We start from the raw sequence: 72,089 nt of genomic DNA, 5'->3' as shown, positions 1-72,089 counted from the left end.
GCAACAACTTTTTGTTGTTATATATATTAAAATTGACTTCAGTCAGTACTATAAATATGCAATTTCCTTCTAAGACAGTGGTTCTTGACCTTGTTGGAGGTACTGAGTCCCACCAGTTTCCAATGCACATTCACCAAATTCTTCGTTATTGAAAAATAAAATATATATTTTTTTCAAATTCAAGACATAGGTACAATGTCAGTGTGTTCCCTGCTGAACAAAATGAACAGGGACCCGACACCAGAAAAGCAATAGATAATGGATGGATGGAATGGAACCCAGGGACTGTGGATACAATAAAAACAGCCCCACAATTGAACCGTGTGGAACACCATGCGTTCCGTTACACGTGAATTCATATTGTATAGATCCGTCCGGCCACTTTCTTTTTTTTTTCTCAACACAGGGTTTACAATAAAAAGAAGAGATTACAATAATAAAGAAATAACTCGACGTAACCACCACAACAGCCAAATGTTCTGTCTCGCTGATTTTCTCATGCTAACTTGACTGGTTTAGCTCTCAAAGGAAAACATTAAAACTTTTACTTATGCTTCAGGACATTGATAAATATGTATCTTACCCTCGCAATATGTGCGATAAAAACAATTAGAATTTACGAGAGAACATACAGTCTGTCCCTTCAAAGAATAGTTGATTGCCTTGTTTCAAGCTTCTCAAGAGATTTTTGTCTTTTTTTTAAATCACTCGATAAAGTATAATGTTTTCTTCCCCAACTAGCATTACTCAATAGTGTAAACTTAGGTCAACATCAGAAACACAGACTTATTCGATTCATTCACGTCAGAATGAAATGTGATGGCTAATCTTGGGTGGTAAACCAGCGCTTAATGCCCTTGAGTCGACACTGCACTTAGTTTGCTCTCTGACCAGATAAAAAGCAGAAACTGAAGGTTTAAAAGCCCTAAACTGATGAGTAGGAAATGATGTAATTAGGTTCATCTGTGTTCTATCAGAAAGCCAAAATGTGCGGCTCTGGGTGGCGAAGTGGTTACCGTCACTTGCCTTCGGTGCAGGTTGGCGTGAGTTAGCTTCCTGCCTGGGAGACCATATATGTGTGTGAGTGCACCCAAAAAAAAAAAGCCAAAATGTCTTTCACCCATTGGGGCCATGTGGTGTGTAGTGCGTGTAGCGTTCAAACACTGATGCATGTGACCTCAAATCATCCCAACTTAATATTTTCATTTTGTGTTCAGCTTTGCAAGCCTTCCTACATACTGTATGTGGACGGTGGATATTTTTTAGACTGTGACACTGAAAACGTCCCTATATAGCACGGCTGACTTGACAAGAAAAGCACATGAAAGCTATCTCTTACAAAGCTATTTGTGGTGGTTTTATGCTTCTGTCATTTTAATAATGTGAGAGAGGTCAATGTTGGCTTAGTGGAATACTCTCAGATTTTTGTTTACTGCTCGCATCTTATTGTGAGTTTTCTGCTGCATGCATCTAAATCTCTATTTGAGCTGAACAAAATGATAGGATTTGCTTGACAATTTAAAGTATTCTCTTTAATGAATAACCGTGGAATTTGACAGGCTCAAGGAATAAGAGAAGAATAAATTGGAAAGACATTTAGAACTCGATCACACGAGCACGAAGACCCACGCTGAGCAAGTTTCTGGCATCCATTTGACTGGAAATGCGTTATGAGAGAAGATGTTTAGTCACGTGCTTCATGGATGTAATAAAAAAAGAAGTTTTATAGTTTTGACCTTGGCCAGAATCACCACATTTTTTCAAGAGTCAAGCCCATAAATAAGATAAAGAAAAAAAGTACGAATTTGTCTTTGTTGAGGCCTATTGAGTTTGTGAATGCAATTTATTTGGGTCTATCCTCCTTTCCCCAGGCCATGTAGCGAGTGGAGCAGTTGCAGATGGCTTGTTTCATGAAACCACGGACCCAAAAGGGATCCCTCTCTGCTGTGCATTTAGTATACAAACTACAAAGGCGGGCTGCGGTCAGCACACCCTTGTGAAAGGGGCTAAAATAGTGTTCAGCAGGATGTCCAACAGACTGCAAGCAGGCAACGGAGAGAGCAGAATATAGACGTGCACGGCCAGGAGAGGAAAACAAGCCAACAAGTTGTTTGAAGTTGGGAAAATTGAATCAAGAATGCTTTTTCTTTGCTAAACATTCCAATATATCAGCAAAGTCTTAGCAGGGGAAATGTAGTCGTAAACATCTGAATGTCCTCACACTAAGAAATCAGTTTGGTTGTAATGTATTGTATGTTGAGGATATTTCTCCAGTTAGATGTGTGAGCAATCTAGTGAACTGCATTACTGTAATGTCAATGTCATGGATTCAGAAAATCAAATTATCAGCTTAAACGTGTGGAAAAAAATAATGACTGGGTCCTTTGAGGTGGATTTCTTCACCTTTCAAATTTTACAATTAAAGATAGTATTTTTTTTATTTTATTCTATGTCTATAAATATGGTTTTTTGATATCCAAATGTTAAATAGAATGCTATTATTTAGGGCTGCAAACAATTATTTCAGTAATCAATTAATGTCAATTTATTTTATAAAGGACATTCTTTCAAATCAACAGTGCACAAAAATAAATGAATTATGATTCAGTTACTGGTTTGGTCTGTAACGTGAGGAAAATAAGAAAAAATGTTGACCATAAAATTGTTTTTCAAACTAAAATCAATTACTTGATTTTAGTTCAAAACAAAGATCATCAGTTCGCTTGCATGGAGCACTACAGAAATTGGAGAATATTTACTGTTGAGGAGGTGAAATTCCAAACATTTGGACAATTTGAAATAATAATAAAAAACAAGATATCTAAACAATTCATCTATTATAAAAAAAAAACTAGATTAATTTGATAATTTATTACTTGTCGATCAATCTTTGGAACTCTACTATTATTTTTGCCAAAATGTAGTTTTCTTGTCTGAATTACTTAAAAAAATAAAATAATTATTCATAGTTTATTTTTGATTTTGTGAAAAGTTAAATTGAAAAATGAGACTGTAATGTATGCTGCAATAATAATAATAATAATAATAATAAAAATAATAATAATAACAATAAAAATAATAATAATAATAAAACTTGGCACTATGGGACTGAGGGAACATAATTGTATGATTGGATGTCACAAACTTTTCTTTGGAAGTGAGAGCAACTTTTTGGGAACTGATTAATGTGAATGGCTGGACCACTTAGATACACACTTCTGAAAAAAAACAATCTTTAATTATGTTACTATTAATGTGAATACACCGATGATTTAACAACGTAAGACTGATATATTTATTCAATATTCACACTTTATTTGTAGAGTGTTTACATGTTCCAATGTGTGTAGGATGGCACTTGTTTGTAGCTTATGGCTAGGTTTGAGGAGATTGTCTTAGTTGATGTCTCTTTGTGGAGCAAAATGTGAAAACTGTCTCTGGTTTTGGTCGACATATCAATTTGCTTCCTGTGCAACTGACAGGTGCCTTGGAGCTCGGGGCATGCCAACTGATTGGGATTTGCATACAGTATGTTTGATGTTTGCAGCATGTTCAGATTTGCTTTCCCAGGCCTTTTTTCCCCTCCACAAAGCATAATTTGTTTTGTTTAAAGAGACAGCTGTTTAAGTTTACAGCTCTTAAGTGGAGTGTTTTTCCTCATTCAAGTAAGTATTTCTGCTTTGTATTATTGTTTGTGCGAACTTCAATTCACTGTCCATGAGCTGCCAAGAACTCAATCCAGTTGTTTGGTTGATCTCAACACAGATGTGCTCTTTGCAAAGTGTTGTTGCTCACTGATTAGAAGCAAGTTCGATAAGTGGATTGTCATCTCTGTACCCAGCTGTAATATTGTTCAGCATACCTTAGTGTCATATTCGGATGAGATACCTGATGAAACTGGTTACTGTTTTACTGACTAATGTCAAAAGCAGAGCCTCCCACACACGCCCAAAGAATGTAGCTTTGTGCTGCTTCGGATTCCGTCAAATCACATGCTGCTTCTCACGTTTAGCACTGTGTTTTGTGTCAAAGTTTGCATTCCTGTCATATTAAAACATTCTTATACAGATGTTTTTTCCAGCGCAGTGCTGAAAGGGTGTGATTAACAATGAGGTACCACACATGGTTGTGATGAATGTTCATGCTAGCTAGGCACGGTTGCTTAGAAAGCGTGACTCTGCTGTGTTGCCACAAAACAAACAAACAAAAACAGCTTTCTTGCTTGTCAAGTTTTTTTTTTTGGGTGCTGTTTTTTTTTTAAATTATGAACTCCATACTCCCATCTTAGTAGATATCACCTCAATAAACTTGATCGATTACTTAAAATATCAAAAATATTTCATTTTAGCTCGTATCAGCTATGAACACAGAGCGTCTTCTCAACACAACTCAGGTTGCATTTCTATCAAAACATTACAGGTGTGACAGCTCATTCAAGCCCGAGCAGAAATTCAAATGAGAGAAAGCTTAAGATCATTCAAATGTCTGACCTCATCTGTGGGAAGCCAACACTTAAAAGGATTGAATGCATCCTGAGGATAAACCAAGATGGAGGTGATTTGACATCATGATCAAGAACCACTTTGTAGATGCAGACTGGTGAGAACTGTTGAGATGTTGTGTACAAAATTCCAACAAGAAGTTTGTGACACTTACGCAGAAGATTTAATGCCAGTGGTGGTGGTGAGCTCAATATTAAAAACAACGGAACAAACTGATTGTCACTTCTTTTTTTTGGTAATACTAGTGTGTATGATACAAAAACTAGTGTTGGGAGGGGCACCAAAAATGTATAAAATATTGTTATTTTTATTATAATTTTTTTTTTTTATTATTATAATTTTTTCAAAATTGATAGATAATTAGTTATAAATTCAAAAGTCAAGGGCAAACGTTTGTTTGTCAATTTATTTTTAAAAAGGGGTTTGATAAGAATAAAATGCAAAATCTCTCTCGGTTGCAATTTTGGAATATATGTAGCAAGAAACAAAGTAAACAAATTTGCAACAGCAAACCATAAACCATAAAATAATGCGGCTGGCCAGGTCTCGCGCAGGCCTCGAGTTTGACACCTGTGACCTATAGCTACTGTTGTCACCCCCACCCTCCCTCTCACACCTAGCTTTTGTACTTATGCACACTGATGTGTGCGTTCCTGTCAACTGTAGTTGGCTGTTCTTACTGTATGACCCATTTACACAGTGACCCTTCCAGCAGGACTCAGGCCAGCATATTCCACTAACCACTAAATGGAACCCTTGACTCAGAATACCAGCAATGCAAAGATAAAAAAGGAGAAATCCTAATGATTTCAAAGTACAGTGCTGTTAGAGGGATAGCATGATATCCAAACATCACAATATGATATTATCACAATATGAATCTCATGATATGATAATCACCACAATATTGTGGAGAGGTGGCGACGTAAATAAAAAAAAATCACAATGCTGTATAACAATTCACAATATTGTAAAACTAAAAAAAAGCTCACATTGTAAAAATAATATTGTAAAACAATATTGTATTTTTGTACATAATACCAGCAGTAAATGTCTCCTACGTACAATGCTAGTTAACAGAGGTCATAATTATACATGTACAGTAGTTGAAATAGTTCAGGTAACATTAACTTCAATGTACATAAAAGACCTACAAGCACTTAATATTGAGGCACTTACGGTTCATGCTAATGCACACACATTGTGAATCGAGTCAATTTGTGGAGGAACTCAAATCGGTTACGTTCCCCTTCATCTGGCTACGAGCGTTGGTCTTAAACGTAGTTGCTAAAACATGCCTAATTAAAATTAAACTGCACTAATCTACGAGCAACTAGAGGGGATTGTAACTGCACAAATTGAATACAAAATTGCATTTGTAACAGATGTGCTGCTTTTTAATATCGTAACATGACGACAACGATATTATGGCAATTTTAATATTGCGATATTGCCGTTATCAATACATCCCTAGTGGTGTATGGGTTGACAATGTAGGGATTGGCAAAGTATGTATACCTCACAAATTGCAGTGTACTTAGCTAGATGAAAGCAGCATCAAGAGAAAAAGAATGTGCACTCGCTCATATCACTAAAGCAAACAGGCACTTACATCTCTAATGTGCTCTGTAACCTAATCAGCTCCCCATCACCTTGCACTCACCATGTATGTGTTACGAAGAAGAAACACATACCCTTTTACAAGTGATGGCAATGACTCACTGAGTCCTACTGCTGTAAACAAAGGAGTTCTCGGAAGTACTGAAGGGCTGCTGGAACTCCGGGATGCGAACAGCTCGTATGAGCGTCATAGGCAAGCCGTGCCACGCTGCACCGCTGCTGACTTCTTCTCTTCAACTGATTAATTTGATCTCCGTCACGTCTGCATGCTGCTGTTCCACAAAGAATGTGGAAAGCGTTCCGACATGGGTGGGAGCCGCTGACAGCTGTTGTACCACTTGAGCAGTGTCCAGGACCCTCTCTTGTGGTGTGTGAGCTTTTCAAATTCACTAATTGCTTTTCAGATGTTGAGCTGTCCAAGGCTATCTCTAAAGCACATTCACAGAAGCTTCCATTCTCTCGGCTAAAGCTCCAGTGCGAACATGTACCAAAGCTTGATGGTGGAACATGTCGGTACCCATCTGTATGTGTTTGACTGCGGTTGTACGTCTATGCCTGCGAGGTTTTTGGGGAGCCTGTGTCATTGTGATTGAGACCAATTACTGCCATGTTGAGATGATGTATTTATTAAGTGAGCGGCCACATTGCGAATGCTTGAGCGCACATGAAGAAACTTCATTAATGAAATACAGCATTACATAAATAATGCACATGTTAGAACTGGCTTTTGCTGAATATTTTTTGCTGCAGATTACTGAGAGGATTATCAGATGTGGTGAATCGCTGTTGTCCTTTTCCAGTGGGTTCAATTCAATTCCTGTATTTCCAATTTTTACACTTCAGACCAGGATTATAATAATTTTGATTAGTAAGTTTTAATTAGTTGACATTGTGAGGTTGTTAATTTTTTATTTTTTTTTCCCGAAAGTACTTTGTTTAGTTTTTATTATTTTAGTTTTAATTTATGTTTTTTTGTGGGTATTTCTTGTGTGAAAGATTTAAAAAATATTGCAAGTCTTGTGTAGTAAAAATTCAACAAAAATATATTTTTAAAAACCATTAAAAACAACCATCTACAAATTAAATACAGGTACTGTATAACTGTCTCCGGACTTGGAAGTACAGTAAGTGCAGTGCATAATACTGCTTCCAAAGTCAGATTCATAACAACCCGAAATATAACCCCAAAGATGTTGATCATTGTTTTCCAAAGTAGAATTTTTGTTATTATTTTGGTATAAAACAAAGATAATCAATTCGCTTTCATCGAGGGCTACAGAAATTGTAGAATATGTACTGTTGAGGAAGTGAAATTCTGAGCAGTGTGTATTATTCAGTGCCATCTAGTGGTGAATTAATAGAATGCAATGATTTAGAAACACGACAGACCACACTTAGCAAGGCTACCACCAATTACTGCCAGTTATTGTTTGAAGTGAGTGAGCGAGCGAGCAGGAGCTATGGAAGCAGTGCGCAAGAGTGGCTAGCAAGAACTAGCTGGCACGGCTAACAATAGCGGCTAGCGGGAGATGCTAGCAAAAGCTAGCGAGAGCAAAGCAGAGGGTCACAAGTGGCGGGAGCCCCAAATCACAGGACTCAGCGTTGACAACTTGCAGGCCCCAGCTGTGGTCAATCATTGCGTCCAACACTAGCTGAAAGCACCACCAGAGGCTAACTAAGTTTGCAAAGTTCTTCTCCTTCAGGTATCTGTAGCAGAAAGATGAAGACGAAACATGTCAGCCTCCTGCAAAGCGCAGAGCGACCTATGTAATATAATGAGCGATTACTAGATCTACGATTATTTAAAAAATGTACGTTGATGTGATAGCAGGGAGGGGCCAAGGATACTTAGTATACATATCCAAAGATTATGCCAAATACTTTTGTTTTATAAACAATTAATTTCAAACGGAGTCTCTAAATGTTGAAATATATTTAAGTACATATTATAGCACATTTAAGCGGTTCAGGAAATGCATGGATAGATTATAGCTCACAGGAGATATTTATGCTGGACAAAATGTACAATATTCGAACAATAAACAATTAACAGTGTTTAACATGAATGAAATGTGCAATTTGTTTGAAATTTTAAATTTGTTTCGTTTAAGGAACAAGTAATATTTTCTTGTTTAATAATTTTCCTCACACCCTATGAAAAAAAAGAAAGAAATGTGTTACTCCTAGCACTTTATTTAGAACCACATAATGTTACTAATGTTATTATTTTATAATAATGTGATCAAATCTTGCTATTAACCCACCCAATTCTAGACTAAAAACGTTAGGGCATATACAATATGTGAGTAAGTGCTAAACTGTATTCTTCAAGCTGTTTTGTGTGTGATGTTTAAATCTCTTATTTTGAAATCTATGCTTTTAATTTGGAAGGCCGCTCCGTACTTCTGTTTCCTGTTTCACTCACCCACATCTCACGGGGAAACCAACATGACATTGCCAAAAATGTATCATCTTGATGCACTGATCTAGTCTAGTCTTGATGGTACTCGGAGAGTCTTCTTCTCCAGACTCCTATTAAGGTGGATTACAACATATTGTGGTACATAGCGCCACCTACTGTGGAGGAGAGGCATAGCAATTACTAGGCGTCTGATTGAAAAAAAATGGGAGGCTGCACATCTTTTTTAAATAGTCAGGTTGATTTCCATTTGAGCAGTTCTAGCACTCTCTGGTAGCTAGTTTTTTTAGTGTAGTTAAATTTTCACAAGGCATGTTTTAGCCCTTCTATGTTTAAAATCCACGCTAATGGTCAGATGAAGGGAAACGTAATATGCTTGTGAATAGAGTCAATATGTGTGCTTACATTAGCAAGTAAGTGCCTCAATATATACATTCTATCTATATATTTTTTATATGTAATATTTATAATATTTTAATAATATTTGTAATTGCTGTAATGTACAAAAGCACAATATTGTGTGTGTGTTTTTTTAACATGAGCTTTTTTTTTTTTTACAATATTGTGACCTTTTTTTTGTATCGCCAACCTCCCCACAATATCGTGATAATTATCGTAATCGTGACCTTCATATCGTGGTAATATCGTATCGTGATGTTTGGATATCGTTACATCACTAGAGATGATGCCGCTTCTACGTGACACACACTAAAAGGACTACAACTCCCAAACGACTGTTCGACCGTCCTTCTTCCGACTTACAGCTGTGGTTTAATACTGACATTTTAATTAATTGCCAAAGATGAAAACAAAGGACAATTTCGCTATAATTATAATTAGTTCTGTAAACGTAAAATGATTTGCCTAAATGTAAAGTGTAGTTTCAGTTAGTTATCAAATTGCAATTGTTATTTTATTACATTAATGAAAGTAATAATAGTTTTAGTAAATAAATATTGTTACTTTTCGTTAAATAAAATAACCTTTCTTCAGACACATCCACAACAATATTTTAGTCAATGTAAAATACTTGGCGTCCGGTTCGTACATAGAGATTGCCTTTGTCATGAGGACCAGTTCACTGGGCCAAGAGCTTCATCTTGGGTGGGGCTGAGAGAGAGTAAAAAGAGATTTTGAAAGCTCCACAATTAAAATGTATCTCTTTGAAATCCCAGTCCGGGTTTGGCCACTTCATTCAAGCTTTCCGCTCCCTGCGGACCGATTATCTGATCTGGAGGGGAAGTGAAGTTTACACTGCTGATAACTGCTCTGAATAATGTAGCCTGCACACAAGTGAGGGGGATGACTCTGATGACCTCGGTGACCATTGAGAACACACACACACAACTGTAATGACTTCCCCATTGAAAAACATGGAAGGCAGCCAGCTGAGTGGAGATGGTGACATTTTTAAGTTGATGTTCCCTCATTCGACTCACCGTTTTGCTACTGGAACAAATGGAAATCCGAGAGTCAATGTGAAATATTCACTTTTACTGTAGATAGAAATCATGCATGCAGTTGAAACTTTGGCTGCAATGTAACAAATGAAAGCCAACCACTTGACGTATCACCCAATTGTTTTTGTTTGTTTATTTATTTTTTCAAGCTAAAAAGTATCTATTTAAAGGTGTTTGACCTGTAGCTCTACATGGCAATGTTTGAGCTTCCAGTCAGAGGAAATGAGCCAGCTCCTGTACAAACGTGTCTGGATTTGCTAGTTAGTGAAGCTGATTAGGAAGGCAATTTTGAGGACCTCAATCAACCTCATATTTGGTGATTCCAAATGCTGGAATTTCACTGAGTTACATTTTCTTCCTTCTTACCAGAAAAGGTGTTTGATACACGTTTAATGACTTTTTAAATCAGGAAAAACTTAGCAAGTGTTCTAAAAGCTCCAAAAGTTTGTGGTGTCCATCACAGCACACCTCTAAAATTAAGAAATCTCCACCAACAATGGAGTCTCATTTCCAAACTGAGTAGTACCAAGACTGACCTGTTGGAGTCAGTATAGTGCCACTGGCCAGCCAGACTGTCAGAAAATGCAAAGAAGAAAGCGCAGTTAAAAAGAAATGAGTGAAGCTAGGCCAACAGATAGTCTGTATCTTAACTCGATTGTGCTTACATACTCCTTGACGTTTTTATTGTGGTGAATGACTTGGGGACACAATTTAGCCTACAGTAGCAGTTAACAATTACAATTTATATATATATATACAGTATATACAGTATATATAAACATATGACCAGAGATGCAGATGCCGCATATCTGGCTGTCTGTGTAAACTAGCTGTTGCATTCATACAATCCTGCTCTGAAATTGCCTCAAAAATCCATTTCCACAATCACGAAACCTATCTTTTCACTGTTTTATACTGAGGCCAAAACAATAAAACTATTACTTTGGTGACACCTTGTGGCATCTCTGGGTCAAGGAACTATGTTGAGGTGAGTTGATGACTTGTTTTAAAAACATAAATAGTGCTTTACCACCATCCTTAGGCATCTTGATGTCATGTTGGAGTTGAGGACTTTGCTGCTATGTTTTGGCATCTATAGGCATTAAACCTTTTGGGGGGGGGGGGGGGGGGTCAACTTGCAGATTTTCTTTTCAGCTTGGTTTACTCACTAACTTGCTTTAACTCGGGCAAAAACTGAGTGATTACTGGGACTGCTGAAGATGAAGAAGATGCATAACAACATGAAAAAGTTACATTCTTGCACAAAATCTTCATAACAATTTTACATACATTCTCCCCAAAAAACTGATTTCATTATTTTAAAGGTAAAGCCAACTCTAAATGCAGCATTCTGATTGATATTGCCTTAGTGGAATATGAGTTTAGCAGAGCCACTTGTTTTTATCCATCTCAGGGGCGGCCATTTTGTCACTCGTTGACTGAAAATGACATCACTCAGGGCACAGGTAACGACCAATCATGGCTCACCTGTTTTCTGAGTTTGGTCATGTGACCTTTCCATGCTCAGCCATGATAGGTCATTACCTGAGCCCTGAGCAACTGTGATGTCATTTTCAGTTGACAGTAAGTGGAAAAATGGCTGCCCCCTGAGATGGAGATTTTATTGCTTAATTCATATTACTCAAAATACCATCTTTATACTAGTGGGGCTGCATAAAACTTATTATAAAGAAAATGTTTGGTTCGACTTCCCCTTTAATGTTAGCACTTAAAATGAATACCATGTGTAAATATTCAATTTTGAATATTAAGTGGGTCCTTGTCGTGCCTCAACTTAAAAGTTTTTGGAGTCAAATTTGGTGTATTTTTTTATTTGTACTGTGAACCTGAAGTTAAATTATGAGTGAGCTTCATTTTCGCCACAGTTTGAGTGAAATCCAGCCACATTTGCCTCTGCGCTTTAAGCTGTTTATCGAACAGGACAGACAGACCGACAAATGAAAACCGAAAACATTTACAATGAGCATTAACAAGAGGCTGGCTGAAATGTGTCACCCGGGCGGTGATACAGCAGTCGAGACTAGTTATGAATTGAACTTGTAAATGAGTTTTAGTATGAAGATAAAACAGTTACTATACATGCATATGGATTATGTGTGTGTCTGATTGTTCATCAGGATGGGGGGGTTGCATGAATGGTGCAGGAGAGCCCACTCTTTGATACTCCAAATAACAAAGCACCTATAAAAGCATCCATACAGGTTGTATTTATCCGACTGAGGGGGCTCCAGCTCATAAAGCCGTTACCATGATCCCCTCTCAATCCCTTTTCCAGCATCTACTTAATACCCCAAATCTCTACTGTACTGTATCTGGCTCTACTGCTTGCCAGTTTTGCATTTTCTCACTCTCATCAACTATCAAGTCTCCCGCCACGCTAAGATTAAGTCACCAGTCGCCCGAGGGCAGGTATTTTTTATTTGGAACCCATACTTTACTGTCATGGTCACTGTTCTGCACCGCTGCAAGTTCCCACTCCTTTTAAAACCAGATTAACCCTAAACTTTTGAAAGCAAGTTATTATCCCATTATTTGAATTTCTTATGAGAATTCCTTTAAGCCGGGTGTGATCATGGGGACCCCTGGCTGCCGGTGATTAAAACACACACACTGCAGCACAGTAGGCTGGCACCTGAGAGCCCAAAGGGACGCGCGACCACCCTTCGGTCCAGTTGACGGGAGTGGCTTGTGCAAAAGTGTACCTTGGCTGTCTGAGCCCGCCCCTCGCCGGGGGAGAGAGTTGGTGCAGACTTGCAGTCCACACACACACGAGCAGACTTTTTTTGGAGCAGCCCACCCCTCTGTGCAGTATGCATGTTGGCCTGGGAACTTGCGGAGCTCTCACGTCCCAGCAGCGGTGTACCTCAGCGGCCAGAGGACATCTAGACAAGAGTCGAGGATAACACACCGTGTTGGATTGTGGCAGGAGGGGACCACAGGCGGAAATGCTGAAGTGACCGGGGGAATATTTGATTATAGTATTTATTATTATTGTCATTGTTGGTGCTATTATTAGGACCGGGATTACAGGAGTAGCTACAAGTTGCCGCTCTCCTCTGAAAGTGGACAATCATGCATGTGCTCTTTTGGGGCTTGGGATTCCTGCTATTCCCTGATTTATTAACTGCAGACGCATCCACGGGGGGGCTGCTATTGAATCCAAGCACAGGTAAGAATTTCTTGCTACTGCTTAGCCAGCCATACTTTATGACACAGTTATGTCAACGAATGAATGAATGAACGAATGAATGAATGAATGAATGAATGAATGAAGGCAGCGCTCGAGCATCACAGTTAGTTTTTGTGTGTGTGTAACATTCACAATGTTACGTTTGCATGCGCAGTAAAAGAGGAGATCGGCGCCTATGAGATTGTCAAACCGGTGCGAGTGGACGGAGTCGGTGACAAGTTGCCAAACAGCGTGCACTTCAAGAGGAAACGGCGAAGTTTGGACGAGAAGAGCGACAACACTACGGAGCACTGGGCCTCTCCAAATATCCACTACAGGATTTTTGCTTTCGGAAGGGACTATCACCTCAACCTCACGCTGGACTCGGGATTTATTGCCCCGCTTTACACTGTGACAATACTTGGAGTACCTAGAGGAGATAACGTGACAGGCGAGGAAGAGGAGGAGGAGGAGGAGGAGGAGGACAGCGAGTTGAGGCACTGCTTTTATAAAGGACAAGTAAATGCGAAATCTGAGCACGCCGCAGTCATCAGTTTGTGCTCCGGGCTGGTGAGTTTATTATTATTATGGCAAGCTCTTAACGTAAGCCAACTTTCTATTTTTTTATAGTGTACTTTGGGCGACGTCTTAAATTCTTTCAGCTTTAACTTTCATAAGCCATCTTTGCGTTACGCAAACGCTCTGCGCACCAGCAAATCGTGTGCAACCTTAAATAAATTATTGTGTCAAGTCAGCGGATGCATCATGTTTTTACTGTCCGATGCAAAGTCTTCTTTCTGGTCTGTAGTGGTCTCTCATCTCCCGGTAGCCGCTGACGTGTTTACGCACGCCACTACGGCGCATGTACGCTCCGCAATGACGTCACCACCGCTCAGTCTAACTCCCAGACTTTCAGAAAACAATTTGTAGTACACAGTACAGTCATGTCAAAGTTGAATTCATTCATAGTGACCAAGATGAGATGACAAATTATGTCCCGAATACCTACTAAAGAATTTCAAGCATTTGATGAGATTGGTATAGCTCAATTTTTCTGGCAGTTTGTTATTCATTGCCAAAGCTCTGGGGGCACACTATTTGAACATGGAATATCAGTGGTGCCCAAAACTATTTATCTTATGACTCTTGTCAGGGAGGTCAAGGTCAATCAAAGTATGGACATAATAGACATCTAGGGAAGGACACGTACTCACTTACTCACACTGTACCTTATGCAACATTGTTTCCCAATTTTTAGTCAGCTAAGGCAAATATCTAAAGGCACACTAACAAACATAAGCCACAAAAAAGTGGATACACAGGCCAATTATGTGCCCTCTGCCTTCCAACGGAAGATCATTTAATTGTTCTGCTTGACACTATATAATGTTCACATAGATGAGCAATGATTCGTTATTTGTAATAAATCATTTTCAAATGGTATAATTTCATTATTTTATCATTAAGCAAGGCAGCTTTATTGATATATTACATTTCATAACCAATGCAACTCAATGTGCTTCACACAAGAAAGGACACAACACTTAAAAACATTACAAAACACAACAGCTATTCAAAAGCAGAAAAAAAAAGAATGTACATTGACAACATTAAACACATTAACATAAGACTTAAAAAAGCATTTTAAAGTAAGGATGTAAAGATGTAAAAATAGGTTTAATCAAAGGTATGTGAAAAAAGCAACATTTTCAACCTAGTTTTAAAAGCATTTTCACTCAGGTCCACATCTGATTTGGGTGCAGCATAACAGCTAAATGCCACTTCACCATGTTTACTTTGAACTCTGGGCTCCATTAATTGACCTGAGCCTGCAGATCTTAGAGGCCTACTGGTTTTATATTCAATCTATAGTTATATTAGCTAGCACAGTGGTGTGGTGGTTTACATTACAGTCAAGAGGTTCCAGGTTGGAATCTTGGCTCGGGCCCTCCTGTCGGTGTTTGTATGTTCTCCTTGGCTTTCTACCACATTACAAAAACATGCAGCAGTGTGTACCAGTGTTTGTATATTTGTGTCCTTTGATTACCTGGTCACGTCCAAGTCTAAATGAGCCCTTTCTCTCACCCAAAGTCAGCTGAAGATAAGAACTCTTGAAAATGGATGACTGAATGGATGTTGTCACACACAATTGGTTAATACTTGGTGAAGCGTCAAATCATGCGCACATCAGTGAACGGCACATGGAAAGTGCTTGTGTTGGCACGTACTTTACCGAGTGTATCGTAGACCTCCACATTATCCCGTCATGTTAAATGTGCCATGTGGAGTGCTGTACATACAATAGCACTTTGGGTTGGCTTGCCAAGAACGTACAACAATATACAGTCTCGGTGTTTTTCTGATAGCCATCATCACTTTTGGGACTATTCCTATGTGCATGCAAATTCCTCTAAAACGTCTTATGGCTTAATGAACACCATTACACTGATGTTTACTATAAATATTTTCAAGTAGATATAGCTTACATCTGGGCAAAATCAAATATTGGCAGCATTGAATTAAATACCCCTCTTGGTACTATTAGCATGTTTGAGCATAAACATTTGCAAAATAATATATGTACTTTGCATGCATGGCAGCGATTAACTGCTTTGTTTTGCTTTTCCTCAGTTTGGTACCTTCAGATCTCCAGAAGGGGAGTATTTTGTTGAACCCCTTCACAGCTATCAAGGAGAACATTATGAAGAGGAACACACGAAACCTCATATCGTGTACAGGAAGAGTGCACCCGCCGAGAAAGAGACATCTGGGGAGAGCTCAGCTTGTGACACTTCAGGTAAAGCGGAGGACATGATGAGTTTGTGCATGACTACTCTTCTTACACATATACAGTACACTCATGTGGAATCAAGCATGTGTGGGTGTGTGTTGGGGTCACGTCAGACCTTTAAGTGAGTTCCCACAGATGTTAGCAGTTGCGTCATTCCCCGCAATTACTTTTATCAGGTAATGATTATATAATAGTAATTGAGCCTTATGAGTTTTTATCGAGATTGTAGCATAATCATAACTTGTATATCTTATCTGAGTGATTAACGAGAATTGTGGATTTTCCACTTGGGTATAAAATTGAAAACCACTTGTTATGGTCTAGAAGTGGCATGCAAGTGTATTTTATTGATTGCATTTGCTGTCTAAAACTGTTTGATGGCAGTCGTTGTAGCTGATACACAGCGGCGTGCAAGATTTCCTTGTCTCACACAGGAAGAGTCATTTGGAAGTTCTCCCTGGTATCATCTCATCTCAGTTTACTGTCTGAACTTCCTGTTGACTCTCGGGCTTCCTCTCGCTTTACGATAAGGAAGCTGGGTCGACCCACTACCATGAACATGTAGTGTGGATTTCATGACGACAAAGCCGTGCCAACTTGAAAGTGTCAAATCATCAAGAAGGAGCCGTGGACTCACTTTAGCTTAGCACGACAGCGCCAAACAAAGCCATTGGGATGGTGTATTTGATTGTGATGAGTAGCATTGCTTTCATTGCCATGGTCACCTGTTTGAGTTGTCTTTAATACTGGTGGACCAGCCACAACAGCCCTTGTCGTTACTTGAGGAACTTAAAGTGAAGTCAACCTTAAACATTTCTTGACAATAATATGTTATATGTGACCTCACAAGTCTAAACATATTCTGATTAATATTAAATTTTTTGAATATGCGTTATGAAACAAAATCCAGACGTTTTTATCCATCTCAGGGGGCGGCCATTTTGCCACTTGCTGTCGACTGAAGATGACATCAATGTTGCTCAGGGCTCAAGCAACAACCAATCAGAGCTCACCTGTTTTCTGAAGCTGCGCTGTGATTGGTTGTTACCTGAGCAACATTGATGTAATCTTCAGTTGACAGAAAGTGGCAAAATGGCCGCCTTCTGTTATTGATAAAAACTGCTGGATTTTGCTGCTCAACTCATATTCCACTAACGCAATATTAACCAGAATACCATATTTAGACCAGTGGGGCTGCATAGAACATATTGTCCCCCCCAATTTTTTTTTGGGGGGGTTGACTTATTTAATCATTAATTTGTTATGTTCACAAATCAGACCTTGACACAGACAACACTAAGCAGAGGAAAACATTACTTCTGAAACTGAAATCTCTTCATGAGTCGAATGTATTATTAGTAGAGTTGCAAGACGTGTCAAAAGTTCTTTTTTATATATGCTGAGGGCTGCTCGAAAATGGACAGCAGGCCAGAAATGTCCCCCAGGCCGTAGTTTGAACACCACTGACCTGACCAATTGGACAATGCATATTTCAAGACATGATGACTGATGAATTTTAACATTTAAATTCATGTGTCTGGCTTATTTGGTTTCTGATCTAGAAAAATGGGTAACAAATTTATGACTGTGGTTTTGCATGTAAGACATTGACAACACCATCAGGAGCAAGAAACCCCCACAGCTGCTCCCTACGACTAGTTAAATGTTTTCTTTGTTCTCTGCCAGATGTTTGGTGTCACTGTGAGTAGCTTTTCTTTTGCCTGTTTGATACAGATACAAGTTTTATGTTTCTGTTATCATGAGCTGAGTTTGCAAGTGTTTGTTTATTCTTATACTTATTTTTATTCTTAATTGTTGTGATTTTATGACTTTAAATCAAAGTGTGTAGTCTTCCCAAGGTCGGGAATTACCACACAGAGTGTGCTGGTTCTGATTCTGCAATTCGAGCTGAGGATTGTGCAGTTTCGTTCCAATGTGATGTTAAAATCATTTCCCAGTAGTACTGAGAATGTTAAGTGACTCTTGTTGGACTAGTCTTCTTTCGGTGTGTGTACTTCAGCTTGTGTTACTTTCTTTAAGGCCTCACGCCAGGTTTACCTAACCTGAACTCTTTGCCCTCTTTCGAGAGAGAGAAAAAAAGCACTCCAGGCGGCAGTCAGCACAATTTGAGCTGATGTGAAGAAAAGGGAAAGAGACAGTATCTGGACCATCTTTATTTCTAAAGGCTTCATTCACATTACCCCACCCCCTTTCATCCTGGCATCTCTGTATATTCACACATTTCTCATCCCCTCTGGCTCTTCCTTCTAGGACACAAACACAGGCATAAGAGGCACAAGCTGAGGAAAAAGCCAACAGCTGGGGTGACCTCGGACAAAATTAATGTTCCCAGGACTGGTATATTGACTGATGTGGAGTTGCTGAGTGGCCGCTTGACCGCTGATGCCTTGCACAGATCTGAGAGCAGCAGTGCAGGCGCGAAAGCTGCAAATGAAAGCAGCAGTAATGACTCCAGACCTCACAAGAGGGCAAAGCGCTTCCTCTCCTTCCCGCGCTTTGTTGAAGTCATGTTGGTGGCCGACAGCAAAATGGTGGAACATCACCGAAGTAACCTGCAGCACTACATACTCACATTAATGTCCATAGTAAGTCCAACACTTTCAATTGGTCATTTTGAAAGGAAAATTGCATGATCTCTCTCTCACTCTCAAAAGAGAAAAAAAATGTTTGGTTCACCTACTCCGTACTGTACTACCATTGCTCAGCAAAAAAATGTTTGCACTGGCAAGTACGTTGGAACGTGCTTGTAGGCTAAATGCTACAAACATAGCATATTTTCCCACAATGCCACAGGATGTTACTTGCTCATAATGATAAATCATAAAAGTTACAAATAAACAATGTTTATTACTTAATTTTCGAACATATTGATATAATGTGGGCCTAATGCTTAAAAATTATTATTTTTTGTTCACTTGCGTATGCACAAATAATATCCCGTAGCATTATGGGAAATATTTCATGTTTTTAGCATTTAGTATACAAGTAAGTTTGAATACACTTGCAAGTATGCTCGAACGTATTTGTGAGTATATTTGAACGTATTTGAGTACATTCGAGCATACTGGTATTTAAATACGCTTGAACGTACTCGCAAATGCAGTATGTTCAAACTTACTCACCAGTCAAAAATGTTTACTCCATATTTGCAGCATGCTTCCGTAATAGAGACTTTATTTGTATTATTATAAAGTGACCATATAGACTGGTGTACCTAATGCAGTCTACAATAAGTGCACATGTAGACACTGTCCATGGAAATCTAAATTTATAGATAAAGTAGATCTAAAAAGTCTACACACCCTTGTTTTAATGCCACATTTTAATGATAATTTGTGGAATTCAATTGTAAGGTAAAAAAAAAAAGGGATTATATGGGTGTATAAGTGTGCACACCCTTTTCTAACTGGTAATGTGGCTGTGTTCAGAATTAACACAATTCAAATAATGAAACGGGAGTCAGCACACACCAACCACCATTCAAAATGCCAAATATGTTATAGTAGACTTTTCCTGACTTTGTTTGTTTCTTTTTAGCAGCAGTCTGAAGTGTTTGTCTAAACACTGACTGCAATTAGGAATTGTTCGTAATTCCCTTCATCATCACTAAGGACTAAGTTCCAACTGAAGAAAATTACAGGCACAATGCATGATGCTCCCACCATCATGCTTCGCCGTATGAATGGTGCTCTTTTGGTGATGAGCAGTGTTGTTTGAGCCAAACATACCTTTTGGAATTACGCCAAAAAGTTCAACCTTGGTTTCATCAGAAAATAACACATTTCCCCAAATGCATTTGGTAGACTTCACGCGTTATAGGCTTGTGCCTTGCCACGTCCCTTACACAATAGTTCAGACATATGAAGGCGACGAGAGATTATGTTCACTTATACTAAACAATCAAAACTTGCCAGAGATTTTTGCAGTTCCTTCAATTTGGCTGTGAGCCTCTTGGCAGCTCTTTTGTTGCATGTAATCAGCTCTCTGCGGACACCGGCTTGTGCTATAAGATGTGACCACAAAAATGTCAGTAAAATTACGCTACAGCAGCTGACCTTCAGTTTGATTGAATCAGATTCACTTTAAATGGTGGCAGGTGGGTGCTTACTCCCCTTTAACTGGAGTTATAATGTTATGGGTTAATTCTGCAAACAGCCAATTTCAGATATCGTAGGTATTACAATGGAAAAGTTGTAAAAATGATTTACCTCGGTCATACAAAACCCTGGCATTTGAACATGGGTGTGTACACCTGTTATTTCCACTGTAAATTGAAAGTTTCTATACGAGTCCATCACACAACCATTGAGGTTTTGGGATCTGTGGGAGGGAAAAGGGCAGCCTCGGGCAGGGCTAAACACAGTTTCCAAACAGCCAATGGGAAGAGAGGGCAGTCCGAGGCAGTACCTGTCTGGCAGCTTTGATGAATGTGAAAAATTATACTCAGGTATGTCACACACAGAGCATATTCTCGTCCAAATACCAGCTTTTACAGGCATCGGGGGCCGCCGGTCCTCAAGGGGAAGTTAAAATGACTTACTTGTCTTGGCAAAGGCTGCTTTTGTAAAGCCATTAACAACTCATGCAAACTCACACAAAAATGTTTTTGCCCTTCTGTTCCCTTTCTTCTTTTCAGGTGTCTTCCATCTACAAGGACCCCAGCATTGGCAATCTAATTGACATTGTGATTGTGAAATTAGTCATAATAAACAATGAGCAGGTAAAATTGGCTAATCCACATTCATAAAGTCAAAGAACTTACTTGGCATTTTCTGCATGTAACTTGGCTCTTTTTTTCTTAGGATGGTCCCCTTGTTTCATTTAACGCACAGACCACTTTGAAGAACTTTTGCATTTGGCAGCACAGTCAAAATGTTCTGGATGATAACCACCACTCACACCATGACACTGCCATCCTCATCACAAAGTACGCTGCAAAATTTCATATTTATTTTTATGACTGTAGACTGTAACATTAGTAGGGATATTCCCTTTTTCTTTTTTTTTTTAATTGTCTCTACTTTTGCCATAGACAAGACATCTGCAGAGCGAGGGACAAGTGTGACACTTTAGGTAACAAAACAGACACAAAAAACGACAAATAAACTACACATTCACCAATCAATACCTGTCAGCATCGATCAAATCGACATCTCCCACTGCACGGGTGTACCTAATGAAGTGACTTACTGGGACGTTGTACCTTTCAGGACTGGCAGAGTTGGGCACTGTGTGCGATCCGTACAGGAGCTGCAGCATCAGTGAGGACAACGGCTTGAGCACAGCGTTCACTATCGCCCACGAACTCGGCCACGTGTAAGTGTCGCATGTGAGAGGCCAGCATTCTTCAAACGCTTTATATCAAGTCACCTGTGAAGGCGGATGTCCTTTCTTTTTTACAAGTGTTTTACTTTGCTTTTGTGTGCAACAGATCACATTTCCCCGCTTTTTTCTCGCCTGCGCAAACTCTCCTTTTTTTTTTGTGTCCAAAGTCTCGAGTCAGCCAGAGCCCGGCCCGTTAGCCTACTACACCGGAGACTGTTACCGACCTCATCATCTTTAACAAATGCTCTTTTCCAACCAGTAACAAACGGCGGGATTGTTGAGTTCCATTTTTATCCGCATCAAGCGGTGACGACATGCACAGCGACAGCTTAGCAGTGTTATATGGTACCTGTCAGGTGGGCTGTTGAGTAGCTCAGAGGGAGGGGGCAGAAGGGCAGTGTGGGGACCACTGACTTACAACTGTTTAATATTCACTGGAAAAGTGCTTTGATACTAATTAACACTAACAGAGTAATTAAATATTTGTTATTATGTAGAAGACACACAGCTCTTATTCAAATACGGTACATTTCAACACCACATGTTTGAATCTAGTTTCTTCACAACAGTTTTCAAACAATTTTCAAAATATGTGTTTTCTTTGAAACTTTTAAATACATTTCATAGACATACTCTGCGTTCTCTCTTCCAGGTTCAACATGCCTCATGATGACAGCAATAAATGTAAGGAGGACGGCGTTAAAATCCAGCAACATGTGATGGCGCCCACACTTAACTACAACACAAATCCTTGGATGTGGTCCAAGTGTAGCAGGAAGTACATCACAGAGTTCCTTGAGTATGTCGCACTCTTTTCCTCTCATTTGTTCCGAATAGATTGAGATAGATTGTGTTTTCATTCAGATTTGGAGGAACGTTGAAAGAACCCAAACTAGAGAGTGTATCAAACAAGATGTGCATTTAACAGAAAAGGGTGTAAAGATGCTGATAAGAATGATTTTATGGAGATGCATGGAGGGCCGTGGGAGTTCAGTGTTTATGTATTGTTCATAAATTGGAGCACTGACACACTTGACAACACTCCCTTGTTTCTTCAAACAAATGAAAAAGATGAGGGAACTCTTTTGCAAAAGTAAGCAGAATAGTATCTGGCAACTGTCCAAAATGTTCTATTCTTCTCCCTTAAACAACTACACTGATGGAATAGAGATGTGTAAACAAGCACTCATACGTGGTCTGTGCATTCATAAATGTGCAGAAAAATAACATGGCTGTACTTTTTTGTGTCTGTTTCTGTCTTTTGTTTTCTTTTTTTCTTGAAGTCATTTTATTTTCATTTCTTAATAGCACAGGCTATGGTGAGTGCTTGCTGGACGAGCCCGTTTCTAGGCCATACAGTCTTTCGCAGCAGCTGCCTGGACAGTTATACGATGTCAATAAACAGTGTGAATTGATATTTGGGCCGGGAACGCAGGTGTGCCCTTATATGGTAAGTGGAGTCTTAACTGTGATGTTGCAGCTTGTGTGGCTGGCTGTGCTAAATTTGAAGTCATTTGTTTGTACAGTATACAATAATAACACTGCAAAACCACACACTACTTATCTACATCTGACTGAGGGATTAAACACATAAAACATACCCATCAGATAGGCGGGACATCTTCTTGCCTATCAGTAATACCAAAACAATAATAAAAAACATTTATATGATGTCATGTCATGCTTGGATTTTTACTTTAAACCATGTATGCAATTTTGGCAGAAAGTGCAGAAACGTATTATGTATATATATATGGACAAAAGTTACGCACACATCTTTCAATTAATTACATAGTTAAAGGTTGGGAAATAAACCTTAGTTCACACTAAGGGCCATATTTTCATGCCCAGCACAAGTCTGGCGCAAAGCTCTGTCTAACTGCGCATGTGTAGACTTTTCTTTAAGGGTGTCAGGCGATTAAATTTTTTGGTCACAATTAATCGCATGACTTCAATAGTTAACTCTCGTTAAATCGCAAGTTTGATATCTGTTCTAAATGTACAATAAAATGTGGAAAATTTGTTAAACAAATAGAAATATGGCTGCATCTGTAGTCATTGATACAGTAATTGAAAGTTAAAATTAAAAAGATGTACTGTACTCTTAAAAAAAAAAAGTGATATAGATTTGTGTTGAGGTTATATTTCTGCCACTAGATGGCATACTTGAATTTGTAAGACGATGGTGACAGCTCAGTGCATTTTTGTTTTCATATTAATCTAAACTTTAATATGAAGTAACTTGTGAAATTTCACAATATTTTTGTAATTGTAAAATACAACTTAACCATTCTCCACAAATATATGCATTATTCTTAAATTTATTACTGCTAAATTTTGACGTGGACACGTCTGCTGCATTGCGACTGGAATTCCCCCAGTAAGGCATACCAAGTAAGGGGTGGTCATTAATCGCGTGTTTAAAAAATTTTGCGGCATTAAACAAACTTTAAATTAACTCAAAATTAATGAATTCATTTTGACACCCATACTTTTTCCCTCTTTACCCCCCATTTTGCTAGACTAGTGCATATAGAAGACGGTGTTTGCATTGTTATACGCTGTTGTGGGAGGGAATGCAACCGATGGAGATTGTCCAACCCAATTGTCATATTCATGAATGAAATATGCACCATACACATCCACTGAGCTCAAAATCTGTCTACTTGCACTTTGATCAAGTTCAACAAAATCACATTACCACCTGTGCCAAAATTTAGACCTGCTTTTTGCTAGTCTAAAATCTAGTCTACTTTAGGTCACTAAATTACCAGATGCACCAGGGTCATGCCCACCGAAACGCAACACGGTCTGCCAAATTCACATACACGGTAAAAATGAAGATGTGCCAACTTTAATGATGACACCTGTCTATGAAAAACCTTAATTCTGCATCTTAACAAGATGTTTTGTGCAATCCTACACCCCAGCGTACAAAGCAAAGTTGCATGAGTTGCAAATTTGTTGTAAGTTTGGTGTGCAGTGACTTGAGGTCTAAATAATCCTTTAAGTCAGTTTTTCATGTTTTTCAGGAAACAAAAAAGGTAACCATTTGCATCATGAGGAGATTTATTTTGGCAAAAAATAATAATTTTTGCAATTAAAAAAAAATGACTTAGGCAATTATTTTAAGAGGGTGACAATATTTGAGATGAACTTAGACTAGAAGTCAGGTCTTCCAACATCAGTGACCTTGATTGTCACAAACGTTCTTTGGACTGAAATTCCCTATGGACACACTCAATATCTATAAAAATTTCCAAGACAATAGAAGTATTTATAGTTACAAAGAGGAGATCCACAGGTCTAAAGGCGGTGTCCTTTCCTTTCCTTTTGTCCATGTATCACACTTGTAATACCTTGCTGCTTGATGTTATTTTTGGGGCTCTTGAATCCACTCTACAAAACCAGACCTATCTAAAAAATAATTTGCAACTATGACGAGTTATACCATCTGACAGAATATTTAGTAATGTGTGTTGTATGTGTATATGCACAGACCCAATGTCGAAGGCTATGGTGCACCAGCCCAGAGGGCGCCCAGAGAGGTTGCAGAACACAGCACATGCCGTGGGCTGACGGCACTGATTGCTCCCCTGGAAAGGTAAATCTGATGTATAAATGAAGGCTAGAATTCATTATATTAAAATAAAAAAATATATTCAATGAATTTGATTTCATTAGAGGCTTAAGAATGTATTTTAATGCCATGTAGTGTATATACTTACACAAAGTCTGCATTTAAGTAGAAAATAAGTTTTTTTTTTTTTTGTCCTTTCACCTTAGCCGTAAATGTAGAAAACACAAGGTGGACGGTGGATCATTTAAAATATATAAAAAGTATCACCCAGGTTTTATGATCCACCTCACACTACCATTAGTAATGAGAGGACATGGAGGAGGCATTAGGGCCAAATGTCCTACACACACACACACATACTTGAGTTTATGCTGACCACACTAAATTCTTAAATCACGTTTGTCTCATCGAGCGTGATTATCCTGCGGTTATGAGCTGAGATGTTCATTGACTTGTTTGACATTTCATGTCTTCTATTCAGACAGACGCAGACATGAAATATTTCACTGTATAATTTTTTCTCAGATTAGCATCAAAGACCAGCAAAGCAGATGTTTTGCCTGTTCCAAGAAAATGATTTCATGTGTGTTTCTCTCTCTCTCACTTGTTTCCTCTTCGCTCACTTTTTTGACTATTCTCTCTTCTCTGTTTATTTTTCTTTTACTGACTTTCCTCTCCTGATGCAGCACTGCAAACACGGGCTGTGTATAGCCAAAGAGCATGACGCCATACCTGTGGAGGGCGCATGGGGGGTTTGGAGTCCTTTCGGTACCTGTTCTCGGACGTGCGGCGGGGGCATCAAGATCGCAGAGCGCGAATGCAACCGACCCGTGTGAGCACTCCTCTTTGTAGTCACGCATGCCCGCTGGACCTTGTCTCCATCTTAGATGCCAAAGTCAATGTTCCATAGATCAATCCACCCTAAGGGAATTCTTGCCATAACTAATGTTCAGCCACGCTTTCGCTGATGGACAATTTTAAAAGCTTATTTCCCGGTAAATACACAAATCTAATAGTTGTTATGCAAGGAGGGAGTGCCAAGAATCTTTTCTTTTTTTTATATATATTTTTGTATAATTTGTCTTTTTGGAAACGGTGGTTGGTAAGATTAATAGGCAGCTTTAAAAGACATATTGATCATAATACTCAGTTATCAACATGACTAAAGTTTATGTTTTTGTATGGGTAAGAATTTATTTCTGTATATTATCTGACCTCAACTCAACATATCTACTTGTTTACTACATTTATGGTGTAACTGTCAAACGCTGTATTCAGCAATTGCAGCAAATGACATTTAGTGTGAAACCCCATTGAACATGTTAACCCTAACGCTAGGTTGGTTTCTCAGACACAACAATAATGTTCCCAGGTCTACTTGAGCCAAGCTTGATGAACATGCATCTCATAAATATTATTAATCGCTTTAGTTGAAAATATTTCAGATTAAACATTTTTAACAATTTCATCATGAAATACTATTCTTTGTTCTTCTTTAACTTTAAAATGTGTCAATTTGACCCAGCTATGTTTAATGTTCCTAAGGCATTGTGATAAACATTAGGAACCATTTTAGTTGTAAATATGTCAAAGTAAACCATTTTAATTGATGAGCAGTTGCGTAGCAATAAAATACTCATTTGTAGTTCTTCAACTTTAAAATGGGTCAATTTGATCCAGGCTATGTTTAATGTTCCAAAAGCATTCCGATGAACGTTAGTAACCATTTGTATTGAAAATATGTCACAGTAAGCCATTTTAACTAATTAGTATTTCTTTACCTTTAAAAAAATAACATTTTAACTGAAAATATGTCAAACTGTACAATTTTAATTGCCTGTTGATGAGAAGTTTCACTCTTGAAATGTGTCAGTTTGACCTGGAATGTTTAACTTTTGAAAACAACCCAATATATATTGGTGTTTTTAGGCTTTGGGTTTTTAGCCTTATTGCACATATGTCAAAATGAACCGTTTGTAGTGGGGTAAAAAATAAATAAATCTTCTTTTTTTTAAAACTTTAATTAAAATGGGGTCATTTGACCCAGAATATGCTCAATGTTCCAAAAGCATCCTGATAAACATAGTTAGAGCCCAATATTAACTGTTTTCATTGCATATATGCCGAAATGAACCATTTCTTATTATCTGTTGGTGCCAAGTTCGCTAGTGAAAAACTTGCATAGTGAAAAATTTGTTGTTTAACTTGAAAGTGGGTCATTCTGACCCACAACATAACTGGAGGTTTAATGTTAAAATTACGCATAAATGTAGTACACCATTTTAAGCTTAACCCAATACAAACATGCCCTCAGTTAGGCGCTGTTTCGCGCTGTTTCGGGGTTTGAGAGGCTTTTTTGTTTGTTAGTATTTACTCCTCTCTGATGACATGTCCCCACTAGGCCAAGGAACGGAGGAATGTACTGTGTTGGTCGCCGGATGAAGTTCCGTTCCTGTAACTCTGAGCCATGCTTCAAGCAGAAGAAGGACTTCAGAGAGGAGCAGTGTGCTGCTTTCGACGGCAGGCATTTCAACATCAACGGTCTACCTCCTAACGTTCGCTGGGTGCCCAAATACAGTGGAAGTGAGTCTTGCTCATGCTGAAATCCTTTTATTGAATACAAATGTCAGACTCGCTAAGACGTATTTGTCTTTCTATTGTCTCTGTGAGCAGTCCTGATGAAGGACAGATGTAAGCTGTTCTGCAGGGTAGCAGGCAGCACAGTCTACTATCAGCTCAGGGACCGGGTCGCAGACGGCACGCCGTGTGGACCTGATACCAACGACATCTGCGTCCAAGGCTTGTGTAGGGTGAGGTTCTTAGTGTATGGTTGCACTACATGACATCATGAGCTGAAGAAGCCGAATCTACACACAATGTTTGGGTTAGAGAGTTATTGACTATGGATTTACTGGTCTTGGCAAGCATTGTTTGATTGATCCCTAGACCTAGACCATACATCCTTGTAGATATTAAAAATGTCTTGCTGAAACCACTTACATGTGGTTCAGCTTACGTGCCATCTCAAATGGTGTGTTACAGGGAAAATGTAGATCAGATGGGAGGCTGGAACAAGAGAGATATGTCAAGGGCCTCACGGTATACAGTATATATGTGTATAATGTATGTGACCCAGCAGAGCAAAATGAGTCAGAGTTAAGTCAAAGTTTCATTTTCATGAAATAAACATTGTGTAGTGTTCAAAAATCTCATCTTGCATAAAGTATTCCGCATTCAAGAAGGAAGTTGGTAATAATCTCAAAATATAGCATTACAATCACTGATTATGTTACCATTGTCTTAGTTTTCATTTGTGGAATCCATAACATCAGTAAAGCCGACAATTCCAGTTTTCTATTTTGTACTCATTTTATAATTTAACATCATTGGTAGCTAATATTATGCTAGGATTTTTACGAAAATGCCCATGAACAATAACATACCAAATGTTGCGACGCTAGAGTTCATGACCCCAATACTGGCGTCTGATTGGTCTATTGCCACACAAAAAAAAATCCATAATTAATTGCGATTAATCACATTTTTCTACTTCTGCTTCTGTTTTTTTTAAAATCTTGTAACAGATATTTACATCTTGCAATTAATGTAAAGTAATTAAGTAATTAATTTAATAATCAAATTTTTCCACTTCTGCTTCAGTTTATTTTTTTTACAAAGCTTGTAACAGATATTTACCTCTTGCAATTAATGTAAATAATTAATTGAATTAATTAATCACTCAATTAATTAAATCTTGCGATTAATGTAAAATCATCAAACAGAAAGTATATTTAGACTCCAAGACTGTTCTAATGGCCTTCTTTGATCATTGAATAGAATTCCTGCAACTGTTGAACAAAATGATCAAAATCTTTTTCTCCAGGTTTAGATGTGCCCACAAGCAGCACACTTCAGAAGGGTTGATTTGTGAGGGCCCGTGGAGGGAACTTAGCAGGGTATTTTGCTCTTAAATGATACGCCCAAGATGTACAACTAACATGTTTTTGAATATGGCTTTGTAAAATACAGTAATTACTTGAGAACATCAAGTAATAAAAACTGAAAGTAAAAGCACCTACAGTTTATGTTTGTCCATCTTCACACCAGTGGCTAAGTTTGGCAGCAGGTTATAGGCGGTAACAGGAAGTAAATAAAACTAAGTTAACTGAGTACATTTTTTTAACCTGTCTCTCATCCTGATTCAACTGGAATGACTGTGTTATCCAACACAGAATAAGTAATGTAAAAAAAAAATCGATGCATATTTTCTAACATGTATATCTGTCCTTGTCTCCTCATTTTATTGCATTGTTGAACAGCAAGCCGGCTGTGATCATGTATTAAACTCCAAAGCCAGAAGAGACAAGTGTGGCGTCTGTGGTGGTGACAACTCTTCTTGTAAAACTGTGGCAAACACTTTCAATATTGTACGCTACGGTAAGCGAGAATCTTTTTTAATGCAGCTCAGCTGTTATGTACTCTATGTCCCAGTTTGTACAAAGTACATGTGTTTACTGTAGCACCAGCAGTCTAATGATGTACATTCATAAACAGGCTACAATGAAGTCGTGCGGATACCCAGTGGTGCTACAAACATAGATGTTCGTCAACACAGCTACTCAGGGAAACCAGAGGATGACAACTACCTCGGTAAGGAATAACAGTCTTTCCTCAAAAAGGCTATAATGCCGGCTTCACACTGTTTGAGACTTACAATATCATCATAACAATGTATTTATTATTGTAGTGGAAGTTTGCGGATGTTTAGCACTTCAAGCTTTGAATATAGCTCTTGTTTTAGATTGCATTGGACTGGTGTATGTAATGGTGTACGTTTTGAGTGAAATAGTATAAAGGAGTAGGCCATATTCGCATCAGCATGGCCGTGGCATTTTGTGGACAGATCTTATTGGCACGACATGCTAAAACCAGAGCTCAGATATCCCTTGGGCTAAAGTGCTGTCAAGATCAACATGTCGTTTTTGTGCAAAGGGTTTACTGTACATGGATGCATCCGGCATCCTGTTGATGACATGCAATTATTTGAAGACTGTGGACTTCCGCAAAATCTCCAAACAGATGTTTTTCAGTCTGTGCAGAGCTTTGTAGGCTACTTTATTGCCGTGAGATGGTAGCAAATGATGCTGCCTGAAAGAAGGGCATTCATATTAATATGATGTGTGAAATGGTGGGGGAAATTAAAGTCAGGAAGTCGCATCTATAATCGCATCAGGGTTAGTGAGTGCAGCGATCGGACTGCTTGGAACAACAGGACTGGACACGCATTGATGGTACTCGTCTGATGATTTAAGGAAATACTTTGTGCCATGCACCTTGTCAAATGCAGTGATTCAGCTATTTGTTAAGTTAGCTCAAGCTTGTGTATAATGTTGACAGGACAATATTATTTCTGCAGTTGAAAACAAGTTAAGCAAAGCTAGTTTGATCTCATGTGGAGTTCATTGGGATAAAGCAGCGCATGTGATCACGTCTTTCTGTGTCCCCGCAGCCATATCAAATAGCCGTGGAGAGTTCCTGCTTAATGGAGAGTTTGTAGTCAGCATGTTCAAAAGGGAAATTAAAGTCGGAAATGCTGTCATCGAGTACAGTGGCTCTGACCATGTTATTGAGAGGATTAATTGTACTGAGCGCATCGAAGAGGAGATCATCGTCCAGGTAAAGTGAATTTCTTTCTACTAAGATATGGAATAACTGCTTCCTATGATTAGTAAATTGTAATTTTGTTAGTCACTTGTTTGTCAAGCCTATTGTTTCAAATGATTGCAGGCTTGTAAATCCTCCATTCAGTCTGTTTTACAATGTATCTCTTGACGGTAGGTGCTGTCCGTGGGGAACCTTTATAACCCAGATGTCAGGTACTCCTTCAACATCCCCATAGAGGATAGACCTCAACAGTTCTTCTGGGATGCCTATGGTCCGTGGCAGGAGTGCAGCCGTCTTTGCCAAGGTGAAGGTTATGGGATTAGCAGTCTTTGGACAGATTTTTCAATGATAAATGATGCGGTGAGAGTAACAGAGTGGCTCGTATAGGCACATAACTAAGAAAAAGGTAGAGCAAAACTTGGCAAGCTCGTATTAGGTACAAAGTTTTGGCTCATCTTCATAGAATGCATGTCGCAGATTACTTTTCTCGTGTCATGTCTGCATGTATGTAACGAACGTGGCTGTGCAGAGGTGGATGGCAGGTAAATATGAAAACTTGCTTTGACTCATGGCTCCAACACTTAATTCCTTTTTTGAAACTGACCTGCCTGAACAAGCAAGTCTAACTGTGCACATTGGTAGAGTTTTCTTTCTTTTGGTATTTAGTTTTTTAGATTAGCACTGGTAAAAAGTTGTGTGTGTGTGTGCACACAAACAAACACAAAGTCCCCCGAGCTAATGGACTCAAACAAATACAAATAGGGTTTCTAGGGTCCATACAGAAGATTAAAGCATGCAAAGTAGATTTAAAAGGAGCTGCAAGCAGATCTCTCTGGATGGATGATGTATAGTTGGCCAGGGCGATCACGGATCACTGCTATGAAGTGGGCACTTGAGGACCACCTTTCATCCCGATCGTTCGTGTCGTGTTGCCCTATTCATGAATAAAATACAATGACATCCACTACACAAATCAGCGGAGCGCAGAGTCTGCCTGCACCTCGACCAAGTTCACCAAAATCATGTTAAGGCCTCTCTACAACAATCTGACATCGGCCAATGTGACAATGCCTAACGCCAAATGACGGAGCCACAAAATGACGGGAATTCAACAATCAGAATCCGATGCTGACTATTAAGCACCTTTTGCGCAAATATGAGATGTAATACCTCTCCATACCATCAGTGGCGGCAGTTACTATTGCTCATTGTTAGAAAAATGCATTTTCACTGTTTACAAAAATGGAGCCTTAAATGGGAATTGTTGGTTGTTGGCAAAAGCTGTGTCAATGCTGAACAACGTGTTTGCTGGTGTCTTCCTAGGAGAAAAGAAGAGAAAGATTCTCTGTAGCCGAGAGTCTGACAGAGTGGTGGTGTCAGACCAGAGGTGTCATGGTGTGCCAAGACCTCAGGTCATCCCTGAGGCTTGCAACACAGAATGTGAATTGAGGTTTGTGTCACCATTTTGACCCATTTTCAATCATCCACATCACGTTTTAGCTCAAATGTAAATCAAAGATTCTCGTATTGATTGTGTACTTATCATCTTTGTAATGAAGGTGGCATGTAGCTCGAAAGAGTGAATGCACAGCTCAATGTGGTGTTGGATATCGCACCCTGGACATATTCTGTGCCAAAATTAGCCACGCAGACGGAAAGATCCAAAAGGTTGATGACCGTTATTGTAGCGGGCAGCGCAAACCTGATGACAAGGAGGTTTGTCATGGAGATTGTAATCCTGGAGGCGGCTGGGAGTACTCGTCCTGGTCAGAGGTGAAACTGCTAAGGTGGTTATATGTCAAACTAAAACCAACATTTGTTTTTACACAACATTTCCTCCTGTTGATCTGTCTGTTGTGCAGTGCTCAACGAGTTGTGGTGGGGGCACCCGCCGAAGAGGGGCAGTGTGTCGAAAGGCAGCAGAGGCTCAAGGTGATGACAGCAAGTGCAGTCAACGGGACAAGCTGGCCGTCCAACCCTGCAATGAATTCCTCTGTCCACAATGGAAGACTGGAGACTGGTCAGAGGTTTGTTCAGTAGTTACTGACACTTTTACTTAAAACAGATTTATGACATTTCCACGCTCTTAGAGCATATAGTCACGGGTACTGCCAGGGATTTGGTACTCCGAAAAAAATATTGCTTTGAGCCTCACACCTTCAATCTCGAAAATGTAATGTAGTTTTCTAAGGGCACCTGTCAGTCATGGGCACTAAGGATCATCACAACTTTTCTCCCGCTTACAGCGCTCATTTCTAACTCAAGATAAAGGCAGTTTTGAGGACTTTGATTTTAATTCACTGTGGCTGTGACAGCTATACCTTTGGCTGTTATTTTCTTTATGGGTGGTGGAAGTGGGGCGACTAGTGCACATCTGCAATTTGGCGCACTGGATCCTAGTGGGGCTCTTCAGAGCCCCGTCAAGTGTCCCCAGCTGGGCCTTAGCAGTGTTGCCTTCTTAGTGATGTTGTTCCAATCAACTAGATCAAATGAAAAATGTAAAGATGACAATGTAATTTGACCACTTAGCGCGACTTGTAAGACACTCCATAGCGCATAGGTCTCAAACTCCGGTCCTTGGGGGTCACAAACCTGCATTTTTTAAGATGTTTCCCTCCTTCAGCTCACCTGATTCAAATGATCAGGAAGATGATCCTGATCATTTGAATCATCATCCTGATCATTTGAATCAGGTGTGTTGGAGGAGGGAAACATCTAAAACATGCATGAATGCCACCCTCGAGGACCGGAGTTTGAGACCTATGCCGTATCTCATTACTATAGGATTGTATTGTATGTAGTTGGCAACACTGGAGCGCAACATCTTAATCCGACCAGCACAATTGATGGGAAGGTCTCCAAGAATGGCCTAGCACGTGCTATCGCATAAGCAGGCCTTGTCCAATGGTATGTTTGTTTGCTTGCTGTGAGCTGTGGCTTCTAAGCTAGTCCAGCCTTTCGGTTTTCCGCTGTCGGTGATTCTAATTATTACAAGCTGGACCTGATTGACACACACCCACTTGCTTGCACTGAGCAAAGGTGGGGCCATGTGCAGTTGCCCACGCCTAAATAAATACTTTTAATTGCAAGACCACATTGTTAAATCCCAGTGCTTTATTCAACTTTTGAACTATAGTCAGCAAACGACTGCACAGTTTACGCATTGTGGACCAAGGAGCTTGAAAAGCTTTGGGTTACATTCCAGAAATATTTTACATCTCCCATGTGGGTGCCTCCAAATACAAACAACTACACTGTACTATATGCCTCCCCCAACATAGTATTTGTACATGCAGTATGCATATCCTTTGTTGAGGAAAATACACTTGCTTTAAAAGTCAAAACTGTTGGATCATCTGTTTGACATCAAGAGGATGTTCCCATGAGCTAAACTGAGCTGACTGAGATAATGCTATACACATTTAGTATGACTACTTTAATCATGAATGTATCTTGCTTTTAGTGCCTTGTCACATGCGGGAAAGGCTATAAGCACCGCCAAACATGGTGCCAATTTGGTGAGGACCGTCTAGATGACCGTTTCTGTGGTTCACCAAAGCCTGAGTCAGTCCAGACGTGTCAGCAGCAGGAGTGTGCCTCTTGGCAGGTCGGACCTTGGGGACAGGTAAGGCCCATTGAATATTGTTCTTATCCAAAACGCGCAGATTAATTGGAGCTCAGATTTCATGCTAATTTCATGCACAAGATTCCATTCTTTACAATATTCATCTCAAAGTTCCGCTTGGGGGTACGGTTTTTCCATGTGTAAACTGGGTGGTTTTACATTGAGCAGGGGCCACGCTCGGGAATCATTTGGTGATCTAATGCCCCAATTCCAAACCTTAATGCTGAGTTTCAAGCATGGCGGCAATGGGTCCTATTTTTTTTTATAATTCTTTGCTATGACCTGGCCGGGGATTGAACCCACAACCTCCCAATCTCAGGGTGGACACTGGGAGCTGAGCTGGTCAATTTGTCTTTTTAAGGGCAGTAAAAAGAACAGATTCAAAATATGATGGAACCATTTCTCAGATAAGGAGATTATTTTCCATCTCCGATCAGCTACGTTTTTGGCCAACAGTTTGCATCAATGCAAATTTGGTTGCGTGATCTTCATAAAAAAAATTACAAATTTTATGCAAACACCAGATTAATTAATAAAATTAATCATTAATAAACCACGCTTATTCAAATGTGTGTTTGTGTTTTCCTGATAAATAGCTGATAAATTATTCAATTTAATCATTTTTTCCATGAACGCAATATTAACCACCAGTGTTTAGTCTAGTGGGGGCACATAGAACACATTACTACAAAGACTTTTTTGACTTGATTTCCCCTATAAGGTGTATTTGAAGCTGTTTAATTAAGCATGGTCAAACTGTAAGTGAAGTGTCTGCCAAACAAGTTTGACCCTATTTCATTGAGGTCAGTGAGGCAGAAGAGAGTGGAAGGTAGAACCTCTGAGTTAGCTATTGTAGACGATTCAATGTATATTAAGTAGGCTTTCCAGGTACAGTATTGTGTCTTGCATTTAAGGTCAAATTGCCTTTCACAAGAGTAAAGTTGTATTTCTGCTGACTTACTAAATTTTGTTTTGAACTGGTTTTGTTGGCTCGATCAGACCTCTTTTGTTGGCCTTTCTTTTGCTGTCCTCCACGATCACTCGTTTTCTCTCTGTCTTTTGAACACAGTGCACTACCTCATGTGGGCTTGGGTACCAGATGCGAGCTGTGAAATGCGTGGTTGGATCTTATGGTGCAGTCATGGTAGACACTGAATGTAATGCTGCCACCCGGCCCACTGACACCCAGGTAAGGGCGGGGAAATCATTTTTGTCTTTTCACCTCCTTTGTTCAGTCTTGTTAAGTGATTAAACCCATAGGAGCCAACAATGTCTGTACCTTCCTATCATGTATGTAATGTCCACACATTTACTGGCATTTTAACATTTCTTCACTCTTAAATGTTTTCCCCCCAAAATTGCTTATTAGGGAAATCCTCCATATTTGTGCACATATGGCCATCGGTGCATGCAGACAGAAACATACTGTGTCATTGCCACCTGGTCTCAATAAAGCTGTCTGATCTTGTATAGTCTACAATGGCAGGAAAATAATATACCGTACGTCACTGCCCCACATATTCAAGCGGCTCTCAGACAGAATTCCCTGGGATGAATGTTATTAAAAACTGTGCTGTGTTATGTAAGAAACAGTAAGAGTCTTGAATATGTTGTGTACATGGGTTACATTAAAGAATACAAGAATGCAATTTAAAACATTTCCCAGGTGTCTTAATAAAAGGCCTCTGACATTCTTCCAGCAAAATACACAAAGGATAATGATTTGCAGCACACTTAATATCAACTTGTGACACCGTGATTGAAATCTTTGTTTTGGAGGGAGGTTAGCTGTCTCAATACCGAATACAACTTTTGCTACAATGGCGGCCGGGGCAGAGCAAGGGCATGCAACGAAGCAAACCTACTCAGTGTTGCTAACTGAGAAAATCACAATAAATCTAGCCTCCATGTTAACATCTTATCCCAACGTTTGAGTATAGGCTGGTTATATGCTAGCTAATGCAAAACTGTGCTAGCACTTCAGCGCTGCTTACCTTTCGGCTTTTGTTCTTTTTTTGGACTCATCACTTGACCCATCACTTGACAATGATAGATCTTTGCCCAGTCTAGCTGCCAAGTCACGGGCAGGCAAACTTGTTGTGGGGTCAGTTTTTATGTAAATTTGTCAATTTGTGACTTCTCAATTAGCATAATTTACAACACCTCGCTTACCGACCATCACCTTACCATAGTGTCGTTTTTTGTTTGTGTTCCTATTATCCTAGGAGTCAACTTAACAGACGCTTTATGCCGCTGTTAGGGTCACTGGAGAGACTAGGTCAGGGGGTGCTCAAACTTTTTTGCCCCAAGATCTACTTTTCAAGGAGCCAGCCTCCTGCAATTGACCTTTTTTTGAGGGGTGCGGTCCACTTGGGGATTGAATCTCCGACTTCCAGTTTGGGTGCACAGAGAGATACCAGTGAGCTATTTTTGATGTCATGCGATCTACCATTATTACTATAATAATAATAATCATCATCATCATAATAATAAACTATAATACTAGCCTTGGATGAGATCTGCACTGTTCTAGCTATAAGTGTATTCCAAGACCCTATTAACAAGACAGCAAAAATATTCAACTCATCAGTTGTCGTGACAGCCAAATTGGAGTGGAAGTGTCGAATTTGCCTGTTTGCAAAGTTCTCTAGACACAGAGATAAGTTGGGTTTCCATCCACCCATTTTTATTCAAATTTTCAAGAAATGCGAAAATAAAACTGAATGGAAACTAGAAATTCGAAAAAGGGCCCAAAATTCACAAATTCATAAAGAAGTTTTTACGCTTAGAGGGGGTCGATTTTGAAGCGTATCGGAAAAAGGAAAATGGAAACAGGTTTTGCGAATAACTGCTGGCAAGACTGGATACACGTCAAAAGTTTTGACCGGATATTACGTCACACGCATGTTTGTAGTCCTAAAGCAATGTTGGGCGATAAAATAAGGTATGTTTGGGGGGACGACCAATCAGAAATCTTTTTGGAATTAATTAAGGAAGTGAATATTAATGCTATTTTAGATGGAAAACAGCAAAGAAACGCTACGGTGTATCAATAATTACAAAAGAAAACTCATACGACGTCATCGCACGGCGCAGTCGCTTCCTGGTCTTCTTCTTTTAAATTACTGGTGGATCACATCTCTATGGTGTATATTGCCACCTACAGCGGCGGAGTCCCCTCTCAATTTTCGCAAAAGAAGAACAGATGGAAACGGGCATAAGTCGCATGTCCGTTTTGCGCATTTTCAGTAAATTTGCTTAAAAAATTAGAAACAATTGGATGGAAACCTGATTATAGAAATGACTACAAAACCTATTTCCACAATGAATGAAAAAATTGTTTATCGTGAGGTATGTATCACTTTGTGAGGGCAGAGTATGCAGACTCAGGATGAGCCGCCTTCCCTTCTAGTCACGACAGTTCTTCATTCCGGTGCCTGGGTTAGCAGAAGCAGTGACCCCGAAGCAGTCGGCACACCTTGTTGTGATTCTAACCAGCCAGCCATGAAGTCGGTCATTGAGCTGCCAGTCCCAGCAGCAGCAGCCAAGTAGAGCTTAGGAAGAGAGGTGCAGATAGATGGATGGAGCTTTAAATGCAAGGTTAAAGAGGTTTGTATTTTTGCCACTTAGTTGGGATGGCGTTGGGGAAGGACCATTTATTAGTGTCTGCTCGTTGCATGCCGAGAGTCGCTTTGAATGTGGCCGTGAGTGTGGAATGTGGAGCCTGCGAGATTTGACTAACTCTCATTCCTAAAGACTGGGGTCAGAGGGCATAGCAGGGCATGGGAGGGAAAAAAGGAGAAGGGCGGAAGGTTAGGGACAAGGGTTGGACATGGGGTGGAGCTTTGAACCATGCCAGCATGGGCATTGGACCCCTGAGTACCACTCCACTATGACCTGTTATGACAGGGATCGGGGCTTTATGCTGAGTGGCTTACTGCCACAATCCATAGTTTGAACTGATAGGGAGATGCAGCTCATGTTGTTTTGACAAGCTGGTTCGGGTTGATGGGAAACATAACCACTCTCAAACTGCAGCATACACGACTGCATAAGTTATTTGTGAGTGTTTCACGTCAAAGGATCTGTCTTAGTCGTGACATTGCATGTGTATACTTGTTCTTCCGCAGGACTGTGAACTGGCCCAGTGTCCAAACAGACACCCTGTTCCCTCAGGGACCAAAGTCCCATCCCATCAGGGCCACAAAACCCAGTGGCGGTTTGGTTCCTGGACCCAGGTTGGTGATCATAAGCCATATACACAATCAATTTGCCCTTGTATTTGTCCTACAGTATCTTACCTTTTACTCCACTTTTTAACAGTGCAGCGCCAGCTGTGGCAAAGGGACCCGTATGCGTTATGTCAGTTGTCGTGACAACCACGGTGGTGTGGCAGATGAGTCGGCATGTGCTCAGCTCCCAAAACCTCCGGCCAGAGAAGTGTGCTCCGTTGTTGCATGTGGACAGTGGAAAGTGTTGGAGTGGACTGCGGTAAGAAAATAATTTAATGTCTTATTTCTACACAGGTTCATCAAGTGTCATAATGAATCAAAACATAGATAGGCAACAATCTCATAAATGATTATAGATTTGGAATCCTTGTTGAATTCCCTTTCCAACAATACCTGTTTTGCGAAGATTGAGCCAGTACTTCTAGAGATTCCTGAGACACTTCCGGAAGGCGGCCACGCTGTCAAAATTTTGGTGCGCTGATTGACCTAAAATTTGAGATTTGTTTTTGTGCCATCACTATCAACAAATAGGCTACAGTATACCAACTTTCATGAAAATGAAAGTCTGCTTGGTTAAACCCAATTTATGATTAGGCATTGACCAACCCACTAGTACCAAATGTAGAAAGACCTTTACACATCCCCCATGTGCAAATACTTCTGAATGTGATCAAATTACCACGCAGCTGGAGAGAATGGGAAAGAAGCCTCAGATGGTCTCAGCCTATAGCAACATAGTAATTAAGGGATGATTCAGGACATCTAACCTCATCTGGAACCAATGTAGGTCTAACATGGAACCATTATACTGTATGTGGCACTTCAAAATCTCATAAGTACAAGACGGGTCAGATTTTTTGAGGCAGCAAATTCAGGATCGTCGGTAGGTATGCAAGGGTCAGTCACCGACTGAAATTTGTTCACAGTTGTCCATTTCTGTCTAGTTCAAGTTGCTTTGCTCTGTGTACTCCAGGTTTAACAGTGAATATAGACTAGACCAGTGTTTTTCAACCTTTTTTTGAGCTACGGCACATTTTTTTCATTGACAAAATCCCGAGGCACACCACCCATAGAAAAAAAAAAACCCTGACTAAACGGCTCTAGCGTTTAATTTTTTAACGCTTTTCATATATCTTTTGTAATAAAATAATATCTTAAAATCAAAAGTGCAAATATTCTCACAGGTGCATTATGCACATTATAATCAAACTATATAAAATATATTGCCAATGCTAAGAAATATGCAGTGCTTAATTCCCTCATGGCCAACATTGCTATAACTACTACTCCATTTCCTCCTCAAAATCATCAGCTTCCACTTGATCTCTCTGAAAAACATACTTTTGTACACTTTCAATTAAGAGAGTATCGTGATATATCTTCAGTTTATAATTCTACACATTAAAAGACATGTTTAATGATTGATTTACGTCAGAAAACTGTCCAACTCCATGCTTGCATGTTGCATCATTCGCATACAAATGTTATACAACTGCCCACCGTTTCTCACTTGGTGCTCTCGACAGACTTCGACTCCATCCCCTCCGTCAGCGTGATTTGCCAAAACTGCATACTTCTTTCAACACTTTTCATGTGTTTAGCACTCGGGAAATCAGCTAGGGAGAAGGTAAGCAGAGAGGCAAGCATTTTTTGAGATGAGAGATCCAAGGGGCTGCACCCTTGCTTACAGATGGTTTTCATCAGGACACGTGTATTACAATACTGGTCAACTGCAGGTCTGGTCGCCAATAACAAACATATGCACACCCAAATGTGCGCAAACTCACATCTTATCACTGAGCCAAAGACACTCAATGACTTCCTTAAAGGGAAACTGTTCATCCTTAATCCTTATTACAGTGTTTATACTGTATTTATAGTTATGCAGCTTTGTGTTGATAACATTGCACTTGAGCAGTAGAAATGCCAGGACATGCAAGCAGTTGCATAACTCTGCAATAGATGACCTTATACAAGAATGTCAAAATGTGGAGTCTGCTTGGGGAATGCGAAGGGTGACACTATATTGTTTTACGCCACTGTTTTGACCGTTATTGCAGTAAGGGGAATGATGTGCCACAACACAATTGAACCATCATTTTGACTACATGGGGGGAAAAAAGCACTGAGGTGCCTCGAGTGTTTCCCTGAAGCTTTCTGCTCAAGCATGACTATGCTGCGCAGCATCAAGGAATTTTCCAAAAGACATCATACTCTTTCTTCAACAGTCTTCACAAATAGTAGAATCATATTTATTGACCAAGTATGTAAAAACACAGAAGGAATTTGTCCTCATAGTCACAACCAAGAAACACAAAAAATAACAATGACCCACAGTGGGAGACAGAATGGAAATCCTGGCAGTTTGTTCGTTAGTGCCCTAAGTTTCTTAGATGGAAGAAGGAGACATGAAGGAGGCCCAACTGTGCTTCTTAATGGTGGGGGCACAGTATGAACCTGGAAAAAAACCTGCACATATCAACACAATGATGACATACACAAATTTTGAGACTCACACATGTGGGAGGGGGCTTGTGTATTTCTAAACAGCAAGGTAATTTTAATTAATTCCTAATGTGAAACTGTTTTCAGTGTTCAGTAACCTGTGGTCAGGGGAAGACAACACGGCAAGTGGTCTGTGTCAACTTCAATGACCAAGAAGTGAACGCCAGCGAGTGTGACCCAGACGATCGGCCGAGCACAGAACAGGACTGCGCCATGTCTCAATGCCCATCCCATTCCAGTGATTTCAGACCTTTTCCATCCACACCCAACAGCAGCGCCAGGAACATCATTCCTCAAAGCCAATCCCACCAATGGCGGACTGGGCCCTGGGGCGCGGTGAGTGAACTGTCAACAAGATCTAAAAATTCAGTGCAAATCCAGAAAAGCGTTCAAGAGTACAGGATTGTTTACTAGCTGCTGTATGAAGCAATGCTTTTATGCTAGCAATGCTAACATAAGAGGTTTGAGCATGCAGTGAACTTGGAGGCATGCTTACTATAGCGCCGTACTTACTGCTTTTATATTTGATTGTTTTTCAAGTGTTTTTTATACCAATATTGAATGTAATTATGAATTTACTATATAAGTATAAGTTAGCGATAGACTATGGCGAGGTCCGATATACGGCCAAATTCCAGTTACGTCGCCACTTGAAGAGCACAATGCCATCATAAACCGAGGACGGCCTTGTATTATACAGTCCTCTGTTATGTAGCTAAATACAGTAAGTAAGCTCAAAGTTGCTAATAGGCATATTTGAATAGTATAGTGTTATATCTGCTTATTTTTTTGGAGTGTGTATAGACTTCTTTAACTTTAATAAGACATGATTACGCTCAAGACCTGAGCTGGTCTTACTACTTTGTGAGTCTGCTTACTTCAGGACCTTCCGGTATAGGCTATTGTTCTTCATAAAAAGCCACAACAAACAAAGTAAAAAAATAAAATAAATCGATGGTCATTGAATGTGTGACGTCATCCATAAAGTTTTAAGCAGAGGTGGGTAGTAAAGAGTCACATTTACTCTGTAAGTAACGTTTGTGAGAAAAAAAAAAGTACTTCTAAGAGTAGTTACCACACAATACTTTTTACTTTTACTTGAGTAGATGTGTGAAGTAGAAATGCTACTCTTACTCCGCTATATTGGGCTACACTATGGTTGTTACCCGCCGCCCCAATCATACATTAGATTTACCGTATTTTGACGTAAGCGCTCCACTTGACTGACTGTGTGGGAGCATTTCCGTGGACACATTGCTTATATACAAGAAATGCGGCCCTGGTTAGGACTGGCAGGCATGATGAGAACACAAAAGAGTCAACTGAAAGATGACATCTTGGTGCTTTTGATTTCAGAAACTGCCACCTATGGGGCGTTAGACTGGGGGGAGAGCCACAATTTGTGAATGGATTGTGCATGTTTGGGCTAACGTGTCTGCTTGCGTGTTGTTCGAGCTCAGTTATTATTTTTATTTTATGATTTGACAATGCCAGCATTTGCAGATAATTTTATGTTTTTGTCTGTTTGATGACATTGTTTTTAAAAAATAAATCAGACTTCATGTTCAAGCAGTTACTCAGTACTTGAGTATTCGTTTCAGTGAATACTTTTTTTTACTTGTACTTGAGTGATTTTTTTATGACTACTTTTTACTTTTACTTGAGTAATATTATTTTGCCTGGATTGGCTGGCAAACAGTTCAGGGTGTAACCCGCTTACTGCCCGAAGCCAGCTGGGATAGGCTCCACCACCCCCGCGACCCTTGCAAGGAATAAGCGGTTCAGAAAATAGATGGATGGATAATATTATTTTGAAGTAACACAACTCTTACTTGAGTAAAAATTTTGCCTACTCTACCCACCTCTGGTTTTAGGTGACTTCACAGACATTTTGCCCCACAATTGTGGTCTAATTCCAACTTATATCACTTCAAGGGTATTTTACATCCAAAGCAAAACATTCAGGGCCCTCTGTTAATGTCCTATACACTAAGGATATTGCTCTAATGATATACCAGCGCAAACACGCCCACAAAGTTGGACAACTGGGAGAAAATTTGTGCAAATTTACCACACATGGCATGTCATGGATTTACGTTTGCGCCAAGAACACGGCAGTAGACTATAGTACCAGTTGCGAGAATGATGACATTATCAGAAGGCGAGGTTAAACCGAGGAGGTCCAAAAGTGTTTTCCTCATTTGGCGCCATTAAGCTGTAGTGAGCGGAGAGGACGAGGATGACGACGACGCCATTCAGTCATTCATTTAATGTCCTTAAAATATCAATTATTGGTGCGATCATTTTCTTTTCAATATTTTTCAGATGTTGACGTGGGCATAAATCATGCATCTTTCACGTGAAAATGATCGCAAAATTGCTCCATTTTTACCGGTTAGCGCCGTGGAAAAGCGACGCAAAACCTTTAGTATATATGGCCCTCAGTTGCTACTCCATCGCCATCAGTTTCACATCATCACATCTACCCTTAAATATTATTCAGTGCAACATCCCTACTGGGCTCCACTGGGTCTATCCCTGTATACACTGCACAGCAAAGTGTGAGAACCTCTCTCTCTTTGACAACAGTGCTCCAGCACATGTGCAGGAGGCTTTCAGCGGCGAGTCGTAGTGTGCCAGGATGAGAACGGCTACCCTGCCAACAGCTGTGAGGATCGCAGCCGGCCCAGTGAGCAGCGATCCTGTGAGTCGGGGCCATGTCCGCAGTGGATCTATGGCAACTGGGGAGAGGTAAGGCAGACAGACACAGCTTTACTGGTGTTAAAAGGGCTAGTGGGAAAACCAAACTTTGGGATGCTTATGTTTGGATAATTACTTTGACTGTTTGTGAAGGTTGCATGAGAAAAAGGACATCTGAAAATACCTGAAGCTCAATTTCACATTCTTTGTGATTCCCACGGGATAGCATTAGTGTTTTGTTTTGTTTTTGAAACTGCTTTTTAATGTGAGCTCTCCTCATGCTGTCCTCAGTGCACCAAACCATGCGGAGGCGGGATCAAGACGAGACTGGTGGTATGTCAACGTCCAAATGGTGAGCGTTTCAATGATCTGAGCTGCGAGATCCACGACAAGCCGCCGGATCGGGAGCAGTGCAATACTCAGCCGTGCCCGTCTAGCACCCACTGGAGCGCAGACCCATGGAGCTCGGTACGCTCATAAAAAAACAACAACAACTCTATACCTTCTTTTTTTAACCTCACTTTTTGCCAGTAGTGATATTCAGTCACAATCATACTGAAAGGGGCGTCTGTGGTGCTTTTGCATTGGAGAAAAGAAACTGTATACTCCTAAGACTTTAAGTCCCGACGCTTCCCGCACTGGTGCCTGCAACATTTTCTCAAGACATTTGGAAAATCCATTACTGTTGCACTTACATGGCAGTGATATTCTGTCCTGCAAATGTGCCAGAGACAGTACATCACTACAAAACGCTTCAGTGACAGCTGTGACCAGAAGAATCTTCTTTTCTCTAGTTACTATAAAACAGTAGTTGGGCTGTGTGTTAGTATTGAAAGACATCAGGATCACTTTGTATCACGATCAGAGTTAGTTTTGTAAAATATTGTTTTGAATACATAATTTATTGATATATTTTTTTGGGGTCCTCTTTATCATTTGTACATAGCATTAATTTTAAAAGTGATTTATTTTGTCTTAGCTCTTTGTATTCGAACATTGCCAATTGTTCTCCATGTGCAAATACTGATGAATGTTTTTGTATATCAGGAATATACAGTATGATGCCTTGTTCATTTATTATCCAAAGAATGCCCCATGTTATAGATGTGTGGTGCTTCATTTGATATTTGGATGTTCCAATCTGCGCATTTAAAGAATTTACACGGGACTCCGTTTCTGCTGCGTGCTCTATATACTTTTACGTAGTGTGCATATTTGAAATGGTTATCATGTCGAGAATTGAGTTTGCCATAAGGCCCATGTGCTTTGTTAGATAACACTGGGGAACATCATTTTGTTGAGTTAGGTCTGACAGCTATTTTTGGGTGCAGAATGTAAAACTGATCTCAAGTTTTCAAGGATACTCAAGTCACTATCTTAAAAAATATGATATAATAGTGTATGTATGTAATTGAAACACTAATATGGAATTGTTACAGGCCATGAAAACTACCAAAACAGCATAAAACAAAATGTAATTTACAGCGGTATGTCCACGGTTACAAAGTTAAGACAAAGCTAGTCGTACAATCCGCTCTTCTTACTACAGTCTTACTACAGCTAATCAGTGGAATTTTGCTTATCTGAAGCTGCGGAGAAAAAACTTGACATGCTAGAAGAAAATTGACTTCAATGTTGGAATCAGCATGCCAGTTTTTGTTTTTATCTGCATCACAATCTGACTCAGCAGATTTTTTTTCAAATTGTTTACCCAGTGTAATGAGTTGTTGACACTTTATTTGACAGTTTTGTACCAAATTTTCTCCTGCTGCATACCCAATTTGACAGTTTCTTTGCTTATATTCAACATTCCCCAACCAGGTTATGTTTGCTGTGCAATCATCAGGATTTCATTCTAGCCTAGTTGTGCTATTGCATGTCTGGATAAGAGCTCTATAGGAATTAGCAGGAACAGCAGCAATAACCAGTACTGTGAAATAAAGTGTCTCAAGTGTGCATAGCCATAACATTCAAATATTGTGGGTGGCTTTGACACAGCTTTCTGTAGGTTTGTAAAACTCCAAGCTCTGCTTCAAAGGTGCTCTGAGTGTATCCATGTCAGTGTTTGCTTCATACAGTACTTGGACTTGCTATAAATGCTCAACAATACCTCATTTGGAAACCAATACAAACTCAGCTTGCCATTAACGTATGATCAATAACCTTCAATGGTGCTCTGGCCAAACAAGGGAGATCTAAGTATCATAAATGAACCATCGCGTTTCCAACGGGTAGGTTTTTCTATGCCGACTCTTCATGTCATGAAGTGTAGACGAATATAATATTAAGGAGGTGCAAAGTGTGTCATCATGTTGACGTGTCTTTGAATGTCACTCAAACAATGACCAATTAAAATGTGTATTTGAAATACGTGTGACCACAGGGGGAGCTTATATTGTTTTGTATCCAGAGCTCTTAACTCTGAGCCAACCTAGTGTGTCTACCTCAGTCTCTGTTATGATAGCCCCCCTGCCACATCTTTCTCTCCCTTTTGGCTGACTTGTTGAGGCTAACCAGTGCAGCTGATGGGACTAAACACAGATTCGGGTTTTTGTCATTTCACTTTTGAATACTTTTTCGCACACAGTGAGAGGCGGAGGTGGCAAATCCAGGTCCAGAAAGTAAAAACCCTTCCACCGTTTGGCTTTAGCCCCTGATGCTAGCTAACTAGCTCCCTAGCAGGTAAACGAGCACCATAGAAGCTAGCTAATCTAGCACCTGGGGCTAAAGCCAAACTGTGGCAGGGTTTTTACTGTCTGGACCTGGATTTGGCACCTCTGGTGAGAGGTGACCCAATCTGTGGTTAGGGGCAGCATCTGCCTGCAGCCCACCCAGTCAACTGCTCCGGATCATAAATGTCTCAAGTGACCGCACACCTTATTTTAAGGGCCTGTTATCACAGCAGTGGCTGCATTTTGTACTGCACATCATCTGCTAATGAGAGCTGTTGCATGTAATGATTCCCACGTGTGATCGCAAATTAGCCATTTGGTGGAAGTCGAACACAATATTAGCATGTGTCGCTCAAATTCTCCCTATATTTCTGCCATAATTGTTCAATCGATAAACTTTATTTGTAGAAGCACTTCAGTGTCACAAACTCCGCAGGCTCTTGAAATAAGCGTCTGGTTTGTCTCTTATAAATGGCAGTATTAGACTTTTTTTCAAGAAGCGTTTTCTGTATATTTATGTAATTACCTGTATTTATTGTTACTTCATTATAATGTTGTGTCAATATTTAATTTTTTATGGATTTCTGTTCACTTCCACAAAATGTTACAATTAAAGTGTCGTAGAGGTCATGTGTAAGGCTTTTTATCCTTATTTGAGTTTCAGTATATATTTTTTCCATGTATGTATTTGGACAGAAGCTTTCAACAGAAATGCTGGTGCAATAGCGAGCCAGCTCTCCCCTCGCAGTCTACTGAATGCCGTGTTTTTCCTGAATGAATATGCACAAATCACTGAGCAATCTCACTGTTATTTTATGCGGTCAGGGCCTCTGCTGACCCCTCGAAGCGATCATGCTTTTAACCGTCTATGGCGGGGGTGTTCAAAGCGCTTCCCATCAAGGTAAATCTTTGTCCTGCGTGACAATGCCTCGGTAAATCTCGCGGCTTATTTACTGTGCTTATTCACTTAAATGTATTTTTGGGATGCCTGGCGACGTTCGCGTTGCTATCAGGCTGCCAGTGTCCTTTTCCCCTCTCTGTCAGGCCCCCTCTCACTCTGGTCTAATGCGATGACAGTGTACAAATGCGGGGGCCGGTGACAGTGACTCGAATGGAGCGGGCCGTCAGCAAGACAATGCCGTGGTGTATTGGCAGGGTCAGGGGTCACGTTTGATCTGAACAGGGGCCCCTTCCCTCTTCTCTCCATTAGGATAGACAGACTTCTGAGAAATTGGAGCTGGGGGGTTAATGCTGACATTTCAAGCATATGAAGTTTTTTTCGTTTTGTTTTTTTATCTTTCAGTGGTGGTTCTTAACCTTTTGGAGGTACTGAACCTCACCAGTTTGCTATGCGCATTCACCAAACCCTTCTTTAATGAAAAATCGAATGTGATTTCTTTCAAATTAAAGACATCGGTTTTGGGCTTATTGGTTAAGAAAATGAACAGGGAGAGTAGCCTTTTCATCAAATCTAACTTTCTTCACCTTGAATTCAGAAAGTGTTCTGTACTCGTATTCCCCATCTCCATGCAGTTTGTTCCTTGAGTTTTTCTCGATAGCTAGCTGGGCTTGAATTGCTTAACTTTGCATTGCAAATCATGCAGTTCGGACGCTGATTTCCATCAGTCAACTTAATTTATAGAGGACTTTAAAACAACCACCGCTGTTTTCTTAAGATGTAACCCAGTGGTAGCAGATAGAATGAAAACAGCACAGGAGTCAGAATTAAACCCTGTGGACCACCATACATAATTTTATACATGTGAATTCATATTGCACATATTTGTCCGATCACACAGTACATTTTGTAGAATACTCTAAAATGACCAAATGTGTTCCCAGTCTAACAATACATTTACATTTACTTTGAATATTTGTACTCTTTTTCCAAGTGTATATTTGACTAGAGCTGGGTATCAATTCTAATTTCCTCAATCGATTCGATTTTGATTCACAAGCGTTCAGTTTGATCAATTCAATCCGATATTGATTCATTATAGAATTCTTCTTGACTATAAAGGAAAGGATAAAAACTACACAAACATTAAATTTCAAATTTTATTTTGTGGAGGCAGTAAATGGTTACATGATTTAGTTTATTAATGAAAGTAACACGTGTTATAATCACTTAAGTGTTACACAAACATTAACATCAGCAAGGAGGAGATGAAAATATTTCAATAATTCAAATTCAATAATTGTACATATCAATTAAAAAGATTCAAAATTGTCTTAAAGTGCATTAAGTCAGGTCTTTCATAAATGTAGGATAACACTTTTAAATTCACGTGAACAGTAAATTTCAAGAAAACAGATATAAGAAAATGTGGCCTTTAAAATTCAATTTTTTTATGAATTTATGGGGAAAAGTGATATTAAAATAAGCGATTCATGGTTTTACAAAATCGATATCGGTGATTCAATATCGATTATTCAATTTTTATTAAACCTAGCCCTACTTAAATTTGACTAAGTTTAGGCTAGGACTAAACAGTCTTTCAGTCAAATGTACTATATACTAAATGTATTGTCCACTTTCTTCCTTTGCTCAGCATAGTTAGTATGAAAGGATTAAAATAATAAAGAAAACACACGACTGGTTGGCACGTCCGCCTCCCAGTGCAGAGATCGAGTCCGTGCTTCGGCCTTCCTGGGTGAAATTTGCATGTTCTCCCCGTGCTTGCGTGGGTTTTCTCCGGGTACTCCGGTTTCCTCCCACATTTCCAAAAATATGTGTGGCAGGTTAATTGTACACTCCAAATTGTCCATAGGTGTGATTGTGAGTGTGGATGGTTGTCCGTCTCTGTGTGCCCTGCGATTGGCTGGCAACAAGTTCAGCCTGCCTACTACCCGAAGCCAGCTGGGATAGGCTTCAGCGCCTCCCGCGACCCTTGTGTGAGGACAAGCGGTTAAGAAAATGGATCAATGGAGAAAACACACGACATACCATCACAAAAGTCACAAGTCGACTACCGAGTGCATAAAATTCCCTGCAGCTCAGATAGGACAATCAATATAACGTGATCCAAGCGAGGCGTATCATTTGGATCAGGTGTGAGTCTTGACCTCCATCAAACCCCTGACATTGACTCACCGGTCTTCTGGGGTTTGAACAAACCCGGGTTATGAACCACTGTCTTACAGTAATAGTTTGTCTGTTGTGAGTTCATACATCTAAGTCACATGTACAGTATGTGCGGTTGTATGTTCTGCTCCATATAATTACAGAATCCCAGGGAAGCTAATAAACCCTACGCACGGGTGTTCATTTACTGTTATTACACATGATGTTTCAATTGGACCCAGTGGTTGCGTGTTCCAGGGTATTCTGAGGGCACTTCAGCGCAGCACATTTCCAAGAAAGCCCCTTGTAAAAAAAAAAAAAGGATATAAAAGACGAAGAATGACCTAGATTGCAAAAACATTCTGCTTCCTACTCACGGGCCAATTTTGTTTCAGCTTGAGCCACAGCATCTGAAATATTCATAATGTGCTACGCTTATATTGGCCAGTAATATTAAATAAATATTGGTGAGCACTTACTTAGTGTGTTTTATGTGGAACCGAACGGGTCCCCAAGTTTCTACAAATGATTATATTTTATTGTCACAAGCGTTAACAACCTTATTACCCAAATTATTCCCTCAAGGCATGAATAATAAAACAAACCCTCCATATTTTATTAGCCTTTGCAATGATGAATGAGGTCTGAACGAGGTGAAAGGTCACATGGCGTTCCTGTCCAGTACATTATCTTGCTGCACGGGACAGCACTGCACGCTGGGCCACGTACCCATTCAACTCTGAGCCTGTCGCTTCCTATCCATCCTCAAATACTGTACGACGCCCCCTGTGATTATCCGAGCTCAGTCCAGCCCCTCTCAACACCCACTTCCCAGCCCTCTGAAACACTGCACGGTGTGTGTGCGCGCATGTGTGTGAGCGTGTAAGTATGTGAGTGTCTGCCTGTCACAACAAGTTAGGCTTTCGGTGACTCGGTGAACCTGGAAGTGAAAGAAAGTTCTGCCGGGGTGATCTGACGCAGGCTGTCATTGGTTCGCTAAAAATCGTGCAGGAATCATGCAAATTTATATATATTTAATATGGAAACATGGAAATACTCCTGCACTTTCATCACATTTTCAACCATATGAATTTAACTCAAAAATCCTGCTATTTGAATTTTGTTTAGTTTGTGATTGTGTGACAATGATGTGCAACGTAACTCATTTTGTTAGTCTTTTGACAACAGTATGCTTGGTTAGCTTTAATTCCTGTGCAGTAGTTTGTTTGTGCGGATTGGCTGGCAACCAGTTCAGGGTGTCCCCCGCCTACTGCCCGAAGCCAGCTGGGATAGGCTCCAGCGCCCCCCGCGACCCTTGTGAGGAAAAGCGGTTAAGAAAATGGATGGATGGATAGGTTGTTTGTATGTTGTGGAAATAAATTCTTTCTCATCTCAAATCAACAACATGGTGAAGACAAAAAAATTATTTGTTTGTGTGTATGTATTTATATATATATATATATATATATATGCAGTATCTGCGTTTGTTGTCTTTCGGAGTCCAAAAATAGCTTTTGATATATTTTTTTTAAATGTATGTATTATTTATTTATTAATTTATCTATTAATTTTCTTGATATCTTGCAGTGTTCAGCCTCTTGCGGAAGAGGCTTCAAGTCCCGCAAGGTTCGCTGTTTGACCAGCCCAGGCCTCTCTGTTGAAGATGAAAATTGCCGGCACTTGAGCCCCAAACCCAGAAAGCAGAGGCGCTGCCGAGGTGGCCGTTGTCCCAAATGGAAGACTGGCAGTTGGGATGCGGTAGGCTTCTTTCACATTCCCATAAAACATTTCATATTCATAATGTGAGACCTCCTTATTTTTTTGACTTTATTATATATACCAATCAAAATCACAAAAATTGCGTTAAACTACCTGCACCAGTTTTTAGATGTGGTCTGAGCAGGCAACATCCTTCAGACTGACTTTCTGCACATTTGCTGACGTCTCAAACGCTAATGCTGAGGAGGACTTACTTGATGTCAGATTTTTTTATATATTTTTTGCCTTAAAGGGAAAGTCAACCTTAAACATTTCTTGACAATAATATGTTATATGTGACCTCACTAGTCTAAACATGACATTCTGATTAATATTGTATTTGTGGGTTTTTGAGTTATGCAGCAAAATCCAGCCGTTTTTATCTATCTCAGAGGGCGGCCATTTTGCCACTTGCTGTTAACTGAAGATGACATCACAGTTGCTCAGGGCTCAGGCAACAACCAATCACGGCTCACCTGTTTTCTGAAGCTGAGCTGTGATTGGTTGTTACCTGAGACCTGAGCAACTACAGTATGATGTCATTTTTACTCGACAGCAAGTGGCAAAATGGCCGCCTTCTAATATTGATTAAAAACGGCTGGATTTTGCTGCTTATCTCTTATTGAAAAGATTCAGATACCTTAAAATTAGGCTGGTCTCAGCCCGATATGATACCTACAATTGGTTTTCGCCTATGCCTAATATATACTCATGTGATCGTACCAACATAATATAGTCAATACAATTGGGTAAAAAATAACCCAATATGGGTCAAAAAGGGTCTGACCCAACGTTTTGGATTAATCATTTAACACAAGTTGGGTCAAAATGAATAACCCACAAAACACATCGCAACCCAAAAAAGTGTGATATTTTGCAGGTTATTAATTTGACCTAAGATTTATGTGAAATGAATAATACAAAAAGTTTGTATCCAACTGTGTTTAGAGTGTACTTCAAGTTCAAGAACATGACTGCCCTTCTTTTCTACCCAACTGTTTATGTATCTTTTCAACCTCTTGCGTGTGTAGACTTTGTGAATTTCCCCCACTGGCCAAGAGGTATCCAAGCACAGGAACACATCTGTACCTCATACATCAGAAAGGATGTGCGTCTTTGCAGGACAGCTGCAGAGCAGGAATGAGGCCAGGAGGAAATGATGCTCCATTGTCCCCACAGCATGATAACACATGGCTAAACACACTGCATTTTGGTTTGACAGCTGAAATGTGTCACAAGTCAAATGAGTGAAAAATCATATTATAATCCACTAGAGTTTTTAACGGCAACTGTTTGTAAAGAGAAAAAGACAAAAATAGATACAATCCAATAAATGTCTGTGTTTATTTATTACTGAAAACAAGTTTAAGACGGCAACATCATGTTGAATATTAATAGAAGTTATCACTCACTATTTTTTATTCTCTCAGCAGCCACTTAAAGGTACAGAAGTAGATTTTTTTTCAAAACTGCATTTGATCAATGCTCAATTTTGATCATAACTTGAGGCTCAAAACACTTCAATGCCAAAAAAACAAAAGTTCAATGCCACTCTAATGTACAATCATAATAATAAACTTATTAATGTCTCTAACTGTGTCACATAAAATGGCATTTTTATCTTTGCAACGGCAGTAGTTTAGATGCTATTTAAATCTTGCTAAATAGGGCAGGTGTACCTAATAAAGTGGACGTGTAATCTCCATTGCTTGGCTTCATCACAAAGTCTTGAAGATGAAAGTGACAGTACACAAATGATGCAGCACAAATATGAACTACATATTTATATTTTATTTAATTACTGTATACAATCAAATAACTGAATTCAACACAACTATTATCCAGATGAATATTCATCGTCCACACAGTGAAGTTACAATACGATATTGTTGTTAAGCAGTACCTGTCCTGTCTCCAGTGCTCAGCATCCTGCGGCGACGGCATCCAGCGGCGGGAGGTGATCTGCCAGGCTGGCACCCGAAGGAGCCCACTCGAGACCGACTGCCCCGCACGCTCCCGCCCGCTCTCTACTCAAAGCTGCCAGGTCGCTGAGTGCTCCTCACGCCACCGGTGGAGAGAAGGAGACTGGCAGACGGTAGGGAAGGCGTTTTCTGCTTGCAGATGTGTTTTGTGTCTGCTGTTGGAGCTTGCCGAGAAAGTTCTGGTGAGGTTCTGAGTCAAGGCGGCGGGCTTTTCTGCTAGAGCAGCGGTAGTCAGGGGAAAGGAGGAGGGCTGCTCCTTGCTTCATTCACTGATGGGAATCAAATGATCAGGCTTGTTTTTTTCAACAAAACATTTTTCTCACTTTAGGAAGTGTCCTTTTTTGGTCATGTAATTGGCAAGGCTCATTAGAAAGGCTGGATAATGCTCAGTGGAGCGACTCACTTGTGTATTGTGGATAGACGGTTTTGAGCACCCTCAACCAGCCCAGGAATAAAAAATAAAAGTCATGTCATACAGTTGATTTACATGGATTTATTGTGTCTAGTTTGCATGTTTTTGTCAACATGTGCGAGTGTGTTGTAACAGTACTCTGGCTTCGCTCAAAGTCACCTTTGATAGGCTTCAGCTCACCCAGGGATAGGCAAGTTCGGTCCTTGAGAGCCGCAGCTCTGCATGTTTTCGGTGTCTCCTTCAAACCCAGGTGTTTCAAATCATCAGCTCATCATTACGTTCTGCAGGAGCCTCTCAGCTGTGTTCAAGGAGGGAGACATCAGAAACATGCAGGATTGCGGCTCTCTAGGTCTGAACTTGCCTATCCCTGAGCTAACCCAAAACCCTAAAGTGAAAATGGTTAGATGTTAACATATGTGTCCTCTTTGGGTGTTTTCACACTTGACAGATTTGGTTCTGTGAAAAGGAACTTGATTGCTTGATCTAATTTGATTAGAGTTTAAGCACTAGTGCAAGATCACTTTAAAACAGGTTTGTCAAGCATATGGCCTGTGGGCCAGAACTGGTCTGTCAGAGTGTACTATCAGCAGCTTCAGCAGGGAAATCCAGACTTCCCTCTCCCCAGCCACTTAAACCAGCATCTCCAGCGGGATCCAAAGGCGTTCCAAGCGAGCCGAGAGACATAGTCTCTTCAGTGTGTCCTGGGTCGTCCCTGGGGCCTCCCACCAGTGGGACATACCCGGAACACCTCTCGAACAGGAGGCATCCGGCTGTTACTCAGTATATGATACAAAAACTTTGCTCTAATTTATGTTAAAGTGGAAGTCAACCCCCCCAAAATCTTTATGCAGCCCCACTAGCCTAAACACAGTATGCTGATTAATATTGTGTTTGTGGAATACGAGTTAAGCATCTCAAGGGTTAGGCCACTTGTTTATTTATTTATGGATATATATATATATATATATATATCCATTTCTATATTTTTATTTATTTATTTAAATTTTTTTATTCTATTTGTTCTATCCGGTTTTATTTATTTTTAATTTTGCCAGTTTTGGTCCTTCCTAGCTTGAAAACGTCACATTACCAAACTCAGAAAACAGGTGAACCGTGATTGGTCGTTGCCTGAGGAATTATGATGTCATTTTGACTCAACAGCAATTCGCAAAATAGCTAAGGGCTCAGGTAATGACCAATCACGGCTCACCTGTTTTCTGGGTTTGGTCATGTGACATTCACAAATTAAGCCCTTAGGCACTGTGAAAAAAATGGCCGCAACCTGCGATGGATAAAAACGGGTGTATTTTGCTGCTTAACTCATATTCTACAAACGCAATAATATTCAGAATACTGTGTTTAGACTAGAACATATTATTATAAAGATTTTTTATTGTTATTCTCCTTTAAGAAATTTCACATTACTTTACAACAATAATAATAAATGGAAATATTTTCAGAATCTATGTGTAATTAGTTGCACCAAAAAAACAGGAAGTATTTTGACCTGTCGTCATTTATAGCCATAGACAAACTGGCACGGCATACTTGAAATTTGGGTGAAAGTGGCCCCTGCACTAAAATTAGTTTGACATCCCTGCTTTAAAAGGTGGGTGGGTCTCAATTTATGCAACCTGTTAACATTTTAAAGTCAAGTTTATTTACATATCCCTTAATCACAAAAGAGTTTGAAATTGCTTCACACACCCATAAAGGGTAATGTGAAGGCTATAAGTGATTCAGGACTAAAAGCGCCGTCCAAACCACCTCAAGTACATTGGTTTGAACCTGAGAACTAAATTGTGAATCCAACATGAAGTTGTGTCAGTTTTATAGGAAAATCAAAAGATGATCTTGATACAGATAGAGATCCTTTGCAACAGGCCACTTGCATTGGGGTGAGTTTCCTCACAGATGCGGAATTTGCTTTCAATCTGAAACCACTCATCATGTAACATATTTTGAAAATGTACTTATCCACAAGTCTCTCGTCACTTTTATCAAAGTAGCCGGCGGGTCAGTGTTGTGAAGGGTTAGCTCATTCCCATTCCTCAGAACAGCTGCACAGCTCAATAACATGTCCAGGTATTTCACTTGTTTGACATGAATCCTGCGCATGAAGCGATAAAGCCCAGCTGGAATCAGCTGCAGCTGTATGTGACGCACGTAGAGCTTCCACGAGTCTCTTGTATAATGATTGGACAGCAACATCAATCCTTTCTTCTGTGCAAGATCATGGAAGATAAAAGACATTTCTATAAAATCCACAATTGTGTCATCTATCAGGTCTTGGTCATGTCCTCTGTTTTGGTTCTTCTTATCAAGAATTCATTGATTTCAATTTGTATTGTGTTTTTGCCTTGTGAAATGAAATGTGCCGTATAGATAAAGCTTCCTTGCCTTGCCAATAAAACGGTTGTTTACTTGTTAGTTAAAATAAAAACCTTGTCCTTTGTCCCCACTGTAGTGCAGTAAATCATGTGGATCTGGCCACAGAAGACGAGACTTACAATGTGTGGACCACCACAAGCAGGAGGTCCATGAAATGTACTGCGTGAACCAAATCCGACCTCCAGATATAGAGAGCTGTAATGTCCAAGCCTGCGAATTTGTTTGGATCACAGGAAAATGGACTGAGGTGAACCTTAATACAATAAAATCCAAAAAAACGACTCGTGTTAACCATCATCTTCAAATCAAATCTTTATTTTATCTTTATTTATTATATTTCCCAGTGCTCAGTCAGCTGTGGCAAGGGCTACCGCCAGCGTCGGATCTCCTGCAGCGACGTGCACATAGAGAATGATAACTATGAGTATGGTCATCAGTCTCTTTCCAACTGTCCAGGGACCCCCCCTGAGAGATATATGCCGTGTCATCTGGAGCCTTGTCCACCTCTGCATGAGTGGAAGGTTGGAACATGGGGACCAGTGAGTAAACCTGATATATTGTAGTCTGCTATTTTATTAGAATTCATGAATGTGATTTATAGGAAATATTATAATTGCATGAATTTGTCGATGCTTTCCTTTTGAGTGTTGCGTATTTAAGTTTTGATGATTGCATCAAACCACAGATAAAAAAGAATCAAATAACTCTGACTCCTAAACCGCGCATAAAACTGGCATGGACCGCATCTAAATGACAAAAATACAGATAAGATCTCATTTCACCCACTTCCGCACTTCTCCGCCTCCTTTTTAGTGCTCAGAGAGCTGTGGAGATGGAGTGATGGAAAGAGTGGTGCAGTGTGTGAAAGCAGATGACCAGCAAAGCGATAAATGCTCCGTCCATGCCATGCCAGAAGCCAGGAAAGTCTGCAGAAACCTGAGCTGTGAGTTTTTTTTCCCTCCCGTCACACACGGACAGTCAAGCCTAAAATTTCGCCAAATAATTCACACCTAATATTCGTATTGACTTTCATGATATCAAATACTTTAACCCTCCTGTTATGTTGTGGGTCAAAATGACCCACTTTCAAGTTAATTAAAAAACAATGAAACTTGGCACCAACAGACAGTAAGAATTAAGAAATGGCTAATTTTGGAATATTTTCAATTCAAACCGGTAATAATGGAGTCAGCCTCTAACAATGTTTCTCGGAATGCTTTTGGCACATATGGACCATAGTAAGGGTCAAATTGACCCATTTTAAAGTAAAACAAAAAACTAATATTGATTTATTTATTTTTCCCCATGATGAAAATGCACATCAAGAGACTATAAGAAATGGTTTATTTTGAGATATGTGCAATGAAAACAGTTAATAACCAATACAAAAATATTATTATTAAAAAAAAAATTGGGTGTGGGGGGGATATTAAACATTTCGGGTCAAATTGAGACATTTCAAGGGAGAAAAAGTACAAATATTAATCTGTGGTAATGATACGTCTCATCAGCAGACAACTAAAATTGTTCACTTTGCCATATTTTCAGTTAAGATGTTAAATATTTAATGGAACTCTTTTGGAATATAAATCATAGCCCGGGTCAAATTGACCCATTTTAACGTTTTTTTTGGTTTGTTTGTTTGTTTGTTTTTTTTGTTTTTGTTTTAGCTACGAAGCTTCTCATCAATTAAAATGGCTCACTTTGACATATTTTCAATTAAAAGTGTTACTAATGTTTATCGGAATGCTTTTAGAACATTAAACATGACATATGCCATTGTCATTTTTGTTGTTACGAATGTCAGAAACCATATTGTAAACCGAATACAGATGTGACTCTGAGACGAGCTGTCACAATTTCATTTTATTTTGTTTATTTATTTATTGCTGTTGTTGTTTAGTTTATTATTATTATTACTTTACCTTGTAAATAAACTCTGGGGAGAAATTCATTCAACAATGAAGAAAATTGTTTCATATTGTCTTTTTTTCTTTTAAAAATGAATGAAATAAAATGATTGAAATGAAACATAGACCGGGCCAAACTGACCCATTTTAAAATAAACTTCTCATCAATTAAAATGGTTTACTTTGACAAATTTTCAATTAAAATTGTTTCTAATGTTTATCAGAATGCTTTTGGAACATTGAACTCAGCCTGGTCAAACTGACCCAATACAAATAGTAGTATTTTGTGATGAAACTTGAAAAAATTATACGATAAAAGTAGATGATAATGTTCATCAGGATGCATTTTCATCATTGAACATAGCCTGGGTCAAATTGACCCGGGAACATTATTGTTGTTCCCGAGAAACCAACCAAGCAGGAGGGTTAAAAATGTTGCTGTAATGAAGATATCGCACATTGTTGATTGCTGCAGGTTAGGAGGTATTATTTTAATAATGTTCAGGGCTGGACTGGCACAAATAATCAGCCCTGATATTTTGTATAAGACCCGCCGGCCCAGCCCAATTCTTGACCACCTTTGGCTACCACGTAGCTCTACCACTGATGTTTATTGGTCCAGTTTTCTCTCTGTATTGTAAATGGATTAATGGACTGCTCCCTCTAAATTGTGGGTTGGTCTTTTGCGGTAAAATGGAGGGAAATAATAATAGAATAGAACCACATCGGCCCCAAAATACACCAGCCCACCAGGCATCTGTCCTGTATGCCAAAAAGCCAGTCCAGCCCTGATAATGTTTAATATTATAGTATCTTATTTAGGGTGATTTTAATAATGTCTATTTAGTTGCCTACCTAAAGTTACATCTCTTCTTTTTTTTTCCCATCCCAAGGCCATTTGCCTTCTAGCTGCCAGGTGGTTCAGCACATGAATGGCATGCTCCCAGATGGTGAACATTTACTGAATATTCAAGGAAGTACTCTCAAGGTAAATTGTTTTGTTTTCTTCAAATTTATGAAATAAATAAATAAATAAATAAATAAATAAATAAACAAATTCCTTATAATGCAAGAAAATACAAATTCATGAATATTAGTACTCCTATAATCACATAAATATTGAGAATCTTAACAGCTGAGATATGGAAATGAATTGTTTTCAATACTAGAGAAAACAACGTGTTACAGTGTCCAAGTAGTCTCATGTTTTTGTCTCTTTTGTGAAATTCCAACTGTTGGCTGCTGCATATTGTGTAACATTGTTAGAGGAAATGCCACAGAATACATTTTGAAGACTTGCCAGCTGTTCACCTGTTTAGAAAATAAAAGAATTAAGCTTATTTGAAGATTTTGTCTTCTCAAGAGCCTTTGCTTTCAGTAACGTATTTTGTCCTCCTCCTTTCCCTATTACTCTTCATTTTTTATCCTCAGGTCTACTGTGCAGGAATGCAGACAGAGAATCCACGGGAGTATATCACCTTGACAACAGGAGAGGGGGAGAATTTTTCTGAGATCTTTGGCTTCAGGTAAACTGCAAGCTAAGAGCAGCCTGTAAATGTAAAACAGATCTCAGGTGTTTGTGTTTGTACGTTTGCAGACTCAATGACCCCTCCCAGTGTCCATCCAACGGGTCCAGAAGAGAAGACTGCAACTGCCGCAGAGACTACTCTGCTGCGGGCTTCACCACCTTCTCCAAGGTCCGCCTGGACCTGAGCAAGATGAACATCATCAGTGAGTCAGTAGCCCATGCACGTTAGTGCAGCTTCACAGCTCTTAATGAGGGTGCCACAAACAAAACAACATCCTGAGATAATTATGGGAATGTATACCATCACTCTCACTATATGTGATCAAACTTTAAAGCATCCTGCCTCACTCTCAAATAAGAACATCCCCTGCCATTTAATTACACCCATGCTCATGAAGGGTTAATGGACTCAAGATGTCTTCAATGTTCATTTAAACAACATACAATTACAAGGCTGGGGTGGCCAAGATCCTGTTACATTGATATTGCAGACCCTAAAAATACAAGTGCTGACCAAACTAAAGAATCTCCATTCTCAACCATTAAGCTACAGATTGGCAGTTTGCATTGACTCCTGAAGGCAACAGGGTTCCATTTGGCACAGCAGGGGACTGCTACAGCGCCTCCCAATGTCCACAGGTGAGTAAAACAAGCTGTTGAGAAGAGTCCTTTAGCCATCATCCATCTACAAGAATGCATGTCCTGTTTACATTGCTGTGACTGGCTGGCGACCAGTTCAAGGTGCATCCACCTCTCGCTCAAAGTCAGCTGGAATATGTTCCATCTCACTCGTGATCCTAATAGGGGTAAATGATATAGAGAAAAAAAAGATTATTATTATTATTATTTTAGTGATGAAGGTATTTCAACTTCCTGTCCTGTAAATATGAGCTTAAAAAAAAAAAGAGTTCATATAGAAGAGCTGCATAAAAAATATTATTTCCAAAGATAATAATACTCAATTTTCATTGAAAATATCAGAGATGACATCATTCTTCTATACATGTTAATTATTGAGGTTGTTTGCTGTTTTGTACATTTGCACTGTATCCTACTAAGGACTGTCTTTAGTAGTTTAACAACATTATTTCCCTCCCCTGGGGGAGTATTTGACATGTGAGTATTGTAACACTACTTATATCATATAGATTATATCTATATGATTTACTACTGTATGTCATTTTTAATTATGATGTTTGCGCAATTTACTAATATGCTCTCGATTTTTTTCCTGCCATTAAAAACTCACTTAATGACTGATTTCTATACAGTGTAATTATTTGTTTTGTTTACTTTGTATTGTACATGCTTTTTAAGTGAGACTTGCAGGGACATAAAACACCACGATGATAGACAGAAGGAAAAATAATCGATATACTGTACGAGAAAATATGTACAAAATATTTTTGTGTGAATGCTGCATGCAAAACTAGAAGTGCACAACATGTGTTCACTTCTCAATGATTCTTGAACATCTTGTTTTGCATTCATATGGCCAATCAGAAATAAGTTCACTTTATGCAGACATTTTGTGATCATTTACTTATTGTGTTTCTGGTACTTTCAGGGGCGCTTCAGCATCAACCTCTCAGGGACGGGTTTTAAAGTGGCTGCAGACACCTCGTGGGCCTCCCAAGGCAATTATGCTGTGGCTGATATAAGGAAATCACAGGTATTGTATAACAGACAGTGTCTCAAGGGGGAGATCCTTTCATTTACCGGCAGTTGTCTTTAATGGTGAACAGTATCAGTACCAAACCAGCCAATCCGTAGAAGCCAGAATTGCTTTTTAGGGGAGCCTTTAGGGGATCAAATTCTTATTTTACTCAATAAAATGCATAACATCTTCTAACTTTCATATTGTCCTGGCACCCCCACAACTAACATATGGTTCTTTAGATTGAATCAAGGTGTCTTTTTTTTTTTTCAAGCCTTGACCATAAATTTTAGCTTGACCTTCTAAAGCATTTTCTTCCTTCTTCCTACCCTTTTCAGTCTGACTGCTTTTGAATAGATTCTGTAGTTCAAGAGCCTGTCCCCATAAACAAGCGGCGAAAAGACCCTTATTAGGCAGCTGCTCTGTCAAGTGCCCACCCACCATTTGCTTTTCATACGAAGATCAAGCTTAAGGACTCAGGTTCTTGGCAAGACTTTTAGGCAGGAGGCAGCAGAGATGCCAAGATGTTCACAGTTTAATATCCATAGCCAGCCGTTTCAATCTGGCCATCGCAGGCACTTTAAATAAAGGCAGGTTGTGTGGGGAGGAGGGGCGGATACTCTAAAGGAGACCATACAGGACTCTCACTGTTCCCAATGGCTTACATGTTGATGGACGGTGCTTTGGTGCTACCGTTTCCTTTGTGGTTTTGTTTGTTTGAGACCACCATTTGTGGTGCATGTACAGTACATGATGCCACTTGTGTTTAGTTTTTTTGGCGGTGGGGAAGGATCATATACTGTGAAGCGGCTTGCTAGATGTTGGAGTCTAATTGCTAAAGAGTGGTATTCATTTGGCAATATTTGATGATGATGATGATGATGATGATGATGATGATGATGATGATGATGATGATGATGACGTACGTCTGCATGGCTCTGCCAGATGGTTTAAAATATTTGGGCCACCTGTATAATGCTGTGCAGTTCAGATTGTCTCTAGAATAAACAATGTTTTCTAATGATTACGTAATATCATGAAATAAACTATCACTTTATTACTCCCATACAGTGAGTAAAGTATCATTAAGACTGTGCAGTGGAAGTTAACTGATGTTGTTACTTTTATGTCCACAGGATGGCAGCAGAGTGTTAGGAACATGTGGAGGCTACTGTGCCAAATGTTCTCCAGCGTCAGCTTCCATTCTGCCCATTACGGTGGCCTAGATCGCACACGTGTCGGGTATCTACATTCACATATGTAACATGTAACATAATATAACCAATTCTCTGTATTACTCAAAGCCTGTGGCTGCCCTTGTCCTGCATTTCCTGCAAAAAGTTTGTCATGGCGCTGCTTGTGACTGTGTTCGTCAGTTAGGTGCTCATCATGTCAGGATCTCCCTCCATTTTGGTGCTACGTCCATCAAACAGCACAAATCCGTCCATCACATGACCTCTTTTTGATTTTTGTTTACCTTGTGTCGTTTAATGTGTTGTAATAGCTGTAAATAAGGATATGTGGATATGTCTTATTTATTGTAGGCCTGCTTCTAATATTAGTTTTTATTTTGAAGTAACACCACAATGTCGTTTTGCCAGAGTGTGCCTTTTATTTTTAGATAATTGCACATTTTATGCCTCTATATGATGCATGTTAGAAATATGTCCATTCAGAGATGGTGCATGGTTCTCTGATTCTTATTTGTGCATATTCCTGTATTTTAAAAACTGTTGAGTCAGTTCAGGCACTACGTAGACATTCATTCTGATATAAAGCCAATTGTGATAGTGATTTTCATAATGTGCTTTATCAACACCAAGTCAAGTCATCTTTATTTATATGTGTGAATACTTTTGCTTAGCTGCTAATTAATAGAATACCATGAACAATTTGTTGCTGCATTGCCTCCACACAAATACGCACTTGGCAGTTGAATATGACTTTAATAGGTAAATGAAATTTAAGATGAAGACATCTGGCTGAGTGTTCAGGAGGCATACAGCAAGTTATGTTTATGCAGCTGTGAAGGAGTCACTGCAAGGCAATTGATAATTTGTGTAATCTTAGCCTAGAACCTTAACCTATATGGACCAAAATTTGGGGACACATGGCCATTATATGAACAGGAAGTACAAACTCCAATTCCAATAAAGTTGGGATGTTGTGTAAAACATAACAAGCAAAAATAAATAAATAAATAAAGAATACAATGGCAATTCCTTTTCAACTTGAACTTTATTGAGGGGTTTTCATATTAATATATAAATGTGCCCAAAAATATCTTTCCAATAGCCTTTTTATTTTACTATTTATGACTGAAACTTTTTAATTAGTAGATTAACACCTTAGCTGTTCATAATGGGAACTCTGGCCAGTAGTTTTCAGATAGGATTTGGGTTCAAATTCCCCTCTCTCTGTCTGTGGATGTGACATCAATGTGCGCATTGTGTATGTGAAGAAGGGAAAGGGATCGGTACAGCGTCTGCAGTGATCCGGACTCTGTATCGGTCCGTTGTGATGAAGAAGGATTTCTCTATTTACCCATCAATCTACGTTCCTAACCTCTCCTATGGTCACGAGCTGTGGGTCGTGACCGAAAGATCCCGGATACAAGCGGCCGAAATGAGTTTCCTCCGTAGGTTGTCTGGGCTCTCCTTTAGAGATAAGGTGAGAAGCTCGGTCATCCGGGAGGGACTCAGTGTCGAGCTGCGACTCCTCCGCGTTGAGAGGAACCAGTTGAGGTGCCTCGGGCACCTGGTTCGGATGCCTCCTGGACGCCTCCCTGGAGAGGTGTTCCGGGCATGTCCCACCAGCGTGAGGCCCCGGGGACAACCCAGGACACGCTGGAGAGACTATGTCTCTTGGCTGGCGTGGGAACCCCTTGGGATCCCGTCGGAGAAGCTGGTTGAAGTGGCTGGGGAGAGAGAAGTCTGAGCTCCTCTGCTAAAGCTGCTGCCCCCGAGACCCAAGCCCGGATAAGTGGTAGATGATGGATGGATGGATGGATGGATGGATGGATGGATGGATAATGCACAGGTCTGGACTGCTGGCAGTACTCACACTCTCAATCTATGCAATGTGAGGGGTGTACTAGTTACCCATGCCATGGCCACACACACCTCTATACTATCACCGATGCTGGGTTTTGAACTTTGCACTGACAACAACCCGGATGGTCCTATTCCTCTTTGGCCCAAAGGACATGACGTCCAGAATTTCCAAACACAATTTGAAATGTGAACTCGTCAGACCACAGCACACTTGGTAAAGCTCGCCTCATCCTTGCTTATGAACAATGGAGCCTTTTGGAGATTCTCCTTGTATGTCCAATCATGCCACTCACTTGTTTCCAATTAACCTGTTCACCAGTGCAACGTTCAGAACAGGTGATTTTAGCGAATTCCTCAACTTTCCCAGTCGTTTTTTGTTGTTGTTGTTGTTGTTGTTTTTTTACCTCTGTCCCAGCTTTTTGGGAATGTGTTGCAAGCATTAAAATCTAAATGAAAAAATATGTGGGGGGGAAAAAAAATCATATTGACATTAATCAGTTTGAACATTTGACATCTTGCTTTGGAGTATATTCAATTGAATATACAGTAGCTTGATAAGAATTTTCACATGATCAAATTCTGTTTTCATTAGGAATGTCCAATACCACTTTTTTTCAGACTGATAGAAGTACAACTACTCAACTCATGAGTAGTCGCCGATACTAACACCAAGTACTGATACCACTATAGTGCTTTTGATGCATAAAATCACCCCCCACCCCCAAAAAAAAACACAATGAAAAATAATTTCACAGAGAGACCTGAAAATCCCAATATAGCGTGTTTCCTTAAAATTACATGAAAATAATAGGACTTTTCTATTCTTCTCATTTCTAATTCCTGATTATAAATAGGCTACAAGAGGGCAACCGATACTGATATCAGATTACAACTTCAAATAAGGCCTGTTATTGGCATTGACTTGCCCATCCCTAGATTTTATTTACATTTTACACAACATCTCAAATTGATTGGAGTTGGGGTTCGTCGAAATGTGGGAAAATTATTCTGTGAGTGAGTGTGTATGTGGGAACCGTTGTCCGTTCATCAAAATGGATGATTTTGACTCAAAATCGCCGTTCCAGTTCATGACAAAGATGTTTGAGCGAATGGTGATGGCTGGCGACCAGTTCAGGGTGTACCGAGCCTCTTGCCCAGAGTAAGCTTTGATAGGCTGCAGCTCACATGTAACCCTGATATGGACGGGCAACTGGTTTAGAAAAGTAGATAGATGGATGTTTGAGGAACTGAGATCAATTTTCTCAAATTCCACTGAACTCATCCAAGTGTATTTTTATGTGCCTTGCTTTATGCACTGGGGAACAGTCATGCTGGAACAGACAAGGCAAGGACCTTCTCCATACTTCACACAGTCACAAGCCTAACAAGTCGCAATTCACTAGCAGGTGCATTTCGTTACTTTGTCGTACCTGACATGCATTTTCAAATGTTTTTTGGTGCTGTATTGTGATCAGTTAAAGAGAGGAGGAGAAATGCATAGGCATAAACAAACAGACGGAAACACCAGTCGAAAGATGGTTGGATATTACATTTCCAGACACAATGTGCAACAAATTCCTCTGCGTTCTGGCATCCGTGTCAGGTAGCATGACAAAGTAAAGCAATGGGCCTTGAGAGAACACGCAGGTTATCTTCACTGGTGTAGCTTGAAAGAAGGATTTCACCTCCGCCCAATAAAACCCCAGTAGATACCCTGCAGATGTTCTCCACAGCTCCGTCCTCGGAGAGACCTCACAAGTAGTTCTAGCAGCGTGAGATCTTTCCACGTGAATTATGTTAACTGTTACCTTCTGTACTCTATTGTACTTTATTGTGAATGTCCAACATGTTCGTTTGGTGTTCCTGCTTATCACCTGTCTCTTATTGTCCTTTTTGAACCAGTCATGGTACACTCACTGTGTTTTATGATTTCATACCTCTCATTTCTCAAATAATCCATAAAGGGAAGATGGAGCAAAAATGTAGCACAGTTGTACGGAAGCCTGCCATCATATCAAAAGGAGATGGGACAGAAACATTTTGTTACACATTGCACCAATATTTCACTTCAGGCCAGCAGGCTCTCAGGTGACACAGATGAAGGGATTATTGGAATATTGAAGTATTTATCTCGTTTTTATGCAATTGTCACATGTTAATCAGGTATCTGTAAATGCATCACTTCAGTTGTATACTCTGCAGTGTAATGTATTTCAAATGCTAATATTTATTATACCTTGTCTTGTGAATGTACAGTTTATGAGCTTGGACCATACATTCCAATGCATTATCAAGAGATTTGTTCATCGGCTTTAAAATATGTCACATGTGCATGATTTGTGAACAAAAATTTTGCATTTCCATATGAAAAGCATGATTTATGTTATACAGACATAAAGATGTCATGGGGAAATAAAATGCCTTACACACAACAAATGAAAATCTTATTTTGTGTTTAACATCAACACAATAAGGTGTGTATTTCAACATCACATTCACCACGTGGTAATTGTCATTAAAGATGGCCATTGCAAGCTTGAATTGTTGATCAGATCTTATTTTCTCACCTACACTGGCATAAATGTACAGCAGAAAAAAACAGTGCTCATCTTCTTCTCATCTTTTTATTTTTATTTTTAATTCTTTTTTTAAATTTTTTTTTATTAAAGTATTTTTATTTTATTTTGAATTCTGTGTGAACTGCAAGTACTGTAGTGGATAGTGAAGGATGTAAGTCTCCGCAGTGGAAAAGTCCTGGATATAAAATAAAAATATGCACAGGATAAAAATTGACTTCCTTGTGACTCTGCAGTTTTTCTTGGTAGACCTTCTCACAAGGATTAGAGCTGAGCGGCTGAAATCTGCACTAGATGTTCCCAACACTTCTCAGTGTCACTTCGGCTACCTTGCAGTTTGCTGCTCTTTGAACTTGAATAAATGCCGACAGGCTTCACCGGTGAGACATTAGAGACAATGTGAGGTAGAACGGGACCAGGCTCCTTTCTAGTTTCATAGAAGATGGATGGATGGATGGTGCTTTCATGTTTCGGTTCTATGGGGTTTGGTTTTTGTTTGATTTTGTGTGTTCATGTTCCATTTTGTCTGTGTGTTCAATGTTTTGTTTTGTGTTCCTTGTCTTTCCTCTCGTCTCGTTTTGTGTAACCATGTCCGCCTGTGTGTCTTCCCTTCCCCTGTGTGTCAACCTATCAGTGCCCTCAGCCGCTTGTGTATTCCCCAGGTGTGTTTTGTCAGGTAATTAGCGTTGGTGTGTTTAGGCCCCGTCCACACGAAAGCCAGTTTCAATGTATCCTCTCAAGTTTCTTACTGTTTAGGCCGTTCGTCCACACGATGGCTCGGTTTTTGGAGTTTGAAACCGATCACTTTTGAAACCGGGCTCCAGAGTAAAAAGATTTCAAAACGCGCCCCGTACGCGTCCGTCTGGACACCATATGCAGGATACTCCTCCAGTGATGACGTAATGGTCGCAGCTCGATGACGACGCATTGTCGCACTTTGATGACGTATGCGCCAATTCTCGCGTGACTGTGCGCAAACCGTCAGTCTGTCAACAACAATGGCGGATAGCCGTGTCGTAGTTGTTTTGCGCAGCCTCCTTAGCTTGCTTATGCTTTTGCAACAAAATATTTTGCTTCTTTATTCCCACATTCAATAAGCGGTGTTGTACTTGAGTCACCCGCCGTTGTCACTTCTCCTGTGTTCGTCTTTTCCATGTTGTTCTGTAGATTACAATAAAGTTTGTTTTAAAAGTGTTCGTCTTCTTCGCTGATTCTTCTTTTACGCTCTCTGTTAGTGGCTGCGCTACAGCGCCACTCCAGACTTGGCATATACATTACAGCCGTTAAACGTCCTCAGCGTCTTCTTTTGGACATACGCAAGTCTTGAAATGCTTCTGTGTGTACGAGATTTGTTTGAGGAACGAAGACAACTTTGCTTCCATCTGGACGGGGCCTTAGTATGTTGTGTCTGTCCAGTTAGTGTGGGAGCATTGTTGACGATATGTGTGGAAATTCATGTGTCTCGTCTCGTCAAAACTAAGCCTGTCACAGCCAAATCTTTGTCACAGCCAAGTCTTTGTCACAGCTAAGCTTTCATCACAGCCAATTCTGTTACAGCCAAGTCTTTGTCACAGCCCCGTCTTCATCACAGCCAAGTTTTCGTCACAGTTAAGTCTTTGTCACAACCAAGTAGCCATTGTGGCAGCCAAATCATCTTCGCCACAGCCAAAGCCAAGCCATCGTCACAGCCAAGTCATAGCCACTCCACTACGAGTCAAGTCAAGGCAAATCAGTTCCTGTCCAGTCATGGCGACCAGTCTAGTCCCGTCCTGTCCAGTCATGGCGACCAGTCTAGTCCCGTCGCGTCCAGTCACGGCAACCAGTCCAGTCACGATGACCAGTCCAGTCACGTCACGTCCAGTCAGGGCGATCAGTCCAGTCACATCCTTTCCAGTCATGGTTGCCTGCTCACCTTTTTCCCTATGTCTCATTAAAGTACCACGCATTGCACTTCCTGTTTCTGTTTCACTGCCTTATTTTCCTGCATTTGTGTCCGCCATCCCTCAATCACTCACGTCCCTCATGACAGGTGCAACTCAAAGTCTAACTCACTGCAATATTTGTCTCACTTTTGAACCTGAAATGAACAGAACAAAATTGTTTTTGTTTCTTCTAGAAGAGTTTAAATACTTTAATTTAGACTTAATGGGGCGACTTTATAAGCAATGTGCCCCAGGGTCAGACATTGTCATCATTATTCCTCACATTAATCTTGGGTGACTTTACTGAGACTTGCTTGCACGAACTCCACTGAGCTGTGTCTAAACATGGCAACTGATGAAACGTCCAATAATAAACAGCTATCTATCATTACTGCAGTTGTGTCCTATCTCATCCTATTTTTGTTTTCAGTTTGAAAATAGAGCCCTTTGAGTAGTGTGTATATAAACAACATGAAACTTGCATAATAACAATTTTAAAAGTGTTATCTGAAAATTTGCACTGCAAATAAGTTGTTAAAATCTTTTGTTCCGGAATCTGAATTCCTGACTATAAATGCGGGAATCTCTAATTTTAGACAGAAGAGTGACTCTGAACCTTAAATAAACACAAAAGAACATTTTCAGCAAAGTCTTTGTGAGTTAATGAATTAAAGGCACAGACCGCATTTGTTTTATGATCCACCCACTGTTATTCCAAATTTTTACTCAGACTGCAGAATAGTCTGAAAAGTCCAATTTCGGGGCAGCAATTACACTCAGGCTGTACTACAATTTGCTCATGCATGGCCATTCAAGAATCAACATGATAGATCAGAAGACAGCCTTGAGCTAAATGTGTGTCCGGAAATATTAATATAGCCTACAACTGGACCATAGCACTCAGGTCATCTTTTTTCTCCAATGACCCTTATGAAGGGCATGGAAAGCTTTCCATCTGAGCTCAACAGGGCTTATGGATTAATCTTTTCCTTTTCAAATGTAAAATTAATTACGGTAGAGTGTGGGGGTGCGACTGACATTGTCAGATGACTCAAAGCTCTGAATGGGAACAGAGAGTACAGACTGAAGCGAACAGTAGTCACTGGTGTGCTATACATACAGTATATGCCCGAAACACTTCAGAATTCATCTTGCTGCTTTTGTCAGCAATCACATCATCTAAAAGTCCATCCATCCATCCATCCATATATCCGTCCATCCATCCATCCATCCATCCGCCATTATGCAGTTTAATACAAATACTACAGGTATTTGTTGTAGTTACCATGTCAGTGTCACTTGGTAAAGGAATTAAAGAAGAACTAAATTATCTTCCATTAGATGGCAGAAGGGACAATAAACCTGTGTATCACCTGTCTCCATTCATACAAGAGAATAAGCCATGGATTTCTGTGTGTACATCATCTTCCGCATTCAATTAAACAGGCCACGATTTCAAACAAATTTGTGAGTAAATAGGGACAAGATCATTATTACTTCAGTACAAGCCAACTCTTTTTGCGAGAAGTAGAGAAAGCAGTATGAGAGTGTGGTAATATTACAAATGACAGTTTTTCTCTATAGGTTTGGCACATTTCTTGAAACTGAGATGACATTTTCAAAATACCATGGACAAATCCCAAAACTACTTTACAATTGGTCTCAATTGAATGGCATCTCTCATAGCTTTCATCAAATTGCCAATGTCTTAGTACATGTCTCAATTGCCTCTGTGGATCTGTGCAAATAGTTGTGTACATTTAGCCTACAGTTAGCACAATGTGCCCACATTTAGCACATTTTCAAAAATGGATAGATCAGTCTAATAGCTGTCCTCAGCAGAATTTCAGTGTGTAAGTCATAATATGCAAAATCATCTGTCCAATTGTCAAAATTAGTCAAGCATATCACAGGGGATCAGTGTAGAGGATAGTTGAGACATTCACGCCGTTTTTTCCTCGCAGCATTGCAAGGGAAAATATCGGCTGCGACGTGGATGAAAACCTTTGACCAAACAAAGAGCAGCGGGAAGGTGACAATAGTGACTACACAGTAAATTCTATAGTGTAAATTTGACTCTATTTAGAGTAAATTTGACTCCATTTTGAGTGAGACCAAATAGCCTTAGTTTAGAGTAATATTAACACTTGGAAGAGAGTAAAATAAAGAATTGACAAAAAAAATAAAAGTCACTGAAGGGTTGAGGAACATTCAGGTTGGGGGACGGCTGCAGTACCACCTGAGATATGCAACTTCTACTGTTTGCTTAGCTCCAAGATGTTTTTGGTCTCGCAGTTATGAAAATTCCAGCTGACACGAGCGATATACTTACTACAGTAACACACAGCAGGAGCTCTGTTGCTCAGGGCGTCGATTGTCTCCCAAGCTGAAGGTCGTGAGTTTGTTCCTCAACCCTTGAGTGACTTTTACTTATTTATTTTTCACTTCATTATTTTACACTCTTCCAAGTGTAAATATTACTCTAAAACTGAGTCTATTTGGCCCCACTCTAAAAAGAGTCAAATTTACTTGACAGAATTTACTGTGTAGTGAAAGTGTTACAGTAGTTGGTTCTTCATTTATGGTGTGCGCTATAATTTTAGTTATTAGTTTTTCATGAATATACAGATTACGGTTTGCACTTTATTTTGTTCCACTCTAATGTGTAAGTAACTTTGCGTCAATAAAAAGTGTTGCAATTTATTTGACTGTGAGTGGAGTATGTCTTGTAAAATAATTTTTTCCCCCTCAGTTTTATATATAATTGTATTTTGTTAGCGGCACCTCTGCTGTTGTGACAAAACATCAAATGATTTTGACCTGCAGTGCTCACAGAATGCCAAAGGGACTATGCATTTTGGGGGCACTGACTACTTAAATTTGATTTTGATACATAGGTGAGCTGTTTTGGGAGAGATATGGGCTTTTGCAGATGATCTATGGGTTTGTGCAAAATCATCCAAGTTACTTTTGGCAAAAGCACTAAGTGAATGCAGATGAGCCAAAGCAGTTGAGAAGGATCTTTGCAGTTGTGACTATCGACTCTTTGTTTGGGAAAGGAACTTGGAGTGAAGCATGTGTGAACAGTTTTGGGATAGATATGTGCTTTTACTAATTAACTGATTCACATGCACAAATGTAAGTCTGTTTGGCCAAATGAGCTTGCAGTTTTGAAAATGTCATCTCAGTTTCAAGAAATGTGCCAACCTATGGAGAGAAACTGTAACGTCACCACATTTGTACATTTGATACTACATTTTGACATAGATCTTGATACTAATGTGCAAAATAAAAAGATAAATTCAACATTGCAGACACCAAAGAACAGACATAAAATATGTTGTCATTTATGATTTGGCAATCATAATGAACAACTAAGTGTCAATGGAGAAGAGTCTTTGCACAGCCGCCAATGGTCAAGTGCCGGTGGGCAGCAGGAGCTCATGTATGACAACCAGAAAGAAAAATTCCCGCACACTGACAGAACTTCACTCAATGAGTTTTATATGAGGGAAACAACGCGTTTCGTG

At 39.7% G+C, this 72,089-nt stretch overlaps 1 protein-coding gene across 1 annotated transcript; it reads left to right on the top strand.

The window, feature by feature from the left end:
- The first annotated feature begins 12,810 nt into the window (after positions 1–12,810).
- On the top strand, positions 12,811–62,812 carry adamts9 (ADAM metallopeptidase with thrombospondin type 1 motif, 9). The gene is made up of 39 exons (XM_086087565.1): positions 12,811–13,191; positions 13,367–13,761; positions 15,823–15,988; positions 18,254–18,588; positions 20,640–20,723; positions 20,806–20,930; positions 21,036–21,076; positions 21,214–21,319; positions 21,981–22,127; positions 22,637–22,778; positions 24,828–24,932; positions 25,595–25,740; positions 27,310–27,491; positions 27,582–27,718; positions 29,228–29,345; positions 29,463–29,558; positions 30,418–30,584; positions 30,747–30,876; positions 31,896–32,022; positions 32,132–32,345; positions 32,435–32,599; positions 34,036–34,197; positions 35,267–35,386; positions 38,328–38,435; positions 38,521–38,688; positions 41,022–41,270; positions 43,524–43,685; positions 43,926–44,102; positions 50,958–51,128; positions 53,047–53,223; positions 55,990–56,160; positions 56,258–56,452; positions 56,727–56,856; positions 58,717–58,811; positions 59,255–59,349; positions 59,421–59,554; positions 59,899–59,990; positions 60,919–61,023; positions 62,145–62,812. The coding sequence occupies exons 1-39, from the start codon at positions 13,095–13,097 to the stop codon at positions 62,232–62,234; spliced, it is 5,826 nt and encodes a 1,941-aa protein (XP_085943691.1). The 5' UTR covers positions 12,811–13,094; the 3' UTR covers positions 62,235–62,812.
- The last annotated feature ends 9,277 nt before the right edge of the window (positions 62,813–72,089 follow it).

The sequence above is a fragment of the Leptonotus elevatus genome, chromosome 10 (assembly GCF_054856555.1).
Source record: "Leptonotus elevatus isolate MCC_2025b chromosome 10, RoL_Lele_1.0, whole genome shotgun sequence".
NCBI lineage: Eukaryota > Metazoa > Chordata > Actinopteri > Syngnathiformes > Syngnathidae > Leptonotus > Leptonotus elevatus.
Note: the sequence above shows the minus strand (reverse complement) of the source record. Positions and strands in the feature narration are given on the sequence as shown.

Bases quoted from the DNA above. Each gene is read 5' to 3' on its own strand.
- adamts9 (XM_086087565.1), top strand. From the start codon at position 13,095: ATGCATGTGCTCTTTTGGGGCTTGGGATTCCTGCTATTCCCTGATTTA. The intron at 13,762-15,822 runs GTGAGTTTATTA...GCTTTTCCTCAG, and splicing joins TCAGTTTGTGCTCCGGGCTG to TTTGGTACCTTCAGATCTCC. The intron at 32,346-32,434 runs GTGAAACTGCTA...TCTGTTGTGCAG, and splicing joins AGTACTCGTCCTGGTCAGAG to TGCTCAACGAGTTGTGGTGG.